This window comes from Mercenaria mercenaria, chromosome 16 (assembly GCF_021730395.1).
Source record: "Mercenaria mercenaria strain notata chromosome 16, MADL_Memer_1, whole genome shotgun sequence".
In the NCBI taxonomy this organism is placed as follows: domain Eukaryota; kingdom Metazoa; phylum Mollusca; class Bivalvia; order Venerida; family Veneridae; genus Mercenaria; species Mercenaria mercenaria.
This window is the reverse complement of record NC_069376.1, coordinates 61254493-61326581: the sequence shown is the minus strand read 5'-3', so window position 1 is coordinate 61326581 and position 72089 is coordinate 61254493. Positions and strand designations below refer to the sequence as shown.

The following is a 72089-nucleotide window of genomic DNA, read 5'->3' as shown; positions in this document are numbered from 1 at the left end:
CGTTTCTAGTCCTTTGGGATCATGGGGTCCATTCAATACATGTATAATAAGAACCACCTAAGCCGATTCCAGGGAGCGTGAGAGGTGTTGCGCGTTTCGTTACCTTTCATTTACAGACCGAATCTTGAACCAAGTAAGAGAATGGAAAGTCATACATAATAGAATGCAAAAACTGCAAGACTAATTACGCAAATTCTCACAAGAAAGCAATTATGTAAATTTCAGTTTGAATTCTAGGAAAAGCGAGTGAACGCTCATCAAGAAGTGCTCTGATAATTTTGAGGTCTAAATTGATTGTAGTTTGCTGATTTGATTAATATTCCAACTCTTGTAACATTCTGCTTCTTCGTATGAGATGTTTTACCCGAATGAAAGAATTGAGAAGTACAATATATATTAAGATTAAACAAATCGATATTGCCAATGTTATAAGAGTGCACGTTTGCAGTGATGTCCGCTTATCAAATTAAGTGTAATAGTTAATGAGATAAGACATATTTTGAAATTAATGGACTTGAATGACTGAATCTCACCAGTTGTTCAGAATTTTGAAAAGTCATTTATTAGTTAACTGTTAATGAAAAGCTGGCTAGTTTTCAACCGTATTTTATTTTACTATTGCATTAAACTTTGAATACAAATATACTCAGCGTCAGTGAAAAGGTACCACCCTAATGTCCCTTATATTTTAAAAATTGCACTGGACTGTGTTAAAAGCATAACACGACTACATTTTTGACGCAACTGAAACGTCACTGGTGTAAAAATTTGTCAAATTCGATTAACTCCATTTGAGGCACGGGCTGCACGTGCAAAATGACTTTTTCCAGCAATGTCGACATGTACGAAAATTCTATCGCAAATCATTCATCGCACTTGAAAGTTAATCGACAGACTAAAAGGAATACGTTAAAAATGCAGAATATCCTTGCTAAGAATGCCACGTTTGAGGCACGATCAACGCCATCAGGCCACTGGCATGGTTGACGCCGAACTTTCATGTCGTGAAATTGCACGTCGTATGTGCTGTTCTCACCTAACAGTCATGAAATGGGTTAGTAGACGTGATCAGACAGGGTCTATGAGTAATAGACCGCGCACATGTCATGAAAAAGTGACGTCGATATTGTATAAACAAGTAAAGAGGTATATATTAAGTGGTAACTTTTCAATGACACCAAGTATATATTTGAAAGTTAAAAATGTTAAACGTTATGCGGCTAGTATGTAGCAGCTATTGTCTGAAAAAGTGTTATAAACCAATGTATAAAGCATTAGAATACCATATGCCCAAATGCAATTTCAGTGTGTTTAACTTGCGCGGAGACCATAGACCGAAATTCAGTGCTAATGTGTTAAGTATTCGGAAACCAATGCCAAACTTTAGAACCAGTGAATAAAGTATAGGCGGAAATTCAATGCCAGTGTTCGACATGCGGAAACACCTAAAGCCGAAATTTATAACAAGTGTATAATGTGCGCGAAGACCATATGCAAAAATTCAGAACCAGTGAATAAAGTGCATGGAGATCGGGCTAATAAGCCAAAATTCAATATCAATGTTAAATGTGCGCGGAAACCACAGGCCTAAATTCAGTTCCACTGTATAAAGTGCGTGGAGTGGAAATTAAGTGTTCAAGTGGATAAAATACGGTGAGATCATAGGTCAGACTGCAATACAAGTGTTTTTAATGTGTGGAGACCGTTGCCCAAACTTCAGTGCCGGGGCTTAAAGTGCACGGAGACCATAGGCAAAAAGCTATGTCTTCAAACAGAAATTTAAAACATATGGCTCGGTTGGTATTTCTTTTGTTTAAAATGCAACAAATTGATTCTCTAACATTTGAAGATGTAAGTAGACAAAAATGCACAGCATTTTCTGTAATGTGTTTTCCCTTTTTCTATATATGTAGCTTAGAAATCACTTTCATAAACTGGTCATTTTTAATTAATATGTTGTCACTTAAACACAAAACATAAAAACTCAAATTCACTGATATCCTTCCAATGTATACTTAAATACATGAGATGTATTTGTTTCACTTCATGGTTGTAGATAGAATAAAACTACTAATTTAAAAGTTATTTATAAAAACAATGATACAACCAGTTAGTCCATCGGAGCTTCATGGACTTGAATCATTTTGTGTAATCAGTAAATTGGCAAACCGGCAACCGGCTATTTTATGAATACACATTTCATTTCAAAATAGAGAAATCAGGGATTTTACATGTTGTTTTATGGAACTTCGTTAATCAACAAAACAGAGAAATCACAAAAATATGTTTCCAACACTTATATTAAAGGGATTTAATGGTATTTAAATCATTACACCACAATGCATTTGGAACCCTGAATACTTAAGTTTATGTGTTTGTTTCGCTGGATTCAAGTCTCACCGACGCAAAAATACAGGTTATTGTACGGTTATCCCGCTTTTAATATGGCCACAAAACTCAAGGCAAACATCTTGTCAATTTTTCAGGTACCAAGGAAGAACTCTCGGCCTTCCGCAAGTAAACTGGACGGCTTCCTTACTTGAATTCAGTGTTGTTATATTTTCTGGTCTTTTGGGATCACGGAGTCCATTAAATAAATGCGTAATAGAGTTCCGCTTAAGCCGGTGCTGGGGGCGTGAGAGGTATTGCACATTTCAGTATCTCTCATGAACAGACTCAATCAAACCGAGTCTGCTATTATTCTGATTGGTTGCATTCTTTGCTTACAAAGGATCTTTTAACAAAGTTTATTCCTTAAATGACATCATTAGCACAGCTCGAATCCACAGACGGAAGGGGCAAGTAAGATACCTTTACCTCTCACTCGGATGTCACAAATTTGTCTAAGCGACTATATATGAAATAAGAATTTAGATAATGATCTGAAAATGAAAAGTTATCACATTGAATAATGTTATGACTTCTGAAACTACTTTGTTGAATTGTTTTGTTCCTGAAGTTAACGAATAAGAATGATCTTTTTAAGGATTATTTATGGTCACCGAATATGCATCATGACAATTATTTTAATCTAGCTCATACTTATTCCATTTTGACGAATAAGATAATGGCTACGAATTCCAAATTCCTACATGAAAGGGGACTGTAGTATGCTCCGAAAGACAACAAAGTAAAGGAATTAGAAACAAGAACAAAAACACGCAAGACAAATGAAATTATTCGAAACAAAATCCTCATGTTCAATTTGGATGCTGGTAACAGAGATTGCTCGCTCATCACGAAATGTTGCAATAATTGTGAACCTGATGTAATTTAGTTCTGCTGATTGAATTACCATTGAACCTCTTGTTAAATTCTGTCTCATTAGAATCTGAAGAGTATGGTTTTGGATTTTTGAAATGATATGTTCAATGTTAAAACAAATTGACCTTGTAAATTAAAATGTTTAAAAATTTATCTCATTTATTGAGCACAGCTGAGGTTTCTTCTTTTTCTCACTCTCTCCAGTCATTTAACAAATTAAGTTAATTGGTTAATTAAGAATTGTGAAGCTAATAATTATATTGATTTTTAGAAATATTTTTGATTAAAATCAATTGAGTTAAGTGTCATAATAGTTTACAATAATAGAAAAGTTAATCGGTTTTAAATGGTACATTATGATCTAATTTCTTCCCTTTACGCATTGACTCACAATTTTTTCTTTGACATGAATGTACTCACAAATGATATTGAAAGACTTTTAATATGTGAGTTCTATTTAAAATTTTATTATAAAAAATATGTATCATACTGAGGCCTCCGTGGGTGAGTAGTAAAGGTCACTGTCTTCTAATCACATACCATCTAGCTATTTTTACGGTATGTCAGTGGTTTTACACGTGTTCACCCGTGCCTGAAATAATTTCGACCCTGGTGTTGTTCATTTGCATTACAAGATAGAAAATCGCCAAGTGATTTAAATTAACTTTAAACCTGACAAACAAGTTAGCAAAAAATATTTAGCACACATTTAATTATAAGTAACAGTATTTCTAGAATCTGAGATTTCCCCAAGACACAAGAAGCTTTATTTTATGTCGGATACGGTATAACAGTACAACACTATCTATAAAGCTAGACAAAACAAGTTCTGTAACAAAACAAACACCTGTAAAATGAAATGGTTCCATGATGATTAAAAATACATATTAAATTTGATATCACAATCTATTCCATACAGAGTTAAAATATAAGTACTAAAGTAGTACATGTTTATAATGACACTAAACATGTCTAATTACAGTGTAACTGCTAAGAAATTACAAGCAGGCAACAGAACACATGGGGCACATTATATTAAAATTTAGCTATGAACACAATCGTAAAAGCAGTTATAGGGACTAAAGCAAGCGGTAAAATCTTATGCAAGATAAGAGTCTTGCCAGTTGAGCAAATTCACAACAAAAGAAAAAGCAAACAATAAAATAGAATAAAAAGTAAGTCAGAAACCAGAACAAAACTAAATCAAAATGCACATTTTAATCCATGCAATGGAACATAAAAGCAAGATAGATCAAGCTGAGACTATAACTACAGGCTTTTGCACATAAAACAGTTACAGGTTGGGCCGCTCCAAGTACGCACCGGCCTCACAAACTCCTTAAAGTTTTCCATCACCTTGAGGTCATTTGGGAGGCTGTTCCATACCTGAGCGGCCTCATACCTGAAAGAACGCTTACCCCATATGTTGTGGTTCGGACTGTTGGTACATGTAGAATATTTTGGTATCTGAAAGAGTGTTTTGAGCTTAATTTGTACAAGATCATGCAAATATGGTGGTGATGACTTGTGAATAATTTTAAAAGTTTCAATTATTGCAATTCCTCTAATTCTGGATAAATATAATGTTGGCATATTAACACGTTCAAGAAGATCTCCATAACTTGAGGTTAAATCTTTAAAAGTACTTCTGAGTGACCGAACGGATGCTGTAGTTTTCCCAGCTTTTCAGTATCTAGAGCACCGCAATGCAGAGCAATATTATATACACACGAAACAAAGTCATATGACGTTTCGTCTCGATGTGAAGAACATTTATGCCAAGTTTCTTTAAATTCCTCCAAGCAGTTCAAGAGTTACAGAACGGACACGAAACAAAGTCATATGACTTTTGACCCCTAAGTGTGACATTGACCTCGAAGCGAGCCATCCGAAACATGCCCTGTGACCGTCGTCTATATGTGGTGAACATTTGTGTCAAGTTTCTTCGAAATCCTTCAAGGGGTTCAACAGTTACAGAGCGGACACGAAACAAAGTCATATGATCTTTGATCCCTAAGTGTGGTCTTGACCTTGAAGCGAGCCATCCGAAACATGCGCTCTGCACGTCGTCTCGATGTGATGAACATTTGTTTCAAGTGTCTTCGAAATCCTTCAAGGCGTTTAAGAGTTACAGAGTGGACATGAAATTGCTAACGGACGGCAGACGGACACCGGCGACATAACATGATACGTCCCTTCGGCCGTATAAAACCCGTTTTCTGTAGGATTAACAGTTAGGACTTTGATTGACCCTCACACTCAATTACTGGCAGTATACCATTATCGGTAATTGATAGATGACGGCGGTAGAGACGCAGAAATACACCCCCCCACCCCCACAGGTACTCCTTCGCTTACTAGCCGCTCCAGTATCTCTTTTTTTCCAATTTCTGATTTTATTGCGAATGCATGATTGACACACAAAAGCATTGAAAAAAAAAAGTTTTCGTTAATCCCTTCAGTTTTAGGTCCAAATTCTCACCCGTTTTATTTATCTTTAACACAAATAAACAAATGAACAAAAAGAAATACTAGAAAAATTATAAAACTCAAATATAAATTACTGTAACACATTATGTTCAAACCTAGAAAAAAAAAACAAGTATACGTAAATTACTTTTGTTGTCACATTTGATTAATCTTAGTTCGACAAAGCAAGTGACTAACATATAAAGTATGAAATTTCTTAACACAGAAAGAACAGATTTATCAGTTTCCATAAAAACTGGCTAACACAGAATTCTTGATAGGCAAATATACATGTTTTTCATGGTTTTCATTCAAGTGTATTTGTTCGTGCTTTGTGGCATTCCTGCTTTTCCAGATATGCCACTTAGTTTCTAATATAAGAGTAATCAGGTGTTTATACATAATTGGGGAATAATGATGTTATCTCATTGCTTTGTATTTTCTTCTTAAATGATTGATCGGCGATATTAATTATCACTGGAAATATTTTTACCCATATTGATTGAGCATGTTTACACTCCCCAAAAAGATTCCTTAAGAAGGTCTCTCTTTTCTCCTTACAAGTAATACAAAGGCCATTAGACATTTCCATTAAATTTAACTTATGTTCAGTAAAAATAGTTCTATGGGGGAACTTCAATTGAAGATTTATAAATAGAAATAGAAATCCATATATTTTCCCATTGAAAGCTTGTGCCATATACTGCTTCCCATTAGCATTTTACTGCAAGTTTATTTTCCTTAAAATGCTCCCAGTTCTTAATTAAGCGCAATATGGTTGTCTGGCATCCATATTTAGGTCTGAATGCAACGAGAAAAGCATGGAAAATACCCCAAAAATGAGATAAAAGTTTATCATTGATGTTTCTTTCAAACACTTTAGATACGGAAGGTAAAATACTAACGGGCCTATATTTCTTTTCTACAAAAGGATTTTCTATTTTTAGAAACAGATGTAACCTGGGCCATTTTAAGATTTTCTGGGAAGGTATTGTCACGTAACATTCTGTTTGCTATATTCATAAGCGGCAAAGATAATGTTGGAGAAGCGTATTTTAATATTTTGGGAGGTATAGTGTCCGATCCTGAAGCTTTCTTGTCATTTAATAACTTTATATATTTTTGTATATCCTCTTCTGTAACTGGTATAAAATCAAAGGTGATAATACTATCGTGTTTTTTTTTTAATTTTAAGGATACTAGAATGCTGATCATTAATAGGATTAATCAGGAATGAGTTTTGAAATGTAGTCATTTGTACATATTTTATTAGTCTGTATATCAGAGCAAAGAATGATGTTTGTGAGTTATAATCTTTGCTGTAACACACGTTACAAGCCCAGTAAATGCACTACTGTATGAAATCGCATTTTATGATGCAACTTTGACGTAGGCTATTTCTACGATAAATACAAAGTCAAAATAAAACCGAAATACAGCATGCAAAAAAATACAGAAAACATCCTAGTTGTATAAACTTTATGGTCTGGTACCAAAATTTATAACGTCTACCCTGAAAAGAAGGAAAATAGACATGCAATTACGTTGCGGGGACAACTGTGATATATAAAAATGAAATGATTTTTCCGGTGTTCATGCGAAATGAACGACAGAATAGGATCGGCAAATTAAACATGAATCAAAATAGTTTCATTTCATATAGTTATATCATATTTCTTTTCCATTTGTAAACAATATAATATTTTAAATTGCACATATTTTGTGGCATTTAACATTAAAATCAGCTTCCCGGCCATTCTGTTCACCACACGGAACAACTGCGACGTGATCTAAGGAACGTTCTCCCAGACTATACGCGGACGTCGTCAAAACAGCGGTCGATTATCTCTAAGCAGCGATGACGTAAATTTCGCGCCTTTCCGTTTGCTGTTCATACGAAATCAACGTCATAATTTTCAATGAAAAGAACAAGACGAATGTAAATATATATGTATAAATTCAATGATTCCTTCTTGATATTTATCACACTCGTAAAATCTGGCTAGTACTCCATATATATTGTGTTTCTCCGTATATATAAGAAATAATTTAAACTTAATACATCTTTTTCGGGTACCGGGTAATATTCTAATTACACAAGTCTGTGGTTTCGAAAGTCAAGTCTAAGCATGCATCTTTATAAAACACTTGCAAGACCAAATTTTTTTAATTTCTCCAACACTTCTTATGTAGGGTACAAAAAGATTCTCTACTCACAGTTGATGTGCTAGCTAACATGATGAATTGGTACGTTTTGTAAGAAACGGAATGTTTCGGATGTTGTAGCTTTTTGAGCACCGAAAATGATTCATTTTGGATGTCTATGTTTGAGATCCTTTTTATAAGTGTAATAACTTTAATTATGCAGAATTCGTATTTTTGAAATATTAAACTTGCTTAGTCCAAATTGTAGTATGACAAACAACTAACTTGTTCTCCATGTTTACAAGAAACTGTCTGCTAAAGACAATTTCACGTAAATATTTTATTATTTCAACAAAACGATTTTAGAACAACAGAAGTCAGCAAATTGATAACACAGCATTTGCTGGAAGCCCGTGGTGGGGTGTGTATGTTAAATGTAACCTTTCAGACCATGAGTTTTCCGCGACTCGAATATTTTGACAAAAACATTCTGAAACAAAACAGAAACAAATATATCGTTGTGAAGATTGTGAATTGTTTACTTAAATCAGGTATTTAGATAATAAAAAGTAAAACTGTGGCTGTGCTTTAAAAATGAATGGTTATTTTAAGTAATTTACTGGATATTTCTAAATATATATAGTTCTATAATGGTAATACTTTGTTAATTTGTTCGTATATATTGCGAACGGTCGCATTTGCAAGCCGTATGACGAAAGATACACATACAGTCCGGATGAATGGTACTGGAAATTGTTCCCGCACAGACAGTCCGGATGAATGGTACTGGTAATTACCCCACTTCATAAAAATGTTTTAATGTTTTAAGGAGGTAGGTTACCTTCATATTTGTATGTGCGCATGTCCAACCGGAAGCTAACGTGACGATTTACGACGACGTTTACGACAAACTAAATGTGTTTGTATATTCATTCTTCTGAAAACAAATCTTGAACTTGTCTTCGATCTGATGCTTTATGGTATAATAATGCAGAAATAATGAATAAATTGCCGCAGAAACGCTTCAAAACAATTTTGCCTTAAAGTGACGTCATTGACGTCATGACGTTACGTGTCAGTTACCGCGCAAAATTAATAGCTTTTATCTTGAAAGTACGTAATTCTGTACATTTTCTTTATTTTTACTATTTTCAAATAACCATTATTTGCTGAAATATTTTTATGAGTCTTTTGCTCTGAATAATAATCAATATTTTGCTTCTTTTGTGTAGTTATATTGAAATGTTATGTGGAATGTAAGAAAATGGATGATGGCAACCAATGTTATTTGGAATATAGTTGGGTGAAAGATTACTTGTTACGGCCATTATAAAATAAAAAGTCTAGCAGTTTGATTTGTAATACCTATTTTTCAGGTTCCGTTGATAATTTGTTACTTTTATACTAAAACTAAAATCTAAAATTGTTCAGATTTCAGTAGAAAATTGTGGTTTCTTGAATTGAATTGATGTTACCATGGAAACGAAGCCCGTGACCTATGTATCTAGATGTAAAATTCAAAAGCGTTGACACTGGTCTATTTAAGAAACACAGCTTCGGCTTTTTATTTTCATTTCAACAATATCCATGAGAATAATAGCACCACGCTGAACGATTTTTCCATGAAAAATGGCAGACGAGGTGTACTGCTGTACGTATTCCAAGCTGTGAAATTTGTTTGAATAAATGCAAATAACACGAAAATGTCACCTACGTTAGAAATAATATGTTTTAAAGCTACATCAACTAGAAAGATAATCTTATTCAATATGTTTTTAAAGAATTTACGACAAAAAGCAAGACATAAGCTATTTTAAACATCTCTGTTGCCATGGTTACTTTAAAATTTAAGAAAAATAGGGTACCATGTAAAGTGCTTGGTATTTTGCTAATAATATTACCCAAATATTTTATGTTGGTCATTAACAGAATGGCACTGAAGCCGTCGAAAACCCCTATTTTTATACATAGTTGTTTAAAAATGAGAGAAAATGCGTTACCATGGAAACACGAGCCCCGCGACATATACATTTTAAGCTTATATTAGAAAGATAACGTGCAAACCAGTAAAATTATCAACTATGCAGACTTCTACGGATATCAATGAAACTAAAATACACTGAAAAGTGTAAAATATCCGTATTTTCCTTCTTCTTTCAATATGAAATAGCTTTGGAGGGTCATGTTCTTCGAACCTGGATGAAAATTGAACTTGAAGGGACAGAGACAAACGAAATTGAGATTGTAGCAGTTAAAACTTCATATTACACGAAATGCAATAACATGCTGCGGTTGAACTAATTTGAATTTACCCTTGTAACAAGGTAACCTACCTCCTTAAGCGTCAAACCAAAAAAAAAACAACAAAAAAAAAAAAAAAAAAAAAAAAACACGCACACACAAACAAACAAAAAAAAAACAACAACAACAACAAAAACACATACACACAAATGAGAAACGAAACGTTGAATTTAGTTTCATGCGTATGAAATACATAAATTTCATACTTACAAAATAAAAGAAAAAGTGTCAGTTGCGAGCCTGAATAGTTTTCATCGGCGTTCTGGACATTGTTATAATCTACATTATCATTGAATGAACCATTGGACACAATAGTGTAGACTAGCCACAAGCCTGATAATAAATATATTTCTACATTTTCCCCTTTTTGTCTTACTCTAATTCCATTTCGTAGAGACAAAGGCCATTCTATTTTAGAGTTTCACAGAGGAATGATGTTAAAATTATCATTATATATGACATAGGATATAGACTGGCTCAGTTAACTACATTAAATCATTAAAATGTAAAAGAATATATAATGGTCAAGGAGTTAGTCTAACTTTATTGGTTCCGATTGGTTTAGCTGTGTACGTACAACCAGAATCGTCTACTCAACTAAGACAGTATGAATAAATCCATTTTTTGGACAAAAATTTATGTTTAAGGTGTCTGAAAATAAGGTCATATTTTCCTGTATTTCTTTGCAAGTGATGTAAAAGGAAATTTAATTTGAATTGTCTAGGAATAGGTATATTTGTACCTAAACACGTTATAGTGAAATATAATTAGGGTTTATTTTTTCCAAGACGGCTTTACTGTGAGGATTTCATAATAATTTTAATTCTACTTAGTCATATAAAATGATAAACCCTTTTTAGCCGTAGTACAGAAAGTGTGAAATCGAGACATTTATTGACATCAAATCCGACATCCAACCACTAGCACAGTAGTGCTTAACGTACACTTGAACGTACAATCAAATGTCCATTTCATGCAGACAGTTTACTCACTTGAGATGAACGCAGAAAATTCGCGATACCTCAAAAGATATGATGTTACATTTTAAATATTTTTAACTGATTATGTTAAAGTTTGCATGTACAAGGAACGTCTTTTCCCTACTTTCAGTACAATAGTAACAACGCGGATTAAAGCAGACAATTACTCGTGTTAAACAGGTATTTATCAGACAGATCTTACCATTTTACCGTCTTTGCACCTAATAGTTAGAAAGGTGGGTGAATAAAACTAAAGCACGCCTGTGTAACAGGTTTCTGTGAAGTTGTTAAACACGTTTTCTGTTATTATGGTAAAATATTCATGCTTTTCTTTCAGATATTTATATATACAAAGATAACATGTTAATTTAATCTTTTTTCTACATGGATGCTTGCATAGTGTGTTTTATACATACGCTAAATGTAGTTGTTAGTATTTCATTGAATACGTAAATGCGAACAGTTTCTTTTGGGTTCTATTAATAGCATTTCATACTTAGCTTTTATATTAATCGTTCTCAAGATTCCTTGAAGGTAATAACAATAATAACCACCTAGCATACAGGTAAAATTAACTGGAGCAAGGCCAAGATTTTAGAGAACAGAAAGAACATTTGCTGGCATGCGGCAACATTATTGGCAGCACGCGCACTGTGAAGATTTCTAATTAACAGAAGTCGCGTAGTCTCGGACGTTCCAATACGAGAGAGAAATAACGGAATTATTCCGCATAAACCACAGAGATGTTATCGGTCGGGGCGTTCGGGAAATACCGTGTCTAAATGAGCTACAGCTGTGTTTTGATAGAATCAAAAGGTGAAAATGTGATTATTATTGCATATTAATATTGGTGCCTATTTTCCGGTTTATTGTTTACAGGATTGTTAATTGGAGTTATGTTTTTGCAGATAGGTAATAGCAAAGGGGAATTAGTTCATATTCGTTCGGACGTCAGCGCGTAAGGATTATAGTTTGTCGAAAAAAATGTGACTTTAGTTGTATGGAATAAATTCGTCATGTGTTGTTGCAAAAGGTGTAAATGGAATAATGGAATAATGTCCCGACACTGCTCTTAGCCTTCAGATAAATTTATTGTACCAAAAATGCTGTACTGCCTTGAGTCTTATCAGTTTGTGCAAAATGATTATAGATTTTAAAAATTCGTATTCTTCAGGCAGATATAATTTGTATCTTTATAAAGTGCTTTTTATGCAATTCGTTAATTAAATTGTGGATTTTGGATTTTGTTCGACTAGTAGTTCAAGGTCATTGTGTGGAGAAAATTTTGACCTTGACCCAGATATGACGGAGGTAGAGACGGAATTGGACAGTCGCTATGACGATGTAGATGTTGACAGTATTCTTGCGCGCTGCCGGAGACAGGGTCCTATTAAATTTTCCAGGAAGCGGTGTTTATATCAAGGTTCGTACAATAATTTTCTGACTAAATAACAAAAATTACTGTTTGAAAATATTTCAGACTTCTAAAGATGAAGAAGAATCTGTCACAATTTCTGGTACTACAAAATCTTCAAATAATTATATATAACAAGTAATTGTATATAAAAGTCTACACTAATTCTGTACTCTTTAGTATACTATTACAGTGAACATTTAGTATACAACTGTATTGTATACTTCTTTACCATCAGTTGCATAATATTTGCTCTTTCAGTATACTAGTAACAGTATATATTTATTAAACTGTTAACCATCCATTACCAAGTTAAGCTGATAATCGTATCTTGATGGTAGTTTGTTATAGTAAACTTTCAGCTCATTTGCATATCAAGAATTTATTTTATCTAATAATATATTAACCGTATACTACGTACAAATAGCAATTTGTTACCCAGATTTTTTCCTTTCGTTTTTTTTTTTATATCATTTGTGATAAGACACCTGAAGACCTCCGGCAAACAATCTAGATAGATTCATAACAGGAAGGAAATTGAATCCATGGTGATAAATGTTAACGGCATCATTAACTCTGCAACGTAGGCACATAAATTCAAACGAACTACAGTTCTAAAATAAAAGTGTCTTCGTATGAGTAGAAATGGTTCACATATTTTCATTTCTTCAAATGTAACAATATATTTTCTTCAAACAGTACCAAATCTGCGTGTAGCATGCGCAAGTCCTTCGATCACGTAAAATGCATGTATGGAACATAAAATTCCCGACCATAAATATCAAATAATTGTATGAGACTTCCGTAAAAAATGACTGTGAAACATGTATATCTATCTCGTAAAGAGCGTCTTCTGATACGATACCATACATTCCGTTGATAAACGTCATCAAATGTTTTATGACGTCCAACATACACTACTTTATGTACTACAAGCAACTTACTATATTTGTTCAAACAGTTAAAAATGTAACGCAGTTTTGAAAATGAAATCTTACAGTAAACTAGTCTTGCCACTAGACTGAACAATTTATAAAATTTCAATGGACTTTTTAGGAGTCCGGAAACGACTGTAAGGTTATCATAGACTGTTTCAATTCACCGAGCAAAAACAACAGAAACTACATTAGAGTCTTGTCTATGCTTATACTTTTATTAGTAGGTGATATATTCATACATACAGCTTTCATACACCAAAACTTTCCTACATATATATAACGTTATATAACGTTTAGTTTTCGCAGTATAATACATTGTATTTAAATTTCTATTATTCAAACTTGAAATATCTGTTATTAATTCTGTTTAGAAATTTAGATCAAACGATACATAATTCATAGTAATAACTTTGATAACCGACACAGATATGATCAACCAGAAATATCGTTCTTAATCAGCGGATACTTTGATTAACACACAGGTATAATTGTGCTATTGATTATACGTGATACCTTAATCAAAACTGGTAAATGAACACACACTTCCCCGCATAATATTTCAGATGATGTTATCAGAATCAGATGCAACAACTAATTTGTTTGATGTATTGTATTTCTAGTACAAAAAGGGCATGTTTTTTTTTAAAGACATTTACCAAGTGCTGCTTTATCTGAGTATTAAGAGTAGAATTTATACTTTGGAAGCATTGTTAATGTATGAAAGTTGTTCATATTGTGTGCGAAAGATTCTACTTCTGAAGCAAACTGAAAATGCATGATGCCTATGAAACTATTCATATCTATAAAACTACTCATTTTGACTTCAAATTTAGGTATTTAATAAGAAATCAGAGTCAACTTTGATACCAATTTAAGGAACAAAATGATAAATATGAATAAAAAAATCAGATGTTCTAGTTTTTATCTAGCCAATAAACAGTCATAAATTAATTAGAACATTGGTTTACAACGCTGCTTTACCATGACTTCTACATTACATTGAGGGAATGAAATTCTGAATTACAAGATATCGATAATAATCACGTAAATTGTATCTAGTTCTTTCCTGCATATTGTCTTAAGAATATACATGTTTCTGTGATATGAGAACAGTGCTGATGCACGAGATCTGAAGATTAACTATATGCTCGTGTATTTGTAGATTACACTAATTAATCATGAGGGATTGGCATTGTCTTGTATATATCATGACAAAAACAGGATGGTGATCGCTGAGATATCTCTGTGGAGAACTGTTTCTTTCCTGCAGTTTCTTTTATTGGCATATATCTGATATGATGGATACTGCCTGAAAATATTTTATCATTTGCTATTCAATCGTTTGTTTATACGTCTTTTATTCTCACAGGTCTGCATGAAAATGATAATCTTACTTTACGAAAAGAAACATCAACCGATAATAGCCAGATACAGACAACTGAATATGAAAACCCATGTTTATCGTTTTATTTTATTTATAGAGTTAAACATGCGCTCTCTCAGTGCGTTTTTTACATCTATATAACAACGGCATTTTTAAACATATGAATGTAGTATTTTTGTTTGATACACAATTTATAACCTTTTGGTCAGAACGGGTTAAGCATAGCTACTTATCTTTCTAAATTATTGATTTGATTCTAAAAATGCATTATCACCAAACATTTGGAAACATTTTTATCCAGGTATCTGCAGCTCATTCCATGTGCAAGTGGTAACGCTTTAGAGATATGTGTGTGGGATTTTTCAATGTGATTATGAAATATATATGCATTTAAAATAAAACTCAGACATCGTGAAATCAAGCAATATTGCGCATATGTAAAGGAGAATCTTTTATGTTCTATACCAGAAGACTAATTTTACAATAGATAGATACGAGCTTGTGGTTTGTTTCCATTAAACTGTCTGTTAAGCTGACTGAAATATGTTTCTTCTACTGAGTTTTACTCTCCAGGCCAACACCGATATTCATATTGTTATAAAAATCAATCGAAGATCAATGAACGTTAAGATGAAAGTAGTCTATCGCTAATGTTGTTCTTTAAAACGATAGAAAACTTATGATGCCCGTAACAAAGCCATGTTTATTCAGACGCTGATGTGCTTGAATTGAAAGTCAATCAAAGGTTAATTAGCTGTAAGAAACAATCAGCTGACACTCGATAGCTATTATGTCTCCAACATGTAGTGTGAGAGAAATACTGATTTAGTACTGTCCGTCTGTATGTCACAAAGTTTGTCCTCCGGCACCACTGGGTGGTTTTACAACACACTTCACAAGTGTAATCATGTGCATATCATCAACATTTTCCGGTTCGGTGATTTTCAACGGAGCCATGGCCCTTGATTCATCAAAGTTTATGATGTTTTTGCCACTTCTCTTACATTATTGAGCGGTTTTCCACCAAACCTTACAGCAATAAACAGTGCCAAACCCAACTGTGCATATTGTCGGCATGTTCAGGTTCGGTCATTTTCAACTGAGTTATGGCCCTTGATTCTTCAAATTTTATGAAGGTTTGGCCACTTCTCTTACATTATTGGGCAGTTTTCCACCAAACCTTACAGAAGTGAACAGTGCCAAGCCCAGTTGTGCATACTGTGGGCAAATTTAGTTTCGATGATTTTCAGTTGAGTTGTAACCCTTTATTTTGTTGAATTTGATGATGTTTGGCCCTTTCTCTTACATAGTAGAGCAGATTTCCACAAGTACTTACAGGAGTGAGCAGTGCCAAGTCTTATTATGCATTTTATCAACATGTTCCGGTTCAGTGATTTTTCAGGAGAGTTTTTGCCCTTTGTCTGTCATATTTTTCTATATCTGTGTTATTTCTCCCATACCACTCGTTGAAATTCCACAAATCTTGAAGGAGTAACCACTTCGAAACCTTGTTGATTATATCGATGGAATGTTATGGTTCAGTGATTTTGCCTGACCTTCATGACCCTTCACTTGTGGCATTTTACAATGTCTGCTTGGTTAGGGGAGACATATGTTTTTAAGTCTTGTATAACAATTAGTCTAGGATACTAAAATATTTCTTACAGAAAAGTTTAAGAAAGGAGGCAATAAAAAGCATTGATGAACATGATTTGTTAGTTTTAGTTTCTTTCTGTAGACACTGGATAATGTTAATGCCTTAATAAATAAATTTTGAAATTAAAAAATCTTGGGGAGAGGAGAGAGGACAACCTTGGGGAGAGGGAGAGGACAACCTTAAGCTTATAAAGCTTCCTGTCCAATCCTTTATTGTATATTTGTAATCATGTTGTAAATATTGCAAAATAAGATATGTTTAAACCAAAAAATCTTGTAAATATCAAACTCGAGTATTGATGACGTTCATAACTGGAAACTGTTACAACGCCTTTAGAACGTTTGAACGATAAATTTGCCGCAAAATACAAAATATATGTAAATAAGTTTGCACTAAATCATGTGGCCTTTTTTTTCAGAAAATAACAATAGAAACGTTTAATAACATATGCTTTTGTATGAGGACAATAAACTTAATAGCGGTAACCTTTTTGCTATCTTATATTAGATAGTAGTATTAATAATCCCGTTCCAGATATCAATTCTCGAATAAGCAGAACTATTGGCAGTGGTCTATTTGTTGTCTTCTGTACTGTCACAAATATATATACAAGTATCCGCTGGTCTTCTTATTGAAAGCATACATATGTTTATAACATTTTAAACAAACCACCCTTCAGGCAATGGTGATGGTTATACAAAACAGGTTTCAAATTAGTAGAAGAGAGACAGGTTTGTTTTAAAATCTACGAGAATTCGAAATTTTTCATGTGCATTTGAAAAGCTCTGCGGTAGTCGTAAATTCCTATACCAGGCGGTCATTCTCATGTTAGTTAGTTGTCAGTTCCTAGAGAAAAGATGTATAACACTTGTTATGTTTACTGATCATCGAAAACTTAACTGCATTATCCCTTACCCTGCTCAAGTCTTTAATTTATGAAATAAACTATTATTATTATCATCATCTATATTATTATTATCATTATTATTATTATTATTATTATTATTTCTATTCTGTAGAGGAATGAAGCAATTCACAAATCCTCAAGGTATTTAACAATCTAATTTTAATGACACTCGCGCTGCGCGTGTTACAAGTCCACAAAATTGAGAAATGTGCCGACACTTTATCGCAAATTTGTATTTTCTCAGAAGTTGAAGATGTACCCGAAATAACACATACACACACACTTTTTTAAGAGAGTATTATCAAAAGTTCCAGGGAAATTTCTGCAAACTACACGTATAAACTTTTCTCCGACAGCACTGAAAATAAAAACCAGACCTTCAACTTCAAAATTCTTTGAAAATGAACTCGATCATACATTTCATTTTGCTTTTCAAAAACTACGTGTTTTACTTTAATAATTTGAAATGTAATGAAAGGCTCCCTTCAAACAGATTTTGAAGATGAACGTCCATTTTTTGGTACTTTTATACACAAAATGCCGAAAAGTTCTGCCTGTGGTATTACGGAATCAATGTAACTACTGCTTTGTATAAAAGTGAAATCCATGTATTAAGAGAAAGATACTTTACACGTTGTAATTAAATATTGAATTTTCCTTTAACTTAAAGGACATTTTCTAATATAAGTCATGCATAATGCAATTACTGGGTTATGTAACTGGTACAAGCTTTAACAGTCAACTGGCTTTCAATATAAATTTTATCAGGCGAGATCGGTAGTTCCAGAATACTATTTTATTATTTTCTCCTAGGGGAATTATAGACCAACGTTTTTAGAAAAAAATACGATTATTTATCAATAAACTGAACACGATTATTGCTGAGACTGGAAATAATTCGAAACGTCTTTAATGGTTAACTTTTCAACCATTATAATAATACTTTGATAAAGACGACGATGAGGATGATAATTTTTGAGATGATGATATTACTGATAACAGTTAGAATGATAGTTAATACAATATATGTTAACAGTTATAATGATAGCGAATATTATCACTATTATTTTCATTCATTATAAAGATCTATTAATGTTAACATGATATCAATAAGGGTTTAATACATTGTACATGAACACACAACTTTTAACACAACAAGTTTAAATAAATCCCTCAAATGATTTTTTTTTTTTTTACAAAATGTAATATGCACAAACTTTGCAAAATTCAAGTTTTGTCTATTATGATGACCAACTTCAGTTCCTCTCAGCCTTGTATCTTTTAAGGTTAAGTTTTAAAGGACCGCACATTCCTTTTAACTTGAAAAACGTATGAGATTATAAATACAATTTGATACGTTTGTTATAAGCAATGAAATTCGGCTAAAATTTAGCTAAAATACTAGTACGATTTTGTAGTACGTTCTCCTTACTAAAAGACAACAATGTACTTGTTATTAATTATCATGGTACATAAAGTTATGAATAATACAGAAATTCCTGTACAAATAAATGCTCACGGTAACGGTACAAATCAGAATACCAACACCAACTATGCATACATACCCAACAGACATGAGTATGCTAGATGCTCAGATCTCATTTTTGTACACAACACGCGTAATCTTTTCAGAAACGGCCCTTCTGTTATTGGTGTTCATGCCTTTTTCAGTACAGGTAAATGAACAATGTCAGAAACATGTCACTACTTATGTGACATCTAAATAGATCTTTCAGTATGGTGCAATTGTTTTAGCAAAGGCTAAAGTTAGCTTTTGAATCAAACTTCAGTATTAAGAACACTGGGTCTGCTTAGCGAAATACAGTTGTACTTACATATATTCAGCTATATATAGAGGATATTTGTTTGTTTTGAGTGAAAATGGAATAGCCTATATCTCACTGAGAAGTGAGAAAATTTCAAATATCTTCACGAGCGCGTAGCGCGAGTGAAAATGTGAACAATTTCTCACTTGGAGGTAAGATATATTCAATACTCACGAAAAACAAACACATTTTCTTTCTATTTTATGCTCAATTACGTTAAGATGTGCATTTTGCAACAATTTTTAATCTCAGCGCGGGAAACAGACACGAGTAAACAGACATGACGTCAGACGTGTTGTGACGTTAGAAAGACGCACACAACATAAAGTTCCATTTTATTTATTTTTTGCTGCATAAAGTTATGAAATTCTCATTAAGTAAAATAATTTGAATCGAGAAATATACTATAAAGAACAAAGTGCGACTACAATTTTCATCCTGTTTTAACCAAATAATTTAAAATTCGGGGGGGCGGAGCTATATCTCTCGCAGTGTGAAAATATAGATTTCATACTTTCACAGTGTGAGTGATGAGATATAAAAATATTTAACTGATAGAATACAGTATTTCATTAGTTAGCATAAAATAAAAACGTCATAATCGAAGACGGCTGTCGTCTCTAATTATATTTATTATTACCATGTGACCTGCTAATTTGGTTCATTTATAATATATATACCTGTATGTATGGTATGAATAACAGTTTTTTGCTCCGAGAGTAATTTGATAGATGATACCCGAGATCGGGAACGCGCTTTCTCTGATTAAGCTATTTAGTCAAATGTATATGGTAAAACAATATGTTCATCAGAAAATAAAAATCTCAAGTCAGAATACTGTAAATAATATAAACAAGTCCGGCAGATCAAAACTTATCTTACCGAAGCAATCGCAATTGCTCGCACAGAAAGCAATGTAAAAGCTGCCTCAGTAGAATTCGATGACTTCGGTCATTTTCGTTGTTTTTTCAAACAAAAATCCAGTCGTAATACTGATCTGTCGAAACTGGCCTGAATAATACTTAAAAGCTGGACAATCTCCAGTGAATTGTAAATAAACAAGGTTTTATGTCTCGGAAAACTATTCAATGTTTTCTTTGTCGTCTTGAAGCCATATTACATTATTACTGTCTTTGTTCTCCTTCCAGCCCCAGAATTCATCAAAAGACTTCCGGCTACAGAAGAAGTTGAAGAGGGCAGTACCGTCACTTTCGCGTGCAAGGTTGTTGGTTTTCCGGTGCCTACTATCACGTGGTACAAAGATGAAGAAGTTCTTGGTTCAGACGCACGTGCGAAGACAGACTTTGAGGACTCTGGGATACATTCCATCAAAATCAAAGACGTGTCTAAATGCGATGCGGGAATTTATAAAATTCACGCTTCAAATTTAGAAGGTTCGTCCAAAAGTATGCTGTATATATCAGTAAAAGGTAGACTATTTATAGATAATGTTGCCACGTGATTGCTGTGCTTTCAGTGTGATTCGCGCTGCTCCTCCTCGCTGATGTAAGAATCTTAACTGTGAGAAAACTTATGCAATATGCATGCTTATGTTTGTTTGTTTGTTTGTTTGCCCATTGTTTCATTCTATAAATGCGTGTGGAGATAGGTCCGCAAAATGTACTGAGTCTGTCCATAGGGAAGAACACTACCCAAAATTATACTGAACCGGGAAACACGTTATAGGTATTACACCGTCTGTCATTCCATATGTCTGTCAATTCCTTAAGTCCGGTTCGCCTTTCGTCCAGTTAATATACATATTTTGTCTTTTTATAAATGGTTTCTGAAATGTCTTTGTTTTAAGACTTTCATTGCATGATATGGATTTATGGACGTTTCCGGGGTCAACATTCAAGGTCAGTTATTCTAACGTACGCACAGTAATTGTTCAGCCGTCCATAGCTTCCAGTCAAATGGAAGAATGACATGGTCATGTCCAAGAATGGGGATTGTTTATCATCTACAATTTAGTGACAATGTTTTAAACACAAAATTTTAGTTTTAAGGTCATACTTTGAGTTTGATTTCCTTTTATTAAACATTTTTAGTTTAGTATTAGTAGCAGTTTTAATACTGCAGTGAAGATACAAACAATTGTACCTTTCTAGTTGCAGAAATATCCTCAAAGAGAAAATTCTGCGTAATATTATTATATTAACACTTTTATATTAATTTCTGTGTGCTGAATATATTTCAGTCATGACCCTCTTAAAACATTTGTTTTGATATTCCATAAATACATAAAAAAACGGTGTTCCAGTAAGATTTCCGTCATATATTAAGTTAACATTACGTAAATACATATAACGAGTGTTAACTAGTTAATTGCCAATTGAGTTCACCCAGTGGTTGGCTGTTGAAAACTAATATATACACCATTGTATATGACTTGCGTTTCAGCTATGTCCTTGGCAATTTGCATATTTTGCAGTTCCTAATAGAGAGACGATAATGTCAAGGTCAAATAACATTTCTCTGACAGCTGATCTAAAGTTTTTGTTAAAGTCGATGTTCCTTATAGGGCTTTAGTATGCAAATGTAATTACTTTCCTTTAAAACGCTCCTTGGAGACATTTTAGTACAGGATGTCTGGAATGAGATCTTTGTCTGAGAGCATAAATATAGAAAGTGTTCATTTTGGATCGACCTAAACTTGTCATTTTTGAATAATTCAGTTTGATAAGAAGATGGGTTCAGTTTACGGTTTTCATTTACATATTTTTCATCACGAGTGAAAACAAACTTGCAAGACAAGTTACCTAGAATAGGTAACAGTAGACAAAGCGGAATTGTTTAATAAGAAAATACTGTGAAATCATTTTACTTCGTTGATATCAGTTTTGGGTGTAAAATGAAAAGGACGTTAGCTTGTTTGTTGAGATAGAACTTAAGGAATTAATGCAACCATAAAGTCCCCGAAATCTCCCATGAATACATAAAATTTTACGGTTGCAATTTCCGTTTAATGTCCATTATGTCCTTGTCTGGATGACACAAAGTCTCATTTATATCCTCTGGTACGAATTCATATTACAGACAAATTCTTAAACATCGACAGTTTTTGTTTGTTTTGTTTGTATTTTAAACCGCGAGATCACAGTTTAGGTCATACGGTGCCTTTCTAGCTTAAACGGTGGAAGAGGACCCCAAGTGTTTCATGTATCAGCGGGCACCTGGCTGAAACCCCCGGCCGTTTCCCGCTAGCCAACTGGATGGTTTTTACTTTCTAACAGCGACTTGAGCGGAGTTTAAAACTATACGAGTGTCATATCACTGGCAGCTTTAAACATACGAGGTCGATTTTAATACGATAGTCTGATTGCCGGCAAGATAATAATCGTTTTGATTCCTGATATCTTTTTCTTAATTTCGATTTCTTACTTTTACCAATCTCAGCAAAATTCTGTCTGTTTTGTTTAATTATGTTTAGAGACAAGACGTTATTTATAGATTGAATAGCGGGATAAGATATTTTCCAGGCTACAGAAGAAATTCTGATTATGGACTTATACTTCAGCATAAACAATACGGTAGAATTTTAAATTAATAGTGTAAAATTTGGCAAAAACGTACAGATTCAGACGCGTTAGTACAATATATGACTTACTCTCTTATAACGATCAACAAAAAACAACTCGTTTTTCCCAGGATTCCATCAGGATTAAGGTATCATGGAATACCGCCTGGCCATGGAGTGTCTCATGGTGTCGTTTGCAATACAGAAAGATTACATGTGTGTATACTTCAAAAATAAGGAATAAAAAAAGTTAACATATTTTGAAAGCATTAGATCCATTGAGTTAATTGTGATAGAACACTAGTGATGTTTCTGTCTTGAACAGTCTGCCACAAAATGTTAGGGATGCCACAACCATGTATTCATTTAAACGTAAGGTTAAGGAACATTTTTTAAGCTTAATATGACTTTTAGTTAGATTGCATTATAGATAGATTTTTGCATTGTGTATTTTTACTAGTCAATCATTTTTTATACTAGTCAATCATTTTTAAGCATAGGATTTTTATACAAACTTATCTTCGGGCATTTTTCTGTGATTATTTTTTTTACTGTGATAAATTATTCTTCCTATGTCATACAATACTATATCTTAAGGACCACAATGGAAATAAGAGTTTATTTTAACTCTTTTTTGTGTAATCCTTAACATATAATGTTGATTGACATGGCTATATTAATTCATACATGTTTGTTTATTGTTTGATTGTATGTTTTAATTATAAGTCGCCATGTAAATTGTACATTTTATGTTGAAATAAATCTATCTATCTATCTATGACTACATACATGAATAAGTCGTTGTAAAATCACAGCACCTTACAGTAGAAGCTTTTGTTCGAGCATTTATTAAGGGGTAAAAATGACGCTCACTTTATTTTGAACTTACAATATCTAAGAAGAAGAAGACTTTTCGTAAAATCTTTCGTAAGAAATACTTTACAGAATTGTTTACAGAGTTCTTATTCCTTATAATTGGTAAAGAAGGTTGGGAATGTAAAAGTACGAAACCTCTAACCTACCTCTGATAACATTGTCAAAATCTTTCATATTACAAATCATACATTTTTAAAATTTCTCTCGTATCTAGAAATAAATAAAAGAAAGATTGATAATTTCAGCAAAATCGAGTGATGTAATGATATCATTTTATTTATTCTACGACCGCAACCAATTAAAAAAATCACAAGAATGAACACAGATCGTTCGATTTACAAACGAGCAAAGCCTGTTTTAAGGCAAGACATGATTGACAAAAATAAAATAACTTCTTTATCCTGTCAAATACTACTTTTTATGCGTTTTTATGACTTAGAAAATTCGATTAGTATAATAATGTAGCTTTTGTTAACAAAACATCGACACCAATTAGAAGTAAGTCTGTATATTGCAAATGTCAATCATATTTTGAGATTTTTTCACAATGCAAAATATACACCTATCTAACAAGATTAATATTTATTTTATGCTAACTAATGAAATACTGTATTCTATCAGTTAAATATTTTTATATCTCATCACTCACACTGTGAAAAAATGAAATCTATATTTTCACACTGTGAGAGATATTTATCCTGTCACTTGCAGTATTTTCGACCCGATATCAGGGTGCCGTATATCTTTCTTGATATACCGTCAGTTGATCATGTGACCAGTGATATACGGTCAGTTGATCATGTGACCTTATGGTCGATATTGTTGTCATAAGAAATTTTGCAACGAAACCATCATCATTGTGTTGGAAATGTCCGAACTTAGAAAATGAGTGGTCAAATAATGAGTTTTTATTCAAAAACGAAGAAGTTATTGCGATTTTGCCGGTAATCACGTCATAATATAAAGTGACGTCATTACGAATATGACGTCATTAAAGCGGTTGTCGCACACTTATTTTTGTAAAATAAATTGCCAAATATCGGAAAATGAAGTAATGACAAGATAAATAGAATAATAGGTTAGTGCCTAAGATGGAGAAAGTTTATCTGGCTCGGCTCCGGACGTTATCAGGTTCGCCTTCGGCTCACCCGATAACCTCCTCCACCTCGCCAGATAAACTTTCTCATCTACGGCACTAACCTATTATTCTCTATAGCTCCGCTCCCTCATACATTGTGTATGAATTTTAAATTATTTGCTTAAAACAGGATGAATATCGTAGTCGCACTTTGTTCTTTATAGTATATTTCTCGATTCAAATTATTCTACTTAATGAGAATTTCATAACGTTATGCAGCAAAAAATAAAATAAAATGGAACTTTATGTTGTGTGCGTCTTTCTAGCGTCACAACACGTCTGACGTCATGTGTGTTTACGCGCGTCTGTTTCCCGCGCTGAGATTAAAAATTGTTGCAAAATGCACATCTCAACGTAATTAAGCATAAAATAGAAAGAAAATTTGTTTTTCGTGAGTATTGAATATATCTCACCTCGAAGTGAGAAAATGTTCACATATTCACTCGCGCTACGCGCTCGTGAAAATATTTGAAATTTTCTCACTTCTCAGTGTGATATATTCCATATTCACTCAAAACAAACAAATATCCTCTATATATTTCAACTGGTAGAAATTTACCGTCAGTTGTCTCAATACAAATTCAGCTGTTTCACCATCTTTCAATTGCTGATTGAATTTGTGCTCAATACATTTTTTGTTTGTTGCCAAACAAGGCATAGCTTTACATTCAATATCTGTTTGGCGGATCAAATCTGATTAAATAAGATAGGGTGCGTTTTAAAAGCAATCCAAGACTTTATTTGTATAACAATTTGATGTGACAGTTGGTTTGTGTTTTCATTTGCCGAATAAGTGTATTTGTGTACATGATATAAGCTTTTCTAATGTGTACTAGATATACCTAAATAGTGGCTTACGTTACAATAGGTCATGACAGCACGCATTTAAAGTTTTATTTGCATCGAATATATGTAAAAAGGCATAAAATTTCCTTAAAATAGATTTATATTATATTAATTTCATTGAAGATAGCCTTTGCCTGGTAAAATTAGATTATCCTCTCTCATCTCCTTGATAAATCAATCCTATGCATTAGAAATTAGAATATTTAAGAAATAATTTATAGCAAAAGAGTGTTTTAACACTATTTATGCACGTTGGGCGGTTATACGTCGGGCGTAATAATTTCACGAGGGCGCAACCCTCGTGAAATTATTTGAACGACGTATTACCGCCCGAGTTTATAAATAGTGTTAAAACAAGGTTTTGGTATAAATTATTTCGATTCTAATATGCCCTTAATGTAAAACAGTAGATAAAACATAGTAGTGCTCTTTCTTGGTCGCAGCAAAAACATTGACATCACCGCACGTTAACGTAAGTGTTTTAACAGAGAAAAGCATATTAGAATTAATTATGAAAGCTGTATCGGAAAACTGTCTTACTTTTGTTAATAGATCTATACTAGTAAATGTTTTGCCAAATCCAGTCACTTGATGTCTCAGTAAGGACCTAGACCGATGTGATATAATTATTTTGTCTGCTAATGACAACAAAACTTGTGATAAATTAACAAGTATTATATTGCAGCTAATGTGCAGACAAACAAATGATATGGAAGGTGTCCTATGTGGCTGAAGCTGGTCTTCATAATATTACATGTTACCCGACAAAAATATCAGCACCAGTCCAATATAGCTAAAGTAGACCAGTGTTACAGATTAACATATTTCTTCCCATTCTTTGATTTATTTTGAACATTCGGTACACAGTTTATCACGATTTCCATTTTTACAATAGAAATACATCATTGTACGACAGACAGACAAGCTTTTATTATCTAATAAGAATGTTCATGAATATCAATGCGCCGGGCCATTTTATCAATTATACAATGACAGATATTAAATAATCCCGATCTGTAAGAGTTGCGATTAATGTATATTCTAATTTCTAGACGCTGAAAAAGATTATACTTGGTAATTTCAAGGCCTAGATAACAATTTGTTTCAATTTCTTGAAAGAAAAAAACATAAATGCCAAAAAAAATGGAAGAAATTATTAATCGTACCGAATTACTATTCAATTATCTGTAAATCAAATCATTATTTTCTATCACAAATGAGTTTTTGAAGAAGTTTTACGGTATTAGATTCGTAATGACAATTGGCAAATCCCATATTCTCCATATGTGATTTTGGTATATTCCGTTTAATACGGAAAGTCATGCGCTTAGAACTGTATAAAAATATATATTTACGTCCCGAGGAATGCCGAATTGCCTACCACTCTACTACCTTTACGATAGCTTTATTCTGATGATACAAATTCAGGTTTAGCTTTATTATTTATCTTTGACTGTATGGCAGTGCATATATATATATAAATAAATGCACTCATTATAACAGTGTAGTTTTGATTTTCGTTTCTTAATATCATTCTAAGATATTTATTTTAACTAGTTAACTGTGAATGCCCTTATTCTAAGCAATCAGAAATTTGAAACCCCTCGTCCTGGTTCTGAGCGATAACATTCTGGACCGCAGAGCCCTTTAACTTGGTTCAGATGTTGTTCGGTATGATTTTGAACCTGTATTGATAAGTCAGTTGTGACTATATGTTGTGTTATTTTATATCTTGCTGTTGATATGGCTTGTTTTCGCTCCTTCTGAGCATATCTGATTGACCCTGGTAAACATTAAAACTTCTTTTTAATGGATCCCTAATGAACGGGCTAATTAAACATACAATCTGATCTTGAGCGTTTGCCTAAAATGAAGTATGGCAGAAAAATCTAAAGGATACGCTGTCTAGAACTAAAACCTTACTTAGACAGACAAAATGAAGCAACATTTCCGTGGAGCCTTTACGAGAAAAAAGCTATAATTTGCATACAGAAGTCCTGTCTGGAACATCAAACTTAATGCCAACTTAACGTCTACTTGTCTGAGAAATGTAATTCTTCGCCTTGGCATTTCCAACTCTCTAGATAAATCAAGACTGCAAAGTTCACAACAAATGGGTATGAAGAAGAAATTCAAACACACAAATCGAAGACCATGTACTTAAAAGTGTACTGTTTTACATGTAAGTCATGATCAGTACAGTTCTGCACCATTAGCATGGGTGCTTTTCAACTAGTGTTTTCTTTTGATTAAAGTTTGTTTTCTCATTAAAATGAAAAAGGTTGAAGCAGTAGAACAAAACTTTTCATCATTTATCAGATTTCCTTATAAAGGACTACATACTTTTTTCCGTTTCACCCCATTTTCAGAAGGAAAGTGTTGAAAACCTCTGATTTCCCTTTAACTGGGTGGAGCGGGGATAGGGAAGTTACTGCACGTTTACATTTGTATGCATTTAGCCAAGCACGTTTGTCTATTATTGTTTATCTATTTGCATTGTGCATTTTTCGTTTGCAATTGTAAAATGTATTTATTCATCCAATGTCGATGCTTACAGAATGATAATCGTTTCCGCTGCAAGTTATTGGTTTCAGTTATTAAATGAAAAACTGTAATAGCTTCACCATAAACAACCGTAATTAAAGATCGATAGTAAAGCCTTGTTTATTAAAATGCCACAACAATTTACTGAAATTCCAACACTTTATAATATAAGTTTGAAGAACTAGATCAAATTCACTTGATCTTCTGCTAAATGTTAAGCATTCATCTATCACAATGTAATTGTTTCACCTTTGCCCATGATGCCTAAGAAAGCAGCTGTTGCGTGTTTTAACTAAATCTTTAGATAAAAACGCTGGACAGGGACTAGAGTAATATTTATGTAATCAGACAGGACCGTTGTAATCAATTTTATCATTTACTAGACACTTCCTTAATGGAGTACTAGTACAGCTCGGATTCAATATTTAGTTTTTCATAAATGAGATAAAATCATCCGGTTGTTGCGGGTCTCCATGGCCATGTGGTTAAGGTCTCAAACTTCGAATCACTTCCTCTCGTCGCTTCGGGTTTGAGCCCCCGCTGGGGATGTATAATTTTTCACGTGAGGAAGCAACCTAGTTGGTGATTCTTCCCAGCCGTCCACTTGGTGCATGAAATAATGCCTGGAGGCGAACCTGTAGTCCTCCTTCATCGTCAAAAGCTTGAAAGTCACCATATGACCAATGCTTTAATCAATGTGACAGTAATATGATTAAACAATAGGTTATTATTATAAATTAAAAGGTATACACAATGTAATTTTGAACTTTTTTGTTTTTGATGATGTTGGAGGAAGACTACAAGTAGTGCCTTCCCGGGTATTATTCCAGGATCGGGCTAGTACCTTGGTAGAACCACCGACCTTATGTCAGCCAACTTGATGGCTTTCTCACATGAAAGAAATCTACACCCAAGCGATGTTTCGAACACTCAGCGAAAGGGGCACGTGATTCAATGTCAGCGACTTTACCAAACAGCCATCAACGCACCAAAAGTTTATTTGAAACAGGAAACAATTTAATAATAAATACGCTTTTACCTTTTTTCATTGTTAGCATGGAACTAGATTTCATTTCATGGTGGCGAAGATAAATATTACACGGAATTGTTGTTAATATCTAATATGATATGAAATGACAATATACTTGCGATGCAAATCAACTACACTTTTCTAATTTATTCTAATTTTATCTTTTACATAGCAAAATCTAAACGGCGAAATAAAAAGAAAACAAAGAGGTCAGGAAATGTTGTGTCTATACCCCCTTTCCCCGCCATTATTGAACGTGTGGCTGAGGAGCAGAAAGAGACGCTAGAGAATGAACATCAACCCGAGTCACCTTTGACCCCGCTCTACTGTACTATTTCGAGAAAGGCTCCAGTAATGTGGCCAGCCTTTCTAGGGGACTGGGCGTACAACCTAGACGAAGCGCTACAAAGAGGTAAGAAAAGAATGGAATTTGAGAAGCAAATTCATGTAACAACTAGTCTTAAACTAGAGTTTAAAAAGTGACTGTATAGCAGTACGAAGCTTTTGATCTCATAAGGTTTCATCATGTCCGATATTGACGAAGTTTGCAACTTTCGAACATACAAATATTTACTGATTTTACAATTCTCATCGGACATACACTCAAAACATAGAAAGACTTTTAAAAATAAATACGTGAATAAACATAACATGGTACTAGTAACTGCCTATAAGCATGCAGAGAAAAGCAGAAACAACAGACTTCTGAAGGCGTGACACAATGTGTAGATTTCAGGCTTATTATGTTATAATATTCATTTCTCGCGAATCAAATTGGTTGTATGACCTTGCATATGTTGTGTAGTGAAACCAGGCCGGTCTGTATTCTTCTACTGTTTTCTTAGTTCTCATTTTCACCCAGGGACTTTTGATTTCATTTTGTTTCTGCTTCTTTAGTTTTGTTATACATTTAATACTTGATAGTAACTATGTAGTCTTAGACACTGTGGTTAATTTTGTTGAACGTCTAAACTAATATCTATTGCATGATATACACGGTTTCATAATTATACACAAAGACTAGATTCTTCTCAGTTTACTTTTATTTGTTTCGTCTTGTTTACTTTTGAATGTATGCAAATAAATACTAGTACCCTGTATGCGGAATTTTATACACATATACATCAATATTTTTTCTTTATCTGATTAGTTGCACAAATAAAAGTAGCCGACACGTAATGGTATGTACATGCTAAATGTCCATTGATATTTGTACAGTCTCACAAATTGCTTGACGTCATATGAATGTATACATGTATTATATTCTAATACCTGTCAGGTGTTGCCTTGACACAAGCTATTAAACTTCCGGCAGCATGACTTTAAGACTCCCTCACTTTTGGAAAGGAGCAAGTTAATTCGTTATCCGCACAGCTTCGCATAAAAAATGGATGAAGTGTGCCGCCGTTTGATTTTATGTATATTGGTTGCTTCTCAAATATGATTCTGTTTTGAAATATATACAGTATATTACTTTTCGAAGAAGACCCACGTTTTGTGCGACTTTAAGCCATACGTATTAATACGTATTAATTGATAGGGAAGGCAGTATTGTCGAGATGCATCTATGTGTGTCGATCATGTTTAATAACTAATTGCATGCGACTGGAATAATAATCATTCGTATTTGTTGGCACTTCTCATTGAAGCGTGAATATGGTTGTTTTGGTAATTCAGATTTACAAAGTATGTCTTAGAACTGACACATTTGATATTAAAATCCCTTTTCTAATTTTTGTTATGGATACTTAAAGTTGTACTACATTTACATAGTATTAACATTAGTTACATTTAATTAGTGTATCCAAGATTTCTAAACAGTTCAACTCCTTTGAATACAAAGTGAGCACATACTTATTATAGAACAATTTAAATTGATTAGGCACTAAAAGGCTTATTATCGGTATTAGCAAAATACGCGGAGAAGAGGACAAAAATCTATCTTGTCACTGCTTCAGACTAATTTCCATCTTAATGAATTCAGTTTTGCTTTATCAACATATATCTCATTTTAAAGGTGAAATAGAAGAGTTTGATGTTGGGAGTGAAGACGTTTTCGACACAGTAGCGGATGACACAAGTACAGAAAGTCTAACTTTTGTCAGCACGGCCTATGCACAGATGTATGATCCTGCGACAGAACCTAGCAAAAAGTATGCACAAAACAACGTGTGTTTCGGGCTTCCTAATGAAACAGTGTGTGACACGGAAGACATCGTTCACAATTCTTGTACAAATAATAAAGAGAAAGAAACAGTTAGCAATTGTTCTGTACCAAATGAAGTACCGAATGATCATAATGTAACAACAGTTAATCATGAAACTATATCAGCATCAAATGAGACGGTCTGTGATATCTTTAATAATAATGACAAAGAAGTTACACCCACATATGAACGCAATGGTTGGACGCACACAGAGGAGTCACGTGATATGCAAAATACACATCAAACTGAGGTTAAACAAATGTTTTGTGATCCAAATACAATAGCTTCAATATCTGTACATAGGTCTTATGCAAAGGGTGATTCTACTTCTAGTGTCGCGAGAAGAAGCCCTTCTCCATTTTCGAAGTCGCGAAATCTAATGACATGTGCGCACAACGGAACATACGACTTTACTGACACTACTACCTTACAAAATTTGAACAATGAACGTATTTTACATAGAATGAATCAAAAGTCGACTTGTTATCATAGGTGCTGGTGTTTATTCCGGTCAGTTGCAACTGCCACAAACTGGGAAGATTATTTAGCGGAAATTATTCTATTAATTTGCGGAAGTACTTTCCTGGCCTTATGTTTTGACCTCGCTCCAATGACTTTTATTATTGATATCGTCATAGCTATGTTTGTTAAGCTAGTGCTTTCTTTGGTCCTTTATGATATTTAGGGTGGCTAGGTAATCTCAGCGAAATATTATTATGAGGGAGTACCTTGACATTAGTGATAAAACATTTTGTTACAAGCTTTAATTTGGTTTTCATGTTTCCACATTTCGCAGTGAAACATGCATAGGGACTTGAAACAAAATTGTTTTCAGCAAAGAAACATACATCACCGTTATTCTATAACATTATCATAGAAAAATGTTATGCACTTTCTCCAGCAAGACATAATTTGATTGTTGTTATCCTATAGGACGAAATAGTACATACAGAGTAGACATATGGGTGTATTCAACTTATATTAATGGTATGTGTGTAGCCCTCCGAGAAGTTATCAGACATCAGTGTTTGTATTACTTTGTCTGGCTTGTATCATAGCCAATAAAAAAGGGCAATGTGTATATTCGTTGTTGACTTAACAAGGTCTGGTCGATGAGAGAGAGAGAAAGAGAGAGAGAGAAAGAAAGAGTATTTAAGTACCAACACTGCTAGTTTGAAAACTCAAGTACACTCCCTTTTACTTGACATTTTATTTAATGAAATGCCTGAAGAGTTACATTTGATCAGAACCATGACGCTATGATACAAATTTCAAATACACAAAACGTTACATTTTTGTTTTAAAGAAAAGTGTAATACCGCAGATATTAGGACTACTTTAACGTGGTTTCACTTTAGCAACAGTATTAGAGAGAAATATAGGGCTTTATATTCGTAAATGTTTGTTTGATGTGTTATAACTAAAATCGATTTGCCTTTTAATATTGCATTATGTTTGAATAAAAATCAGTGCAAGATTAATATTAATGTTTTCTTCATCCGTCCTTTGATCATATTTCTGATACAAGTTCGCACAAGGAGCTGTCAGGTAAGTGTAAGTTACAGATCCTTTGACATTTTGCTGTCTACTGTTAATTTGAAGGTGGCGTATTGTGCAAGAACAAAGATATAATCCAAAAGTGTTAGTAAGAACAAAGTTTATGGCCTACAAAGACCAATTATTAAACTGACATTTCGTCAAGTAAATTGAATATTGAAAAGGTCAAAATATCATTGAATCATAACAGAAACAGAAGGAAAGAGGAAGAACACAAATAATCAAATAAGAAACATAAATTCTCACGACCAAAAAAGGAGTTTGTTCCTAAAATTCAAACCAGTGGTGTTATTAGTACCATGACAAATTTAAGAAGGGAAAGGTTTTACCCATACCATCAGACAATCACATTTTATATTACGATTATATTGGAAAATAGAGCTTTAATAATGTTTGCAATTTATCTCGAGCCTGTTATTGTATAATACTTTTACTGAAATGTGAAGAATACTGTGGCTGGAGTGAATGTATTTTGATGAGGGAGGATAAAGATAAAAATTGTGATATTGTAGCTTTACCAAAAATTCTCGATCAAAAAAAAAAAATCCCAAAACGTAAAAAGCATTATTTGTGTTTTGCAGAAGAAAGTTTACCTTAATTATTTGAATATTGAATTATTCTTGTCAAAAGCCATACAAAACCAAATATTATGCTCTTCGTAACCAGATATTTCGTGAAATTCTCATTTACCTCGCGGGAGCCAGATATATATTAGTATACAATTCTATAGGTATCTGAAAATTATTTTTACGCAAAAATGTCATTCTTTTAGGAAAGTGCCTATTCAAGATTTTGCCCATGAAAGTTTGTTATAACTTAAATGAAAATTATACAGAATCATGCTGTGTCATTCTGAATGCAGCATTCCTTTCCGCAACAGTCCTGTTCACAACCATGCCTTTATCAAGATATAAGGCACACTTCTGACAAAAGCGAAGATCAATTTTCGGTTAAAACTGTATGTCCTCTTCTGATAGTCCAACTACGTAATATTTTTGCGAGGAAATACCACTTGTTAATTTCGTCTATACATGATGAAATGGATTTGAATGAAATTGATCCGCTTGTATCAACTTTGAAGTTCGATGATTTAAACTAAATGTCGAATGTTAGCACGTCCTTCTGATATACAGCTATGTGGAGCAAAACAACACAATGTTGAGTTACTTCAATTTTTACTTTGATTTGTACCAATATATGCATATATTAGATCTAATAGTACACAAATGTCATGACAAACACATATCTATTAAATACGTATTTTCCTCCATGTACTTACAAAGTAGGACCAGAAACGTCAGTAGTTTTAAAACAGACATTCTTCAATCGGACGCGAGATGGCACTTTTGCTATCATTTCCTGTGTTGTGTTAAAATGTTCATAAACGGCAATATTTTCAAATTTACTTATATGCTCTTGTTATAAAACGCTTTTGCTCACCATCGAGGAAAATGACATGCGGAATAATATTGTACGTCTTTAGTTGCGCAATAATTCTGCTTTAAAGAATTGGTGTAAATTTCTCGATATAAATCGTATAACCTATAATTACAAATATAAAAAATATTCAGATATGCACTTGACTGTCAGTAATATATAATACCTATGATATTGTTACATAAGCAGTCCTTGATTGCAAACACATTCCAGTAATATAATTGTATCGGTATGTGTTTCGTGATACAGGGTGCACTCAAACAACAATTGAAATTCATCTCCAAGTATATAACGTATTTGACTATATAAGTCATTTATAATATATTAAGATATATAACGAATGGCTGGCGTCGTCTCTATATCAGCTTGAGAGTGTCTAATCGCACGTCTCATATCTGTATAACTGACAATATTAGGGCTGCTAAAATATAAGTTATACATGTTTAAAATCTATATTTAGAGTTTTCTGATCTATAGTTTGAGAAGCTCTGGTTTGAGCTGACTTTACACAATCCCAATTTCAATGCCTAATATGTTTAATATATGAACATATAAGAAACAAATCTGAACGGTACATATTTAAATTTGATTTTATATATTCGGTTTTATGATACCTTGTTTATTCTACGCACTTGGGCTTAGGAATTAAACTAGCCAAAAATCATGATTTTATTTCCAAAACAAAAAGCAAGTAAATGCACTTAGTGACAACCTTCTCGTTAGAGAAAAAGCGACAAAGAAAGTTTCCCTGCTTACTTAGTCCATAATATAGAAATCTAGATCCCGTCGCCTTATCCCTAGTTTATATTCAGACCCTGTGTCTTGTTCAGATGAAAAGTTTTTCAAAAGTCATATGATTACGATTATTTTCTAATCATAACAAAAATAAAAAGACCAACGTGGAAATTTTGCTTGGTAAAAGCCAAAAAATAGAAATTAAGAAAAAGACACTGGAACATTTTAAATTACTTATCTAGGCGGTAGCCAAACTACTTAAACCATTGAATTGTTTCGAGCAAAAACAAATATACCTAGACTAGCTATTAAGTAGTTACGCAGCGAATAAATCGTTTTATTAGGAGAATCGATAGTTTCTGGTAAATAATTTCATGTCTGTATTCAATTGTGTTTTCCTATGTTTTTGTAATTATGAAAGTTGTCTGTTCATTTATTAATGTGTCAATGACGTCAGTAGGGTATAGTTCTGGCGTGAACTGCGTAATTGATTTACAGGTGTTCTTTCTACTGAGGAAATAATAACAATTAAGAACATAGTTTTCTTTGAGTAAGCAACATTTGAAGGTAAGGCTAAATATTTTCACTCTGCAAAATCAGATAAGTAATGCTTCTTGAAAGCGCAAAGTAAAAAATACACATAACTCCACAACTTGTGTGTGTATTCTGAAGCTCGGGGCTAAAATATTCTTTACTTCACAAGTTGTGTGTTTACTCTGAAGCGCAGGGCTAAAATATACCGTACTCCACATGTTTTGCATTTAGTTTGAAAGGCGGGGCTGAAATATACCGTACTCCGCATGTTATGTATTTACTCTGAAGCGCAGTGCTAAAGTATACCGTACTCCACAAGTTTTGCGTTTACTCTGAAGCGCGGGAATAAAATATACCGTACTCCGCATGTTGTGTATTTAGTCTGAAAAGCAGGGCTCAGTTGTACCGTATTCCACAAGCTTTGCGTTTACTCTGAAGCTCGAGGCTAAATATACTGTACTCCACATGTTATGTATTTGGTCTGAAGCGCGGGGCTAAAATATACCGTATTCCACAAGTTTTGCGTTTACTCTGAAGCGCGGGGCTAAAATATGTTGTACTCCAGAAGCGTTTACTCTGAAGTGCGGGCTAAAAATACTGTAATCCACATATTGTGTATATTCTGAAGCGCGGTTACTCCTCAATTTTGTGTTAACTCTAAAGCGCGGGGCTAAAATATATTGTACTCCACAAGCGCTTACTCTGAAGCGCGGGGCTAAAATATACTGTAATCATTATTTTGTGTATTTACTCTGAAGCGCGGTTACTCCTCATTGTGTTAACTCTAAAGCGCGGAGCTAAAATATACTGTACTCCACAAGTTGTGTATTTACTCTGAAGCGCAGGGCCAAAACATACCGAACTTAACAAGTTTTGTATTTACTCTGAAGCGCAGGGCTAAAATATATTGTATTCCACAAGTGATACATTTACTCTGAAGTGCTGTTCTGATTTGACTTTATCACCAGATCACCAGCAATGTAAATCTTTTCATTTATTCAACTGTGCAATACATGATAAACTTTAAGTTAGTTTTTAAGTCACTGATTATTGTTCAAGTCTTCAAGTTACCTCTATTATAAGTTACAATTACCCTGTATTCCACATAGATATGTCATAGATATATAGCTGCGTCACTTAGAACATAGCTGATATCATGTTGTTTTATTGTATCATATAGAAGAAAGTTAATATTATCATTCAATGGTATTGTACCGCTATATTAAACTATAGGAAAGGGATCAACAAAACTTTCACTGCAAAACTTTCACTCTGTTGTATTGTCAGTTTACCGTTGGGAAAGGGTTGATGCCATCTCAAATTACGTTGATATATATATAATTTAAAAGGTATTATTTCCGATAGTAAAAATGATCTTGTATTTAAAGGTTATTTATTTGTATGGAGAAATATGCACAGGTTCCGCAGCATTGCGTGACTCCAGGAGCGCAATATCATTTCACGAAAGAACAAAAGTAGCTGACCTTTTGTACATTCCCATTTACATACAGTTCCTACATAAATTACCTTAACTTTTTAATCGAAGTAGAATGAAAATATAACCTTTAAGTAACTTTTTAACGCGACGACACTCAATAAAATGACGTAACACACTCGATACGAAATTCAGACGTAAATACACTAGATTTGACTATTGTAACTCAACCGAGTATAAAGATGGATATTAAATAATTAAAATTCATCAATAATCAACTAACTCTTTCTAGTTTTAGAACGGGAAGCCGCACTTATATACATGTTGCTCTTGACGGCTCTCTTGTACCAGTATGGAGTGAATAACGTGAATGTCGCTTTACATACTTACTTCATAATATAAATGTTTTACCAAGCTCATCCGGCTTTGTAATAATTGACAAAACTGCATTTGTTAACTCTAATAATATATGACTGAAACAGATCGTTTGATATCAATCAATCTTTCTACAAATGTTAGTTGTTGGCATGCAGTTCTGCGGCATTTCAGAGTTTATGTGAAAACCTTTAGATTAATGACATTAAGAATAACTCTTTACAAATTAGTAACGTCATAGGAACGTAAACTGGTTTTTGTACAATAATTAAGGATGTAATTTTCTGCAGAGAAAGAAACTGACATAATCGTATTTAATAATCTCTTGTTTGATGTTAGTTAACCAGGTATTTAGATAATGAAATATTTCTAGTACAGAGGAAGTTGATGAGGGAAATAACGTCACTTTTGCGTGCACGGAATTTTGCTTTCCTGTTCAAACTGTCACGTGGTACAGTAATGTCAATGTTCTTGATCTACACGCACGTGCAAAGAAAAATTCAAAGAAATGTTGCAAAAAGTTCCATCAAAATCAAAGGCGGGTCCAAATGCGAAAAAAGTATTCTATATAGATCAGTAAAGCGTAGACTAAAGATTTAATTGAATGTCGTGTCTCCATTGTGATTGAGCTTCTCCAAAGGCGAACACATATGCATTATGCACGTTTCATTCTTGTTTTGCATTGAAGTTTACTTTAAAGAAAAATTGATTCGAAAGGACACATTTGTTTTCTACTTAACTCTACATTTCAAATTTATTGAAACAATTAGTGAAAATGGGAAACATACCATAATCTTCACAATTTTTTCTATCTGGTTTACCTTTTCCAGGCACTATTTGTCTATCGAGAGGGGTTCATACCTTGAAAATATGCGTTCCGCGTAAGAATCACCCCCATCGTTCAAAGTCAAATCGTTCGAATGTAATGGGTTATTGGTCACACTATCCTAGTGTCAAATATAACTGTTTTAAAAGGTTCTTATATATCCAAATCAAAACTGATCCATTCATTATTCATATATATGAATATAGAATGGTATTGATATATGGTCAAAAGTATAACGAAGGTTGATAACTGTCCGTTGAATTGTAATTTCAACATGTCAAATTAATCATAAGTAAGACGAACAGTATTTCATTCATAACAACAATAGATCTAAAAATATTGTAGGATGTTATCCGCCTTGTACTAGTACGTGATAGCCGTTCGGACAGCTTTCTAACAATAGAACTATATACTAGTATTGCTTTTGATAATACCGAAGACTGAACAAAATAGTAAGTATCCCGATTTTCAATACTAATGTAATGCTTTTCTAAGGAAGAAAATTAGAAAATAATCAAAAAATATATCGTAATCAGCAAAATATGATATAAAGAAATATAAAGGGTGTTGCAAAATGTCAAAATCATACTTAAAAAGTTTTCTCATGAGTTCCGATATATGGGCTGAACGTTAAATTAAATTTATTTGTTTCAAGTCTATTTTTTGCCATCAATATATCTATTTCGGATTGTGATATTTTCACAATACTTCAGCAAACGTATTAGAAGTTCTCAAAATATGATGGAAGTTTCAAGAAATTCAAATTTCATACCGATTCAAATAATTCTGATGTTATCATAATAATTTCAAACTAGCGTGTGCAGATGTCTATGGTTTTGATAGCTACCTAGCAATTTTGTTCAGTGAATACACTTATTGACCGGCAATCATTTCAATATCTGTTCTATTACATGACATAAGTAATACATTTTCACAGATTTACTTTTAAGGTATGATATCAGCCAGCCAGATGTTTGTTGGTCACAAATCGGTCAAGTAGCATAGACAAAGGACCGGCGATCACATTGAGAGGGTATATGAGCCGTGCCATGAGAAAACCAATATAGTGGGTATGCGACCAGCAAGGATCCAGACCAGCCTGCGCATCCGCGCAGTCTGGTCAGGATCCATGCTGTTCGCTTTCAAAGCCTATTACAATTAGAGAACCCGTTAGCGAACAGCATGGATCCTGACCAGACTGCGCGGATGCGCAGGCTGGTCTGGATCCTTGCTGGTCGCATACCCACTATGTTGGTTTTCTCATGGCACGGCTCATATGATAATTTTTGTTCATAACTGTATTCACTGAAACTATAGAGAAGATAACTGATACTACACTCTGCAGTACACAGAGACGCAAAACATACCAAAGCCAAGAATATCTCTCTGAAAATTGATTCTAAAGTACTTGGTATGAAAATTGATTCTAAAGTATTTTGTTGAAAGCGACCTTAGAATGCAAATGTAATTATTTTGCTTTAAACGATTCCGCTGTGACATTTAAATACAGAGTTCTTAAATTAGATTTTGTCTGAGAGAAGCATTTGAACATAACCCTAACATTACAGAACGACGTGATGTTTATCTCCCATATTTTCTTGTACGCGGTTATGTAATTGAATGAGAAGCTAAAGATGGTTATTGTTTGTATCAGTGTAAGATCGAAATATCTTAGTGAACATTAGATGCATTATTTCACACGGTAAATGATATTATATATCACATTTGAAATAAACAAATGTATTTGATATTTTTGGATATACTTCAGTCTAATATTTCAATAGTTCATAGAAAACGTGTGAGAATGTTTTAGGTTAGTGGGAATCATATGGGAGTTTATCAGTTTAAATGAGCCGTGCCATGGGAAAACCAACATAGTGGCTTTGCGACCAGCATGGATCCAGACCAGCCTGCGCATCCGCGCAGTCTGGTCAGGATCCATGCTGTTCGCTAACGGTTTCTCTAATTGCAGTAGGCTTTAAAAGCGAACAGCATGGATCCTGACCAGACTGCGCGGATGCGCAGGCTGGTCTGGATCCATGCTGGTCGCAAACCCACTATGTTGGTTTTCTCATGGCACGGCTCAAATAAACATCAGTAAAATAAGCCGAACTAAATTTTTGATAGATAAAGTATATAGAATAAATCCAAGGCTAAAGACCAAATATATATGTAATTTCTGTATCAATCGATCCATTTAAAGTACACAATAATATTTGGTCAGATTAAAGCCAGACTAAAGCCAGAACCCACCTACCTACGTATAACGTGCCTTTGAAAACATCCTAAACAGCAATATTTTTGTTTGATTTATTTTTGTTCTGTATTTTAGTTACACTATCATCATTTTGGTCATTTGCTGTCTTTCCAGCCTCAAGTACCCCTGGACATTTCACAGGCACGAGCGGACATCTAGGTCGAACCTCAAATTTCCTGCAAGTCACTGGATGGTTTCCTCACACGGTGACTCGGGTAGGGTTTGAACCGTTAGAGTGGGACATAAAATTCAGCTTTAATCTCTGATTATCTATGTTTTGAGAAGGGACATAATTTATAAATATTTACCGAAACTCATGAATTATACTCTGTACTACAAAAATGGTTTCTAGTTTAAACATATTTTATTGCTTATATACATGTATGTATACAGAGACAAGACATTTACGATATATTGAAAAGCAAAAGGGTTGGGCCCAAGTTCTTACAACATTAGCGATCGGCCCTTCCCTACATAGAAAGTAAACATATACATTGTATAGTTATTTAGTAATGGCATAATTTTAATCTATTTGTAACATGCCAACATATACATTTGCAAATTAGTGGCAGCAGGGCGTATACACATAGTAAATAAATTCAAGAGTTGTGAAAACGTTCCGTAGTTTTAATGAATTTTTGAACAGCTGTAAATACTTTTTGATTATCTTCAACGTCTAACAAATCACTACCAAAAAGTAATAGATTAACATTAAGTTGGTGAAAGATTCTAGTTTCTTCAAAGAGTATAATTCTTTGAGGTTTAAATATGGGACAGTGAAATAGATAATGCTCAGCATCTTCAAACAAGTATCCACAATTACATGTCGCAGTTTCACTCAAAAAGTTCCTGAACAGATCGCCATGCAAATTACTACAGTTATTTCTAATGCGCGCATGTAGAACAGAAAAAAGTATGTTTCAAAACAAAAAATGCTTAAGTACTTGGGGCGCTTTAAACATCTCTTTCATTCTTGATTTAAATATATTTAATGAATTTGAATCGCGAACAGCAGTATCAAGTGTATTCCATAATTCGGTAGCAGAAGGTATAAATGATTTATTGTATGTCTTTGTACTGTTGTATAATTGTTGCTATTCCTTAGTGGATAATTTGTCGTTTCTGAAATTAATGAAGGAAAGATATTTTCTACGTATTGTGGAAGAAGACCATTTTTTGCTTTATAGACCGTAACCAACTTCTGAATTTTTCGCCTGTCTGAAAGGGAACCCCAACCTACTTCCTTAATCAGAGAGTTGATTGAAACCGACCGCGTTAAACCTGTAACTACGCGAGCGGCTTCATACTGTAACTGTTCTAAAGATTGCTTTTCATATAATGTGCATCCGTCCCACACAATCGAAGCGTACTCTAATATGGGGCGCATGTAAGAGATGTAGATTTTATTTAATGTTGATCGTTTTAGTTTAAATTTCAATGCCCGCATTGTACTTAGCACTTTGGAGGCTGATAAGGTTATATTTTCAATGTGTTTGTGCCATTTTAAATCTGTCGATAGTGTTAAGCCTAAATGTTTATGATGATCAGCAAAATCAAGAGAGTTGTCATTAAACACAAGTGTTGGCTTATTATCTATATTTGTTGAGAAAAACATGACTTCAGTTTTACTAGGATTTAATTTACTAGCCATTGTTTAGACCACTCATCGATGATTTGGAGGTCACGATTTAAAGTCGTTTCGATATAATGTATATAATGTGAGTCACTAGATGAAACAGCTAAAGAGCTGTCATCTGCGAAGAGGCGCGTTACACTTAGTAGATTTTCGGCAATGCCATTAACGTAGACGAGAAATAGAAGAGGCCCAAGGGTGGAGCCTTGGGGAACACCAGCAGAGATATCAAGTATTTCAGATAATTCAGAACCTACAAACACAGACTGTTTCCTTTCAGAGAGGTAGTCATTGGTCCAATTTAAGAGTTCGTCATTAATACCGTATTGTCTGAGTTTAAAAGGGAGACCACGGTGCCATACTCTATCAAAAGCTTTAGAGATGTCGCAGAAAATAATACATGTTGACTGTTTTTTATCGAATGATTCACATATTTGATGATATATGTCAATCAGTTGATAAACAGTGGAATGACCTGAAAGAAACCCTGACTGTAATGGATAGATTAAGTTACTTGAATGTAAATGATTGTAAATATGTTTGAATATTACCCTTTCCATTACTTTTTCTACACAACTTATTAGTGAGATCGGTCGATACAAAAATGGTCTGTTTATAATCTAATAGGACGTACTTGTTCATATTGGCATAAACGTATCCTAGGGATGTTCGAAAGTGCATGCAACCATCTTCTATTTCGTTAATCTCTTAAGTGAGATAAAAGATTGGACAACAATTGTAAGACTGACATCTCAGTACAAATTTCATCAAACCTTTGCTACTTAGCTTGATTCTGGCAAGATACTGTCATATCATCATTTCAATAAAATATAGTGTTATTTGTATGCTGATTTGGTGTAGACTCTTGTTCGGATGACTTTAAAAAGTCAGTTTTAGCCCTATAATTTAACATTCAAAGGTTGCATTATGTAATTGTGTTTGAAAATATTGTTGTTTTTTTCAGGAACGGTCTGTATTTTCGAGAGGTCGAAATATCTTGCTGGACAGAAAGACACGAGAACAAATAGATAGGCAGGAAAACTTTTGAAGTGAAAACAATCATATTTGAACGAACTGAAAACAACGTTATTAATTTATTTCGATTATTAAAAAATCTGTGAAGACTCTAAATTCTAGTTTGTTTAGTTATGCCCATTGTTTTATCGTTTAGGACAAGCCCAGAATTTTCACTGGGAACAATACGCCGTTTTCATGGAATACAGTAGTGTATCATTGAAGGTTCATGTGCACCGCCGTATGACCACATCTGCAAATGTCTCTAAATTGTGTTTGGTACATGTAACTTGTATAAATGTTGAGTTCTGCTCAACCCGGGGCTATAGGCCGTGGACGGTAGCATGCATTTCGACTACTATCCATGAACATGCTCAGTCAAATCGAGCCTGCAACATTTTCTTTTTTCAAATTTCGTGTTGAGAGACCTGTGGAGTTTTTCACTTTAAGTTTGCTAGTAGTGAAAATTAAGGTTAACAGACGCATGCTGACAACACAGAAATACAAAGTAAAGAAATGCAGGAAATAAATGAAGCAACATTTTCAAAATAATTTGAATGATTTTGAAGGAATTGATTAAAATCACAATGTCATACAACACCTAAGAATGCTGGAATGAAACATTTTTGTCCTTTTCCGATTTTCTACTTACCTTGATAAGTTATGTACCTACCCGAAAATGTGGATCAATACGCCTCCATATTTAGCTGAACTGCTGAGTAGTTCCTTACAAAGATAGTTTAAATAAACATGATGTTTTATATTAAAACGATCATAGTTTGCAAACTAAAAACCTATTTTAATCAATTTTCGAAAACGTTTCTTAGCTATAGATATGTAAGAAGATGAATATAAAGATTGTATAACAACAATAAAATACAGTATGAAAACTCTTATTTGTTCCCAGCATTCCCCCAGAGAGTTTGCCCCTGTTAAATGTATTAATGATATTGTTTATTAAGGTATCCTGGATTAATCAATACCGTCTCGTATGTCATTTTCATTATTTTTAGCAGAAGAGTAGGAATGTACAAAGTACGAATCGAGTTAGATCGTATAATCATGCAGCAAGTTTGATACGGTAAATGACAAGTATGTTTATCACAATTATCATTTCTATCTGATCTGTTATTTTTAGACTTTTATAAAGGATGAGACCGAATTGTCGAGGAGGCGGTGAACGGTCTGTTATGCGGGCGGAGACATAAAAGTTCACATTTTGATAAACTCCGAACAGCAAAGAATGGAAGAAAAATGTGACTTCTTAGCACATTAGTCGAGCTTCAGTTATAAAGTGGAATATAGTTAAATTGCATGGAAATTCATCACAGTCTGTCTAAAAATGTATTCAAAGGTATTATGAGCCGTGCCATGAGAAAACCAACATAGTGGGTGTGCGACCAGCATGGATCCAGACCAGCCTGCGCATCCGCGCAGTCTGGTCAGGCTCCATGCTGTTCGCTTTTAAAGCCTACTGCAATTAAAGAAACCATTAGCGAACAGCATGGAGCCTGACCAGACTGTGCGGATGCGCAGGCTGGTCTGGATCCATGCTGGTCGCACACCCACTATGTTGATTTTCTCATGGCACGGCTCTTATGTTCTTTTCCTCACTGACAAAATACTGATTTATATAAATCAAGAAAAGAAAGTCGTAAATTCTGTCCTTCATATACTAAAGACGCCAGTGGCTGAGGTGATATGCAAATTAACAACAAGTTGTCAGATTCTCTTTTGAAAATTCATAACAGAGATTTCTTTGATAGCAAGACATTAATCTTAGTAATACAAAAAGCAGAGCGATATTTATTATTTATTAGAATTTTCATGAATAACAATGATACAAGAAATCGTTAAATTATACAGTAGCAGATATAAAATACTCCTGATTTCCTCATATGACACTTGTGTATTCGAGTTATGAACACAAATATGTGTATGGTTAGATAGAAAATAAATTTGTTTGCAATTTATCGCATATTGCAAGAGAAAACGTAAAATCAAGAAAACGCGAAGAAATTATGAATTTTGTCAAAGGATGTTTACAATCATCCTTAGAGTATGTTTAGAAGTCCTTTTCAAAGACACAATTTATTCTTTCATAAACATACCGTGTTGAGGCGCAGTTACAAACAATAAAACCATGACTTTCATTTAAGTTATAAGGTATGAATCCACAAACTTTTCTTGTTAAACTAACTCTGATCTATATGAATGAAAACTTCTTTTACCATTTAGTAGTAAAGAGTGAATAGTAGCGTAAACTATTCTTGTTATGGACGGTTTCTTGTGATAAAAGCAATTAGCACCAGATTAAATTAGAATCATATGCATGGGACCAAAAACATACGTATGCTTATTCAGACGAATTGTGAAACTTATGGTTTTTATAATTGAGACCACATCGAAATAAGAAGTTTAAAATTCACAAGGTCATGTTTAAGTATTATACAAACACTATGAAAAAAGATGTAAGAGATTAAGAAGAGGCTGAAAATCTTTCCTTTAAGAAGTATATTAAATTCTGTACTAGTCTACGACAAAGTACATGATTGTATTACATATCATGCTAAACTGTAACATTTTACATTAATCCTCCCCCGTGGAAGTACAGCGTATCTAAAGTTTATCTCACTTAACACTGCATGCTTTAAAAACGTTCAGTTGATCATACTTTACAAAATATGGCAGATTACTATTTCAGGCTTTGTGTTTAACAACTTGAACATTCACTTTATGGCTACCAATGGCCTTAGTTAAACAAATCCAAACTAGAACATTCACATTATGGCTACCAATGGGCTTAGTTAAACGAATCCAAACTAGAACATTCACATAATGGTACAGGCTAGTTAAACAAATCCAATTGACATCACATGGTATCATGGCCTTAGTAACAAATCCAAACTAGAACATTCACATAATGGCTACCAATGGTCTTAGTTAAACAAATCCAAACTAGAACATTCACATAATGGCTACCAATGGCGTTAGTTAAACAAATCCAAACTAGAACATTCACATAATGGCTACCAATGGCCTTAGTTAAGTTAAACATATCCAAACTAGAACATTCACATAATGGCTACCAATGGCCTTAGTTAAACATATCCATAAGCAGTTGTTCTCGAACAAAAAATCGTAAATGAATTGGTTTGTCTGGAATATTCCTTTACAACTCTGAACTGTCAGTGACTCGTTTAAACATTATGCAATTTAAAATCTGTTATGATGCCTGAAAGGGATTTTCATCAATGAAAACGAGCATAAAATATGGTTGAAATATCTTTTAGTCAATTCCTTTTTGATAATTGTACATCAAAATTTCGAATTATGTCATGAAACGTTTGCTAGACTTCAATATACTTTGTTTCGCACGTTAAGCCATGTCTCAAATGACGTACATACCATTGATCTAGAAATACAATTTATAGTTTGGCAAAAAAGAGGTAAATCTTCCACTACCAGCGATTATTATTCTTCATATACTGTAACGTTATCCAGGAAAACTGTAGCAGCAGCATCCAAAATCTGTAACATGATATCCTCCACAACCGAGTCTCGTGTAACAGTTCCTGCCCCGTGCATTCATCCTGTTAAGAGTTACCGAACGAACAACCAAATTTCAGACAATTCAAATTTTTAATAAAAAAGGGCCGTTAATCCCCCCCCCCCCCCCCCCCCCCCCAAAAAAAAAAATGACTGAATGTACCCGAAATCAAACTCAAGCACCAGCATGGTTACTCAAGTACAGCCCTTTCTTAACTTTGTTTACAGGGGTATAATTAATTCAATCTATTCCTCCGTTCAAGAGTTATTTAACAACAATAAAAAAAAAACGGGTCATAACTCCACCAACAACTAGCGGATTGTAACGGATATCAAGCTTATTTGATTTTATCTAGTAATAATATACCTGTGTACCAAAACTTAATTCAATCTTTTCATTTTTGCAAGAGCTATCGAATAGACATCGACATCATGTTGAAATTTAAGTCGAAAAAGGGCCATGAATTAGTGGATTGCTTCCAAAATCATACTCAACCTTTATGTTATAATTACATACCTGTGTACCAAAGTTGAACTCAATCCACCTATCCACAGGTATACAGACCGACGAATAGACGGATATTTTGACTATGGTATACTCTTTACAGGGGAATAATTCGAAATAAGCATCAAACAACATCGCATAGAAATGTTCTCCATGATGTCTTAGAGATTAGCGGTATATATATTAGTAAGTCTGCTGCTGGTTCGAGAGATTTAACTGAAGATAATATACAACTACTGCTTTATGTGATATCACTTTAAACCTGATCATTGTACTTTCATCGTAAATATGCACGTTAATAAGCAGTAACGCAACCAATAAGCTGTCGTTTTTTGGTGGCTGCTAGCTGTCACCAGTGTCAAAAAGAATACTCCATTTGAAAAATCTTGTCAGTTCATAAGACTATCCTAACAAAACAACCAAAAATAGTTCAAAGCTGTCTAGGTAAACAATTATCTACATAACGTGCATAATTTGAAAAGCTACAATATATGCCTTAATACCATTTTTAATGTAAATTCGGCGACTAAAATCAATACAAACTGAGGTAAACGTTTTAATTAAAACAACAACGTGTATGAATACAAATATGCAAATTTATGGTCACGTGAATAAACGATGACCTCATGTCACCTGAACTGGAGCGATGTAGTACTGCCCCAGAGGTCACGTAGCTTATAACGTTGAAAAAGGTAGCTTATGTATATAGTAACCTAGCCTGGGAATCCAGAGTGATAATTCAAAAATGTTTCCACATGTATAACTTCCGAAATTTAAGGCTTTATTTGACTTCTGATAGCAATAATCCGCGGCTAAAAATAGAAACGGAATTTCAACGGAAAAGTTTCCAAACATTTCCGGTCCATAGACAATACCAGTTTGTACTGCTGATAGCTTTTCCAGCAAGTTGTAACACTTTTCAAATATGTCAGAACAAACTTAAATTTCGTCATAGCTATCGAATTGTAAGATATTATATTAATGCAACCCTAGTGATATAAGAATGTTACTGAATTTTCGACTGCATTGTCTCGTTTTCGTTTCAAGCACGCAAAAATATGACCGCATGTTGATTAGGCTATTTATAGAAAATCGATAATCAGCAGTGCTATGGATTTCCTCAGGCGTTGATACTGCCAATTAACACTAATTAGGGCAAATTTAGTGAGATGATTTATGAACAGAACAGTACTTTATTGATATAACTTGAACATGTACAGTTCATCGTTATATCAAGAACAAAATATACTAAAACATGCTTACAATACGAGAGTGAACAAAAATGAAAGAACATTCAGTTTAAATTCATTCGATATTGTTTGCAATGTGACCTGCCGTGAGAATCAAAGACATGTATGTTTTCTAAATAATATTCCCTCACGGATAATCTTCCTTCAGCAAATGTACAATATAAGATACTATATGTGTGCATAGATACACATGTATTCGGTATAATTTCGTCCGACAAAACACGAATTATCAACGTGGAAACCCACAGGTCGCCCAAGCTGAGAAGTGTTTCAATCTCGCTTTGACTAAGTGGTGCTACTGTATCACGATTTCATCAACGTGTAAGCCCATGAATTAAAGTGGGCGCAGCGATGATACTAATACTCGCCTTTTTAAAAAGGCAATGTGTCAGACTGTAGCAAGTCGTCGGATAACAGATTTGAACAACTTAAAAACTAAATTGTTTCAAGACAGATTCTGCTCACTTCAGCTAAATTCATTCGAGTCGCACCATGAGAAAAACAACATAGTGCATTTGTGACCAGCATGGGCCCAAATCAAACTGCGGATCCATACACCACTCTGGTCAGAATCCTTGCTGTTCGCTAACGCACTATGCTGGTTTTCTCATGGTGCGTCTCAATACATATCTGGATATTAATATATGTATAAAAAGTAAAACGGTTTCGTTTCGCCAGTTACATATTTTCGACTTTTTTCTCGGTCTGACTAAAGTTGTTAGTTTGTCTGACTTAATGTCCAGCATTTTTGCCAAGGAGTGATAATTAATGCACATCTAAAATACACTAGCTGCAGAACTGACATTCTGAGGTGCATCTGTGGTGCATGTTTGTGTTGTTTTCTTTCACAAAAGTCTCATGAAAACCACAGCTATCTGATACGGACTAAATCAGTGTGTATAATAATTCATGACAGACACTGCCCAAAAGCTTTAAAATGAAATCTTAAAAGCTGAATGATTTGAAGAAAAAGCTTATATTATTTATTCATAGTAAACATTTTCGATGTAATTTATGTTGTCGTTTTCCTCACAAATAATCAAAACTACATGTATTCGTTAAATACTGAATCAGTGTGTATGTAAGCAATGACTGGCAGTGAAAAAGGATTAATTTTGAAACCAAAGCCGAATATTAAAAAAAAATGCAAAATAGTTCTTATAGTTTATATTAACAATTCCTCAGTTGTCACTTTCTTTGTAATATTTTAAACATTGATTAGCAGCCACCATCAGCGCTTTGAGCGTTTTGATCATTTTATGATAACAAAAATGCCTAAGGTTTTCAGTGTTTCATCAATCATGGAATTTTCCTGGTTTACAAACTGTTCATTAATGTGTCATTGACGTCATCTTCTTAACTTTATGCGAAAACAGCGTAATTTGTTTACAGGTGTTATTCTTAAGAGGAAAGTATTATTGATAAAGTAACTGATTTATTTTAGTTTGCAGAAGAAGGAGCATAATACTATAGCGCGTCCTGGTGCCAGCAGAGATATTGAGATTTGTCTTACGTTAGTTAGTATCTCCTACGTAAGACTTAGTATCTCCTACGTAACAGTTAGTATCTCCTACGTAGGACTTAGTATCTTCTACACAGGACTTAGATCTCCACGTAGGACTTAGTATTCCTTCGTAGGACATCTCTAGTATACTTCTCTAGTATAGTAGGACTTAACTCCTAAGATTATTCCTTCGTAGGACTTAAATCTCCTCGTCTTGTAAGATACATGAGTACTCCTCGTAGACTATAGTCCTGCAGAGAACTAGTCCTAGAGAACTAATTCTCCTAGTAGGAGATTACTAGTCCTATGTAGGAGATACTAGTCCTCGTAGGAGATACTTAGTAAGTCCTACGTAGGAGATACTATGTCATACGTAGGAGATACCAAGTCCTACTTAGGAGATACTTAGTAAGTCCTACGTAGGAGATACTATGTCATACGTAGGAGATACCAAGTCCTACTTAGGAGATACTTAGTAAGTCCTACGTAGGAGATACTAGGTCATACGTAGGAGATTCTAAGTCGTACTTAGACAAATTTAAATCTCTTTGTTGGGACGCTGCCATATAATAGCGATAGTTAGGCTAACTCAGTCCTCTTTTTAAAATAACAAAAGATTTTTTTGAAAACCGATATGAAGATTGACAATCAAAGTACAGCAGACTGATTAACCGATAATTTATTAGGACGCAGTGAAATATTGTAATGTGTTTTTGTGGGCTACATTCCCGGCATTCAGACTGTTATTGTCCCTGTTTCATCCTAGCTAAAACCTAAATTTCATTATACAGTGTTTTGAAAATTAAAAATGTGTTTAGAAATGTTATACAAATTGTTCCGCGTTTCAGCTTAAGCTGTGGTAGTATACTACATTAAGAACAAAACTAAATTTGTGTAAGAACATCTTTTTAATCGATATACGATCACGCTAAGAAAAAATATACACGTATAGAATATATTGAGAAAATTACTTTCGGAACATCGCTGTGGTTATAAAATTCTTTCATGTAAGGAGGTCGTTCAGCTAACTGAATTTGTAGGGGTTTAAAATGTAAAATAGAAAATGTGGAAAACAAACGGTCGCCAAACACGACATGAAAATGTTGCAGGTTCTACGCTCTGTAGCCCCGGGTTGAGCAGAACTTTTACATGAAAATATAAACACTCGTAGATGAAATATTTCATTTCAGTTTCATTATGTAGTTTCCTGCAAACCCTCATAGATTAAGTATTAAGTACTTCATTCTATAGATTATTTACGTATGGCTTGTATCTGAACCCTCATTAATGTATAGATGTAAGTAAAATCTTAACAAAGGCTTACTATTCTCTTTTCTCTGTCTGGTAACAATCAAATCCAATATAGGGACATTCATTCTTCCTGGAATTCCCCAGGGAGTTTATGTCTGTTGGATATATTCAGTTTATTACTTGTTAGGGTATTATCGCCTGAAGTGTCACATGGCGTCTTCATCAATAGTAACTGAGAAAATATTTCTCTACATGCATGTTAATACATATTGGGGAAATTTTCTAAGACTTCAGACGAGCGTTACATTCATTCAGGCAATTACAACAGAACAAGGCCTCGTTTCCATACTTGCAAAACTGGCAGATTTTCTACAAGCATATGTAATCAATGTTTATAATGTGCACAAAGGTATCAATTGATTTTGAACTGAAGAAAAATGTTCCGAACATTCCTCCTAACGAAAGTTAACAAATCCATGTGTTTCACAAGGATTGCTTCCGGATTTTATTTACATCGCATTAGGTAGAGCAGACTCGAGATTACAAATAAGTACAAATCAAGTAAAGCCCACGAATTATTACATCTTTGACACCTATTGGTAAGAAGTGGCACGGTTTTTATCACTTACCAGTGTCAAGTATCTGCTATTTGTGATTTTGACAACGGACAATATGAATCCGATTGACGGGATCGTGGTATGCAGTCTGTAAACGAAGGAAGCGATCTGTCAGGAATTAAATTGGTATTCCTATAAATTAAATACAGCAAAGAATGGAAAAATATACACAGCCAAACAAAGAAGGTATGCATAACTTAGGCAATATAATGCACGTGAAAACATGCATCATTCATTCTTTCTTTTGTGATTTCAGTATCGTAAGAGTATCTAGGACGTTCGTTCTAGCAAGAAAACAAACAAGTTTCAAAAGTTTATCACGAATAGTGATGCCACACCTTAACAAATAATAGAGACTGCAGACGCTAGTACTGATGGCGTATGAACGGCAGTAAGACTGTCAAAGTAATACAATTTTACATCTCGATGTATGTTTGAATTCGACCAAATGAAAGCAGTTTTGGTAGGCCAAGGTCAGGAAGTTCAAGGGAAACAACGGCTATGCAAGACAGTAATTAACCCTTACATATTTGAACGTTTCAAAACAGCGTCAAGTACGATAGTTAACCTTTGTGCCGGTACGCAAACAGTACTAGGAGCTGACAGGATTCCAATAAGACACAGGAGACCGAACCTATATTTCAATTACCCTTACCGTACGTTACGTGCTTGGCGAGGCGTTTTTTTACGCCGGATGTATACACTGTGAAGTTTCAATTAAGTTTATGTTGTAGTTCTGCTAGTTCTTGAAAGTGCGAATCTGTTTGAAAGGAACATGATTCCAAATGACGTCATCAGATGTAACGTCGGGTCAGTGTAATCTCTTTTATTAGCAAGTGGCATTATATACTTATTAGTTTTAGGAGAAAAGAGCTGTGTCATGCCTAAACTACAGATGTCTTGTTATTTCCTTTCAAATCTATGAGTTTTAACATTACCCCAACCATAAAAATCACTGACAATTCATGTTTATTTGCAAAATACATAAAATCATAAATGTCATCGTATGGACAATAAAATCTATCATTAATTTGATGCGTACATGGTTGTCTAAACCCTATGCGTACAGCCTTCTTCTTTTTTTTCGGCTGAGGACATGTAACTTCTTTGCACATTTGTCGGTTATCGAACTATTTGTTAATTAAACTTCATAGGCAGAAATGTATCGCTAATAGTCTCAGAAAAATCAAATATTTCACTTTCTTTGCTGATTGAATTTCTACTCAATAATAGTTTGGCTTGGCGTCAAGTCCTAAACAAAGCTTAGCCTTTCGTTAATAAATAACTGTATTATGGAAGATTGTATAGGATCAATTAACATTATGTTAGCTGCGTTTTACAAGCACCCAATGACTGGGATCTTCATTTTCGTTCACAATTGAACGACTGTATTGCATATACATGTATTATATATGTGATTATAGCATGAAAATCATAAAATAGAAAAAGTGGCAAAGCAGTGGTCAATGTTTTTTTTTTCTCAGGGGAAAGAAATTTCATCCCGGCAAATGATTTCTGAAACATAGAAAAAAAGTTTTTAAGTATTCCAATCTTTAGTCATTGTGTCTAAATGCAAACGCATTGAAAATAAAAATTTTACATTAATATAATTTTCCGTTCTCCTCTTCTTTTAGAAAAAGTATACATTTCATGCATTAAAGTGCGTTTGCAGCTTTTGCTAAAATAATGTGTAAATAAATTTCAGATGCCTATTTTGTTCAAAGTTGAGTGGGTAGTGTATTATGCTCGATGAAATATTATATCTCCGTCAAAGTGTGTTATCTTAACGGTCTGAGCCACAAAATCTTCAAACTTGTACATAATTTTGCTTGTTGTTCGGTACGTACGTGTACCGATTTCGATATTTCACATGTCACCGGTGACCTTAATGGATCTTAGAAACTTCTTTCAAAACTTCTGGAACATTGAACGCAACAGTTAGTTGTCTGAGAAATATTTTTACCTCCTCTAGATCAGCTGACTGCAAATTTCATGACAGTTTAATTTGTAATTGCATGAAATTTGTAATTTTTGTGTAACTCGGCTGAACTGGTTTTTTTTTCGGATTTGATCTTTGTTTCTAGGGAGATGTAATCACCGAAATAAAAAAGAAAACAAAAATGTATGAACGAACCCTATAGTGTAACAAACATGTAGATCAGGTTAGAAATCATGAGGTAGCCGAGTAACAAATACTTTAAAGATATTCAGTGGCCATCTTTCACTAAAATATGTTATCTTTAGATGTTTACTTCAAATGTATAAAATCCTATAAAATTATTATATATATATTATAGTATTTAGATATAGAAGTTAATTTTTTTATAGGACTTCATTCATACTTAAATGTCATGCAGTTCCAGTTTTTTAATGGTAGTACCCATTACACTGTGTTTATACATGTATACAGTGTGTACTATTTTAAACGTGATGCATAGAAAGGTTACTGCATATAAACTTTTTAATTTTAAGTTTACATAAACTATATAAAGATATTATTCATGTTTAAAAACATGAAATTTGGATCTAATATATCTTTAAATTTTTGAGCATTTGACTGTATTCCCTGACTGTTTTCTCGATACTAGCTAGGAACACAGGAAAACTCGAATATTATTTTCATCCTTTGCGACATTGGATGAACAATACCGGTATTTCACTGAGAAATGCGTTAAAAATAAATGAACAGTTGCAATTTCAATCTCAAAATATAATTTTATACATAACAATGCACTATGCAGATTAAAGTTCCATTATAAATCCATCTTTTTGCACATTTTTATGGTTAAATCAAATACATGTATGTAAGTTTATCGTGTTGAAGCACAGAATGCAACCAAAACAAATATAAGCAGACATCTAGAAAGCTGTCAGGGAGTTTGAAGTTCTACATGATTTTTATATAAAATTCAGTTGTCATTTTAGCATGATTGGCTAAATGAATGTTACATGATATACTTTTGTATATTTAAAGGCCTCGTGTTTAATTCAAGAGTATACCATTCATGAGAAAATAGAGTTATAGATATTGACTTTTTGCAACTGGTGAAAATATCAGACAAAATTTCAATTAATCTTTCTAGATATAACTAATCAACGATGTTATATATGAGCTGCCTTCCTTTGAACGAAATTCACTCGTTAATCATTTATGTGTATTTTTCTTTGGAAAGATAAGTAAATTCAGATAACAAAATAGCTGATTTTTTTGTCTTATCTGCAACATGGCTTCAAAGACTATACCCATCTTCTATATCAACAGAACCTAAATAACATAGTTTACGTCCGAGAACTAGATAGGGATCAGCTCATAGAGATAGTTTAATGTATCTATACATGTATAACTGAATTCAAATTCAACAGATGCTTTGAAATGTTAGGAAAGTGGCACATTTCTTTACATCTTATTAATACAAAAGCAAGATTTCAGTAGAATAACCACATCCCGGCGCGTTCCAAAAAAGTAGACACCGTAAAAGCTCGAGACAAACTGCACGAAACAAACAAATAAAGGAACACAATGGAACACGCCAAGGAGCCTGAAATAATTTTGCATAGTTGCCTCCAGAGCATATTTACATTCGCCCAAATTCCATTGAAAATTATGACGTTAATTTTGTATGATGCGCCAGCATTACGACAACGCTGCTTAGTGGGTACGGGCCGTTGTTTTGACGACGTCCTTGTATAGTCAAAGAGAACGTTCCTTAGATGACGTCGCAGTTGTTTCGTCTGATGAACAGAATGACCGGGAAGCTGATTTTAATGTTAAATGCAACAAAATGTGTGCAATTTATAACATAACCGTGTTTACAAATTGAAAGGAAATAAAATGTTAATATAAGATTTTTCTAGAGTTCATGCAAAATATACGACAGAATAGGATCGTTAAATTTAACATGAATCGCTGGTTCGATTCACGAATTTGCCGATCATATTCTGTCGTTAATTTTGCATGAACTCCGAAAAAAAATATTTCATTTCTTAAATATATTGCAGAAGGAATAGGACATTAAAACAACTGTAACGTACCAAAAATTCAGAACGATGATTTTTTAAAAATATTATTTTACCAGAGTTTATTGCAAAATAAAAAGAACATAACTATGCTATTTGTATTTATTAAGCTCTAACAAAAATAAAACACTTGATTACAAGCGAATATTTTATCATTTCACAGTATATTTTCTAAAATCTATAAACAGAAATCTTTTTAAATGCATACTTATATTGTAGATTCCACGTCATGTCTGCTGTATTTGAAACAAGAGCAATTACGAGAAAATATCTATATAAACACAAAATGATCATGTTCGTGGGCATAAACACAATTTGTGCTATGTTAAGATAGTACACACCTATTAAATGTATATCTAGCCAGAAAATTACATATAACAGGCTGCTTTTTAGATAAAAGGTATTACATTGTCAATGCAGTTCTACATTTAATCTTATTTTATATATTTAGCAATGTTCATGAAGTTGGTGAAGGCGTGCATTGTAGATCTTTTACGTTTTTTTTTGTTCCTGAACTTTTGCCCAAATAAGTTGCAATTTTTACTCAACTTGTTGTCGGCTTCTCCTATAAATTTACAAATTGCCAAGAGTATTTGAAACGAATTTTCAGTGGTAAAGTATTTTTATTTAAATTGGCCAAGCATTACATCTATGTATTTTGAAATTTTACTTGAATGTATGAAGATAAAATATACAATACTCAAGATACCATTAGAATTAAAAACATCCAAGTCCCACTAGTAGACACATTTAGAACGATACATAGCATAACGAAACTCCTCAGGAAAATGCTCTTTGGAAATAATGTGTTTATCAAACATCTGTAATGTTCACTGCTTTTTCGATATAAAACAAAGTATGCATAAAATTGTAAAAAGAAAACTTAGGCGTGCCACGTTTACATTATTCAATAGATTATATATCATTTTCTTGTCAAACACAGAAGGAATGCGATTTATTATATTTTGGCAGGACATCAAACATTGCAAATCATATTAGCTTTGAGTTGTTTGTAACATTCGTAAATAAAGACAAAATGTCTGTCATAAGAACTGCGAAAACTACGAAAAACTTAGTTCAATATTCATCTTATGGTGGGCCGATGGTCTAGTGGTAACACGCCTGACTGTCAGAGGTCCGGGGTTCGAATCCCGGTCCAGGCACTGGAAATTTCTGAGATGCTCTTGAGTGGCTCCCACCTAACTAGAGGTCTGTACTGGTTCTTCCCAGGAAAGACGTCTTCGCGTGTATCGGTGCTATACACCGGGCACGTTAAAGAACCAGACTGTCTATTCGCAAAGAGCTAGGCTAAGTTAGCCGGATACGTCTGTATCTAAAACGTTCTCTCTGTCTGTTCTTGGAGCTTTATCTCACTCTGTCCCTTCTGGTCATATCGCTCTGTGTCTGTACTAGTAGAGGATGAATTTCGCGCCCTGTGTGGCTGCGTCTGCTATATGTAAAGCGCCTTTGAGCGTGTTTATCATGAAAGGGGCGCTATATAAATCTGGTATTATAATAATAATAACAATCTTGTAATTTTCTGTTTGTTCTAGTTTATAAGTGCACCATATAATATTATACGTAATTTCTTCAATAGTAACACATTGCTCAATAACGATGTATACTTCATCACTAATGCGTTGTAGAAAACATAGCATAGTGCGGGCATCCTAATTAAAATGAAAACGCTTCCTTTCATTTCTGAACAAGTATTTTCATAGAATTATATATAGGAGTGTGTTATGTATTCTAAAGATACTCTAGAATAAAGATATTATGTTTGTCTAAGATGCGAAGAAAGAATCCTACTAGGAATACAAAAATGAACGAGTTGAAACAAGAGATGTCATCAATAAATTTAATTAAGACTTTTTTTCCTGGATTTTAGTTTTCTTGACAGGAATTATTTTGGGAATTAAAGCTGCCACCTTAAATTTCTTTGAATCGTTCTCGGAATATCTGTGTAAAATGTATTAGACAAATGCATGTTATCGAAAATACAAGAAAGGAGTTACAATTAAATGTATCAAAACTAAGTATTTCTAAGCTACAATAGCGTTACAATATGTTATCTCTATGAATAAATGAAATCTGTTCAGTCTGTATTTATTGTATTTTATTTTACCTCACTTGTGTTCCCCTACGTCAAATTCCTATATATTCTTAATGTTACCCATGTTACATTAAGGAAAAAACTGAAATTAATTTTTGACTAATTAGCCAATATGATGTGTTGAATATAGACTGGTCATACAGTACAGACTATGGACCGGTGTTTTATGTGAGAAGTCGTGTAAAATACATCCTTATCGGACGTTATTGTCAGTATTGTAAATTACCGAACGACTTTCTAACATGTACTAAGATATTAAGGGCACAGTACTTTTTTGACTGATGCCAACATTTTTGTTCTAAGGAAACATAGAATTATCCAAATGTAGCTGGGAATCGACGTCGTCATTTATATTTTGACGCTTGCAATGCATAACCATAAAGTTCTGCCAAAAACGATATTGTGTAGTTTAGGGTAATTTACAGAATATCGCATGGGAATTTTACAGGAGAAACTACTTTAAATTACAGGTTTGATAGTTTTTGCCTCAGTTCGTATTATTGTGAATGGCGTTTCTTGGAAAATAGGGTTTTCATTTAATACATCGACTGAAACATGAAATGTTTCCCTTTGCTTTTGTGTGCAAAGAAATTAATGACACAAAGGCACAACACAGAATTTATCGACTTTAATTCTCCTATCCATTTCCATATTTACAGACATTGAAATCATTTATGACACAAAAATCTTAATTGTATGTTCATCTACTTTTTAGACTACGTGGAACAGCTGTTTCAGACCCAAGCATATAGGAAGAGTACTGTAGCAGAACGTTGTTTTCTTACAAATAATACACGAGTCTATATAATGACTTGTCAATTAATGTTGTTGTGTAATGAACTCTATAATGATTCTTCAGAAGTTAGAAAATCAAAACAATAACTGACATTCTATGAGATAACTGCGGACATGTGGCCCACCAGCTTAGCTTAGGGAAGCACAGATCTATGGATGGCGGGATAGTAAGTTTGTTCCCCGGGTAAGACGTATGTTCTCCGTGACAAAATATCATTTCATCCTCTATCTCCGATTCATGAGGAGAAGTTGGCAGCTACTTTCGGAGAATAGGTTAGTATCGGTACAGAATCCAGTTTATTGCCCGCCGCTGCATAACTAAAGTACTGTTGCAAAACGGCACTAAACTTAAAACAAAGAAAGAAATACTGAACAATGTTTAGCTTACATTAATGTATGTCATGGTTATATATTACTATTTAAATTTAAGCATCGGAGTACCAAAAATAAATGCATGCAAGCTATAGACTAGACTTACTCAAAGTAATATTTAATGTATTTAAGAAAACAGTATATTACTAAATAGATGAAGTAGTCATGGTTGCTTTAATACACCATGGAATGCAGTGAAAGTGTAGTAATCACAATTATAGGTCTACAATTACATGCTTCAAGGATGTTTACAATATCTAGGCTGAGTGCAGCTAATGCCAATAAAGATGATAAATAAGACATCTTGTTAAATAAGCAGTCATTTTATGAAATTACTTACAACTTGATCAAATTGTCTTTTAGCAAGGATAAGAGAGAAATATTAACATTCTGTTGTAGCATACTATTTATGATACAAATACGTGAGTATAACCCTTACCCTGCTAAGTTTCTAAAATGGACTAGTCTATCATTCAATTTGGGCAGTACCATTTATTATGCAAAGAAGTGTTCACTGAAAATTTACTGACTCAATAGCGAACAGTGGAGACCATAATCAGACTGCACGGATGTGCTGGCTGATCTTGTTCTGCTCTGGTCACAAAGGCAAAATCACTTGCCGCCAGAAGGCTAAAAGTTAATATTGAGATTTAAAAAAGAGAATTACACTGCACTTAAGTTAGGTGTCACTTTCGTGTGTCAGTAGTTGGCTTCAATGTATCTGACAAAGTGAGGTCTTTGGTTGATGGAAAGAAGTAGGGTTTTGCCTTGTGGAGACTCAAATTCATTGATCAATAAAGTCTTTGCTAAACCTCTAGCGACCAGGTAACAAATTGTTTTTGACCCCCTTGATGAGTGAATATCCAAAGCTGACTATGTTAGGCTCAGTTTTCCGTTGAAGACCTGTAGATATATGGAATCAGTGACAGGGAAGTAAAGGTGGAGATGACATTGCCCCGCGCCCATTTCATGCAGATCAGGCATACGTTTATTTTAAGAAAAAGACAAACTTAAGCAAATACAGGTTACTGTTTAGCGTGCCAATTGTGTTGAATAGTTACAAGATTCTATAGTTAAGAAAATCGTTTATTTGCCTGTGTATTAATTGTATCCTTGGCATTTCCATTGGCAGTAATCGCTGTGGATAATTGTTTTTTTTCTCGGTCGGAAACTAAGTCTATTTAATCAATTAAATTTGTTCTTTCAGAGGTTTTGTGCTGCAGCAAATAACAGTTTAATCAAACTCATCCTTAACAAGTTGTTGTTTATTTTTTTGTAAATAAATGCTTTATTTTACCAGATCCAGCTGTAAACAACATTTATACATTAGGCTACAGGTCTTCCATGGTGGTACTAGAATTGTTTCAGGTACATTATATTAAGATGATTTTAATAATATTATAGCCTAAAATGTATTTCCCCAAGGTGAAAGTTTACACACACCGAATAACCGTCTATCCTGACGCCCACTGGAAAAACCGCTGAAAAAATAATCCTGCTGTAAATAGGTAGGAAGAAATTTCATTTATTTCTATTAATACGAGGATACAGTCATATTTTTTTTCGACCATACATGTTAAACGGGTGAATTATTTTTCAGAAAGAACGTAGAACCCGGACATTTTACACAGATGCTCCGAGAAGATACATCTGTTAAACAAAATCATTGAAGTTTTCACAAATTGTTCATAAACAAAGGCATTTGCATACATCTTTGGAATGTTGTTAGAAGTTTCAGATTGAAGAAATTGATAGGGAATGTCTATGAATATAACGATCGCTTGTTTTCAGAGCAGAAATGAAATTAGAAATGTAAACCATGACCATTCCGTAACAAAACTGCCAAGTTGAATTGCAAGGATTGGCTTCGTATCAAAAGAAATAAATGAAAAAAACTCTACCTACCCATTTACAGCGGACATATTTTTCCGGCGGGTTTTTTGTCAAGCGGGCGTCAGGATAGCCGGTTATCCAGTGTGTTTACATACATAATGTATACTGTACATGTAAATGTTGCTTTTATGCTAACTAGGTAAACCTGAAAGTGTTATGAATTTATTAAAATGTTACGTGATATTGTTTTTTTTTTTTAAATATATTTTTGTCTTAAAAATCGCTGTTTTTACCAATAGAGAACACTCTATCAAAATTGTTTCATGACAAATCCAAAAGTAACCAAGGTAGTTTGCAAATTTAGAAACAAATCTATTACCATCCTTTGAAGTTTCTTTTCCTTTGTCTTCACATTTTGCTAATTGTTGTCGAAGAGCGTATTTGATGTCATACTGGATTCCTTTGGTTTAAATGCCTGAACAAGGTGTGCTCGACAAACACAGGAAATAGCTTTCTTTTTTCGCCGAAGTAAAACAGTTTGGAATTAACAGATATGAAGAAACGAGCATGCTATGTAAACTGTAAAATGTTCAGGAGTCGACATACTCCATTCTCATTCATTAGGTGTTCGACATGGTAACTATGGTAAACATCTGGTATGCGAGAATGACATACTCCAGTTATCTTTAAAAAATTGTAGATGTGCACAATTCATGAACTAAAATTCGTCCAAACGAGCAGCGTCAAATATTTGAATGAAATGGTTTGCTTACTGTCATTAATTTTCTAAATTGTGCTTATTTCAGTGTTTACTAAATAAAAACTAAAATAAAGAAAACTTGAAACGTATAAGATAAATAAAAAAGAATATTTCATAAAGAGTTAAACAATCATCTACAATAGGCTGTACTGTTCTTGTTATGTGGACATTTATTGACAAAAGAGTAAAACCATCTGTATTTTCACCTGAAAATCTCTAGTTAGTCTTTAAATGTCAAACAAGCATTTGCATTGACGTTAAGTTTAAGAATACAAAGACTAGTATAATATCAACACTAAGTTTTAAATATGAAACACAACGTGGTAACAAGACGCTCCTTCCGAACTTTTAAATTAGTTTAGTTCTGTCTTCCTTGAACAAACTGGATATTTCGGTAAATATATTCAACAAAGAATGCTAAAAAGAATAGTCTAGCTCGAATCAGATTCTTCTTTTGGTACTAGTTATCTAAGGAATATTGTAATTTTAGTTTGTCTGTGTGTAAATTAACCTCCAATATCTCAAAAGATAATTAAACTCTTATTGAAAGTCTGCTCATGTTTGTACTTGCAATATTTCGGCTCAGTATCAGGAACCAAGTGAGAGTATAGCAGGTTATTTTCCAGATACTTGTATTATAGAAGATTTTTGATAATCAATTTACATAAAGGCAGATAGATTGTGTTTTACAAACAGTACAAGACTAAATCGTACGTTCTTGATAAAGTGTCGATGTTTTTGTACGTGTTAGACCTGTATAAGAAGAAATATCGTAATATACGTGGGTATTATTGTGTGCAGAAATAAATCTGATGAAAACTGAAGATGCACGGTCGTTAAAGTACAAGATGCAAAGCGACGTATCTGTGTTTTAGGACATTGTGCGCACGGCAATATACGGAGACATACTTCATGTGAAACATGTCTAAAATTGTCTTTCATTCATTTTATGTTAGAGTTGCTTGTAAGAGTGAATTTATAAAGAAAATCATGAGTGAGACTTGTGTAAACAAACACACATTCAAGTAGACGTTTATATAAGACTATTGTAAAAACTACAATAAGGCATGGGTGATCATTTCATTCGCCGTATGTTGAAATGAAAGACATGTAGGAGTTCATTTAAGCAAAAGTCAAATTCTTCAGTTTCAGCACAATTAAAATGACACACTTCCATTTTAAAACTACAGTTTGGAAGGGATTTAAATAGTTCTTTTTTAAAACCTCATAAAACTTTCTTTTAAATTAATTGCGTGAAAAAATAATGTCGTATTTCTATTCTAGAAACATATATTTTTGTCACTTTAATTTCAACGTTCTTTTGAATTCGGAACATCTAATATGATATGATAAAAAAGTGTATCATCGTTTTAGTTTCTCTATTTGAATCACAGCAAATAACATCAGGGACATTTTAATCAGGCAGACAAAGTTAGTTAGTCAATAAAAGATTTAAGTTTTCTTGATTTACACCGTACTGGGAATTAAAGCTGCAATATTAAGAATTATCTCTTTGAATATAAGTGATACATTCTCTCAAGAATTTTAGACTTTTGAAATAACGAGTTACAATTGAATGTGTGATACCAAAAATCATTGTAATGCAACTTGTTTAAATTACTTTCGATATACTTTAATTATTTCAATAGTTATAAAACTGTTTGTACCGGGGTTCAATCGTACTAACCAGCAGATAATTTAACCTTTTTGAACCCAAAATGTATTTATGTTCCGATAATTATGATTAAGTGCAATATGCTACATATATATGTAGTATTTACAAACACTTATACTATGCTGTTTCACTTTCATATTTATTCCCTACGAATGTTTCACAAATGTAGAATAAATATTTTTTCTTCAAACGTAGACCTGTTTCACAGATTATAGTCTGCATAGTCGTAAAAGAGCAAACTTATATACTGTACGTTGGTTATATCAACAAACGTTAGAAAACAACAAACCGAAATAAGGAAAACAACCGATTAAAAACTTCAGACATTAATGGATTTAGAAATGTGCAATCTAACAAGTTACACGAGGTCAAAACTTTGAACGAACATTATTCCTGTTTAGAATTGTATGGCTATACAGCAGGAAAATATACTTTTGAATACACAAACATGGAACTGTTTCGGTTAAAGTAGTGGACACGTAATGACAATCGGTAGTTTCCGTGTGATTACGTATTCTCAATATGCCGAACTCATTCTTCGCTCTTAAATGTAGCTCAAATGACTTTCCGTACAAATGGGGAAAGCCGAAAAACGTAATTTGCCAATTGTTATTACGGGTAAACTACCTTAATTACATAAGCGGAACACGTCATCTGAAATATATGAAAGACATTTATAGGTTAACAAAGAAGTAATTGATAAGATATTATATATACGATAACAGAAACATCTACAAGTTTATGTCAGAAACACCTACATCTCTTACATAATTTGACCTTAAACTACAAGAACCCGCTGCAATGGAATCGATGTTAATGTCAACTCCTAGACAGACTTGATGACCGTTTGTTGCAAAATTGATACAAAATTGCCTGTCTGCTTTTGTATAAAGCCTATTATTTTGGCAATAATATATAAAACGGAAAACAAGATCTGACAAATCTGACTGAAACCTCTCTGTCTTTAAAAAATGCTTTCATCAAAATGATGATAATTATTCTTATCAATGATTATCTGTCTATCATTGTTTTTAGTATTTACAAATTGTAACAAATCACTATTGTGAAGTCAGATCATCGACGTCATCTGTTAATTGCTTGATACAAACAGGAATAGAAAAAGCAACTACAGTAAAACTTGCTACAGAGAACACATATATTAAGAGACCACTTGCATTATGATACCACTCTTGCAGTTTCTTTTTGTGTTTTATTAAAGAACAAATTTTGTTGTATTAAGAGACCGCGTGCACAGGTGGTCTGTAAATGTAAATGTGTATGTATTTAGAATAAATTCTTGTTTATAAACATCTGTTCTCATATACGAATGTTGTCTTAGCTGGGGAATGAAAACATATTCGAGATGTAGTTAGCTGGAAGGCGGTACAATAATTATAACAATTGCAATTTTGTATTAGTTATAGATTCAGTAGAATATTAAGAAAGTGCACCTAGAGAAATATCTGTCGAAGTAAAACTTTGAAGGTTATGCATTACTTTTATTACAACAGTGCAGACATACTTATTGAATAACGTGGTTCACATTCATGTCCCACTAGTGTCCCAGTCGTGTCACATCCGTGTAGCGTCAGATATAGCTACAGTACTGTAGATCAATAAAGAGGATCGAGTTCAAAATAAAAGCGACGCTTTTACTGTTTGTGTATTATGATTACACTAGGGTATAGAATACATTTACAGCTGGTAATGAGGTACTTGGTAGGCCTCTAACATATAGGTATGTAGTCTACATAGACTGATAACCTAAGGATAAAACAAAACTGCGACAAAGCTTCAGAATCATGCAGTGGTTTTTTTCACAAAGGAGCAATTAGATTTCGATAAGGAAAGATATTGAACACTTAGCCTAGCAAACATATATAACATTCATGGAAAAGAGAATATATACAATATGAAGTTTTAACTCTTATTCTGGAAACATGTTAATTGTAATTTGTCTTTTTTGGGAATTAACACCAAACGTTCTCACAAGATATTCAAAACATTTCGATTTGGTTTACAGGTACAGTTATTGAAATAATCCTTACTTTTGTACTTATATATTTTGACTAGGTATCAACATCACGAAGGAAAATTAGCATGTTATTTTTATACAATATGGCGATGATCTATTCACATTACTGCAGACGGGTTGTTTAAATAAATGTTTTAGCGACTGGTTGTCATCTCTTTATAGACTAAATTTAATCATAACAATTATCATGTACAAGTGTTCGTAAGTATTGCCTTGCCGGCATTCAAATGTTTTAATCCAATCCGTCCCTTATATAAGTAAAATATATATAATAGGTATGTTTAAACAAACTTTTTTTTTTTAATTACCACTGCATAGCCCAAAATATATATATATATGTTTAGATCAGCTAAAACTGCAACGCTTTTCGTCTATGAGCAGATGCGATATTCAGCATGCGTTTTTACAGTGCCTTACAGACGTCAGGAAACAATGGAGATATTAACAATATTTCATCAAATATTGACACCAGTAACTTATTATTTCGTAACACGCAGTGTAAAAGCTTTTTATATCATAGATGGATTATTTATATGGTAAATATACTAACAACACATTTATCAAATTTCTGACACATTTAGTAAAGTGTAGAGTTTCTAACATATAAAATGTCAACATATCGAATGGTTCATTTATTTACGACCTCAGCCCAGTTGTAAAAAGTCGCAAAATACTCATACTAACAGTGGTTTTACAAACAATAAAAATGGCATAATAAAGACGTTAATTTTTGCCTTGTTACGAAATTCGGTCGACTTTTTATGCGCTCATTGCGGAAAATCAGACGTATTATGTGATGGCGCATGCGTCTGTCCGTCTGTCTGTACGTGCAAACGAAAAGCCATTCGTTGGGGACCGAGGACGATAGGTAACGGTAAATATTATTTATTCCGTGCTACTTTTGGATACTTTCTTGGTTGCATTGCAACAAAAGAAATATTGTTTGTGCCTCAGTCATAATTCGTGTATGGAGCATTCAAGGTATTGACTTTATACATAGCATACTGAAAGGCGGTGATAAGATGATATGATGTGCAGAGTTTATCAACCAGGTCGCTGGGTCAAAGGTAAAGGCCACAAATGCAGCTTGAAAAGCAAATGTGTCTCTCCTCTCATGTTTCATGTCCGGAGAATTACTTAATATGACTACCCAAGATATTGACAGTAATCTTTGCATAAAGGTAGGTTGTGATAAGACGATGTGCAAAGTTCATGAACTGGGTTGTAAGTTCAAGGTCAATGTTACAAATGGAGCTAAGAGGTCAAATACTTAGGTCCGATCCGTAACTAAATTAGATCTAACATTCAAGGTACTGATTTCAGTCTTTGCAGTAAGGTAGGTGACATAAGAAGTTTCATTAAGTGTATATGATTGTTAAAAGAAATTCAACTGACTTCGGAGTAAAGGAAACATAAGTAATGTATTACAGAACAATTTCCTATTTGTTTGCAAGCGTTTGCAGCACACGATAGTAGCTGCTTATATCCAACACTGATTTTCATTTCTTTTGCTTTGCGTTTATTGTAAACAAATACTTAGTATATAATTTTGCAGAAATCAAACTTTCAAGCTGTTATTACTGCCTTTAAATACTCTTGACAGTCTAGGATTTTGTCGGTATGTGAAACATCTTTGTATCGGACGTTTTCCTTTTCAGTTTGATTTTCCTAGAATATAATTCAGTATACGCTGTTCAGACGGATGTTTAACATTACTTGCGATGTTTCGAGCAAAATACTTACATATTCCAAGGAAACACTGCAACTTTAGAATGCAACAGGGAATCAACATTGTCTTTCACAATTTAATGTTTCATTGCACAAAACTCATGATTGTACCGACATGTCATTTGAATGTAATTTAGACAAGGTACCGTCGGATTTTCACAAGAGAAAATGTTCCTGGGTGTGTTTGTTCTGTCATTGTTGTCAAATTATTTACTTTTTTTATATTTTATACGTCTACCATTTACACATACATGCATAAATTCATGTATTTTCTGTTGTATGGTTTGTTTTGGGAGGATGCGTTGTCGGAACGTAGCAATTCCTAACTGACTTTTGTTCTTGTTTTTACATAATGTACAAGGAGGTTCTAATGTCTTATGTCCGATTTTTCCCTTTCGACATATGCCTTATTATGCACAATATATTACTTTATTGGTAAATCATTTTCAAACTCATGCGCAACTCATACTCAAAAATTGATATTCCTGTTAAATGCTACTTGAGAAATGACATAAACTAGAGACGCCTCAATTATCAGTAAAATCTGTAAAAAGATCCTTTGGAAGCAAAGAATGCAACTAACCATAATAATAGCAGACTCGGTTTAATTGAGTCTGTTCATGAAATATGCAACACCTCTCACGCCCCCACCCCTTGCATCAGCTTAAGTGGAACTCTTTTACACATCAATTGAATAGACTCCATGTCCCAAAAGGATCAGAAAATATAACAACACTGAATCCATGTACGGGGAGACTTTTTACAGCCGCAACACGGCACTTAAAGATTGCTGTTGTGATAGTTAAAAAAATCTCTAAAAAGATTCTTTGGAAGCAAAGAATGCAACAAGGCATTGTGGAAACTGACTCAATTGAGGGATTAAAATATTTATAATATACATAATTATAACATATTAGCAATCAAGGATTTACATGTATTTTGTCGCGCAAAATTTTCTTTACACCAAGAGGAACTTTGACCCTGGTTTAATCATTGTGTAATTACAATATATTTTGAGTTTACATTATTATATCCGTGAAAGACCAAAAATAAAAACAAGCTTTAAACTATTCGATATTCTGAAGATTTGGAGTTCTTTTCATTTTTTCCATTTTGTTCCAGTGGCTCGTTTCAACTGTACAAAGTATTGCATAATAAAGAAAAGTATTTATGGAATTCTTAATATGCATGTAGTTTAAGATGATATTACATGTTTGAGACGTGTTAGATTGAAAACTTTAACTTTCCTTGTTATTTTGAGTTTAGCGCTGTTACGCCGCTTATCAAAAGTATTTCAGTTTTCCAATTATAAACCTAACCAGTATTTAAATCATGTTGTTCCAGTAATAACAATTCTCCGAAAATACCTGCCACATGAATTAGAGGTTTCAGACATTATGTCTAGCGAAGAACATTCATATATGACTCGCCCGGAGGATCGAACTCACGACTCCGTGAATGGCAGATCTGCGCTATCCCTAGCGGACTTAGTGGATCGGCTTTAAAATCTTAAATTATCGTCGTGTTTGAAAGTATAAGCTGAGATTTAAAATTAAAGTGGACGGCAAATGTCAGTTATTCAAACAGCAACATATCGTATATTTTATCAAATTACTGATTATGCAACTTTAAATGCTATAAGTTTGGTAGTAAATATAATTTTAATTTTTTTTTCTCGACGCTGAAATTGAGTATTTTTATTTTTGAGGTTTATGACGTCATGACGTTTTTGATGCCTTTGCTTATTTATCCATGCACCTCCTGACTATACTTTTAAAAGGGAGCGTGTTTTTTTCTGGGGTCATTTAGTTATAGTGAAGATGATGACAACGAGGATGGTGGTGATGAGGAGGAGGACAGAAATATGGTGATGATGATTATGATGATGATGATAATGACGATGATGATGATGATGTCAGTGGCTAAGAAATGATAAAATACAATAACGTATACAGTAGGGACTAAAGCTAGTAGTAGGTACATTAGATCAAATACACATCTACCATGGAACCTGTGTCTGGAGAAAGCGGTTTGTGGTCTATATCTGATCAATGGTCTTTTTCCAAAATGTCTTTGTTTGAATTTTACATAAAAAGACTGGGTCGTATTGATTCATTTCGCTAGGATGGTTTTATACAGAAGAGACCATTAAACTCAAGTTTTGCGAACAATCTTTACAGTACAGTTAAGTCTGTCTATATCGGTCACTGCTTGTGTGACCCTGCTTATAACAAACAGTCTCATGTATCAGAATCCCTTGTATATAATTAACTGGTTTATTCTGGTCACCTGTTTGCAGTTGCACTTTCCTTTTATCTCAGAGTGTGAATCTTGTGGGCAGGTTGCATTGTACTTTCTAACATTTAATTGAAATGTAACGTACAGAATTTAACTATGAATCTTTCACGGTTTTTACAGAATGTTTAGAAAATAATTACACGTGTGCTACAAAAATGTTGACTTATGATGATGTATTTACTTTAATAATGAAAGCAATTAATATTCCTTTCATAATATCCTCTGATTTCTTTGACTGTTAACTGTTTTTTCTTTCATAATGGTTCCAGATAAACGACTACAACGCGGCAAGTAAACAACATCATCCCCACCTTTATTACCCGCCGCCAGGAGGCGGTGGGTTTATTGGTATGCTAAAACATGTTCGCGTGTGGGACATGAAGCAAGTCACATGACAGGTTTTCGATCCTGTACAGATTTTTTTTGTTGGTAGATGTGTGATACACTAATACTTTATTTAAATGATAAAATATTCTATTTATATATGCAACCTATGACGTCATCAATATCCGCGTACATTACATGTTAACAAATAATCAGCTGTTCAGTGAGCTGATAACCTTTGATAGAGATGAGTAAATGGAAATGTGTTTACATTACTTCTGTTAGTATTCTGGTTAGGAAAGTGTGGTTAGTTTGCATAAGCTATAGATATCAGATTTTTTAGGATGTATTTTAATATATATAGATTGCCATGACCTGCGTATGACCACGATTATTTTTGAGATCAATAAAAGGACATTCATTATGACTGATCTGAATATACATTTCTGGCGGCGGAAAAAAATTTGACTTGTCTCTACCTCGTAACAGAACCGTACTGATCCATGTGGACAGCACCAGGTTCATCCACAAGAGCAGGATCTCTATGTATGTAACCATTCAACCTGGAGATCAACCACTCCGAAGGAACCCTAACAACCAACGTACATAACATGACCTAGTTTCTCAAAACTCTTAAAACGATCTCATGATAAGTAGCTGTTCAGGAACAATGTTTGCAGCCCACATTTCTCTTCATATTAAAGAAGGAGTTTGGAATAATTAATGTTTTGAATTATATACTTTGTAGCAACAGAAAATAAACATAAAGTTGTGCTGGTAGATGGAGAGCTGATTATGAGTAACGTTACACGGGAACAAAATCTTAAGCAAACAGAAAAATATTAAAGTCTGGTTCGATGCATTTTAACTTAATAAGCGTTCTATATAATTAAACATCTGGACCAGATAAACGAACTTTACAATACCAGTCAATTAGTAGGTTTCCTACTTCAAGAAATGTTGGCTGGTTCGAATTTGATAGGCAATTTCGGTTCAAAACGTCCATTTACTAGTGTTTATCAGATGTTATATTTATATCTGAAAGAAAGTTGTCTGCCATATATCTTTATTATTTGGACTCTTACATGTAGATAAGAGATAGGGATTACATACGTGATTAAGCTTCCAGTGAATGAAGTATTCCTTTGGCTCAGGAACAGACTAATTTCTGTATAATGTTTACCATGGTATGAATAATTTTTAGTTTTAATCTAATTTGTTTTCTAAGCGTCAATTGTATTGGAAGATGAATATTAATAAGCCACCACATTCTCAAGTATCATCAAATATTTCATTATGATGGCCATATTGGTACTTGAATTTTATTTTCACTTATGTGTTTGCGACATGTTGGCTTAGCATGCTATTATAAGATTGTCTGTATTATAATAGATTGCCGATATGACAGACGTGGTTGTGTTTTACAAGGTATACGTAGCACACACTTGAGAAAGAATAAATTTCGTACTGATTACTACTTAGTATACAAGTAGGTAATGTTTCATGTTTTACACATATAGAAAGGCACTTAATATTACACAATTGGTATTTTAAAAAGCATATCATCGAGATATTACCGTTAAGTATGTCAAATTCTCGATGTTCCTATCCTATGCAGGGACTGGTGAAAGAGCATACATAGATTTAATTGATTTAGATAAAACTTTTAAAAGCAACTGCCTTTCGAAACATTTTTTTGTATTTAGCTAGAAGACAAACAATACGAACATGGACTTTTCGTGCTTTTATGGTTACTTTCAGTCATTATTTCTTCGTGGCACCTTTCACACACAATTCGGTCCTACACTCTAAAAAGGTAGTGAAAACAAACTTTTAATGCAAACGTAGGATGAGACAACTTTCAGTACACGCTCTTAATATTTACTTATTTTAAGATTGGTCCAACATTGTGACCTGTAGTGTTAAATTAGTAAACCCGGACGGCGGAGGACGTTTGACGGACGATGATGGACGACGAAAACAATGGCTCACCTTGATCACTTTATGCAAAATAAATAATATAGGGATTATACCCGTTTATTAAAGTCTGCAGAATCCCTGGGGATTGTTGGTGACCAAGACCGAAGGGTTTCTGCAGATGTTAATACATAACACAAACGTGTAATGTCGCTATTCTTGAAAAAAACATGACACAAAGTCTACATGTGTTGTTTTCATAGGTGATGACTATACGACTTGGTACAATTTTCATAA

General features: G+C 33.6%; 1 protein-coding gene across 2 annotated transcripts; it reads left to right on the top strand.

Annotated features, from left to right (window-relative positions):
* Window positions 1-11784: 11784 nt before the first annotated feature.
* Window positions 11785-32923, top strand: LOC123540254 (titin-like). 2 transcript variants are annotated; one of them, XM_045325117.2, is made up of 4 exons: window positions 11785-12582; window positions 20434-20679; window positions 29412-29651; window positions 31257-32923. In XM_045325117.2, the coding sequence occupies exons 1-4, from the start codon at window positions 12462-12464 to the stop codon at window positions 32129-32131; spliced, it is 1482 nt and encodes a 493-aa protein (XP_045181052.2). In that variant the 5' UTR covers window positions 11785-12461; the 3' UTR covers window positions 32132-32923. The 2 variants fall into 2 exon arrangements, with proteins under 2 accessions (XP_045181052.2, XP_045181051.2); XM_045325116.2 differs by having other exon boundaries at window positions 11788-12582; window positions 20434-20715.
* The last annotated feature ends 39166 nt before the right edge of the window (window positions 32924-72089 follow it).

What these genes read in the sequence shown, in the direction of transcription:
- LOC123540254 (XM_045325116.2), top strand. Translation starts at nt 12,462, where the DNA reads ATGACGGAGGTAGAGACGGAATTGGACAGTCGCTATGACGATGTAGAT. An exon ending in GCTGTATATATCAGTAAAAG is followed by an intron (nt 20,716 to 29,411) that starts GTAGACTATTTA and finishes TCTTTTACATAG; the next exon opens with CAAAATCTAAACGGCGAAAT. An exon ending in AGACGAAGCGCTACAAAGAG is followed by an intron (nt 29,652 to 31,256) that starts GTAAGAAAAGAA and finishes CTCATTTTAAAG; the next exon opens with GTGAAATAGAAGAGTTTGAT.